This window comes from Mauremys mutica, chromosome 23 (assembly GCF_020497125.1).
Source record: "Mauremys mutica isolate MM-2020 ecotype Southern chromosome 23, ASM2049712v1, whole genome shotgun sequence".
Taxonomy (NCBI): Eukaryota; Metazoa; Chordata; order Testudines; family Geoemydidae; genus Mauremys; species Mauremys mutica.
The window spans coordinates 368,807-438,636 of NC_059094.1; the positions used below are offsets into that span (position 1 = coordinate 368,807).

Sequence of the window (69,830 nt, forward strand, 5' to 3'; positions counted from 1 at the left end):
CATCCCTTTGCTGCAGGTTTCTGGGGTGTCACCCCTGCTCTGCACTCCCCCAGTGCAGCCCAAGGCCTTTCCTCCCCCCAACCACACATCCTCTCCCCCCTCGTGCTGGATCATCTGCTTGGCCCCCTGCCCCCTCTCAGGGTGCGCTGTGCAGCATGGCTGGGGATTGTGCAATGGCCCAGCACCAGGCAACACAGGACGTAAACCACAGGCCCGGCCCAGCCCTGCCCCACCCCACCGGAGCGGCCTTCCAGGTGCATCGGAGCCCAGCACCCTGCACCTGTGCCCTCCTGCCCCACGAGGGGTGAGCTGCAGTCCCCACCATGCTGTGCAGAGGGGAGAAGGGTCAAGCCAACCAGCCCATTTAGGATGGGGGAATCAACACCCTTTTTTCTGCACAGCCACTGACCATCACGGGATTCCTCCTCCCTCCTGTGCCTCAGTGCAACTAAATCTCCACACCTAGACAGCCGGTCTGTTCGCTGCACCTCAATCCCCAATGCCTGAGCCTCCCTGCCAAAGCCCTGCACCTGGCTCCATAGAATTAAGTCTCACATCTCGCTGGGAACTCGACTTCTTGTGCCCAGAGAGTCTTGGCTCCCCTCACTAGATGACCCAAGTCTGAGGAACACAGTGTCCGTCTTCTCTAAAGAAGTACTTGGAGAAGTTTTTCTCAGGTGACCACATGGCCTAATGGATAAGGCATCTGCCTTCCAATCAGGTGATTGAAAGGTCAAGTCTTTTCGTGGTTGTGCTTGTGCAGTTTTACCTTTGGGCTGAACGTCCTGCTCCCTTCAGGGCTGGAACCTCTTCTTGGCCGCTCAGGCCAATGCTCTGGCTTCAGCTAGAGCCCCGGGAAGGAGTTGGGGGTTGGGTGTCACAAAGGCTGGGGCATGAGCCCCAGGTGCTTCCAGTCTCGCCTTTGCCCTTCCTGACTTGCCAAAGAAACTGGGCGGCTGCCCGGGCTAGTGTGTGGAGCAGTTTCCCTCTTCCAAGTGTGCGCCTGTCCCTGTGCTGGAGGGTACTTGCTACATAGCGTCTTCAGAGCCTGGGTGTTTCTCTGCTTCTCGCCAGGTGGGGAAAAGCCTCTTGGGGTAAAATCTCCTGCCCCACTGCCAAAGTGAGCACCTGGAGTGGGAACGGTAAGAGGCCCCACCAGGGGGGCTGGCCCTGCTTTCCTACCGTCTTCTGATGTTGGCCACAGAGCATCAGCAGCCGCCCCACATGCTGGTCTGTGGGTGGCCTTCAGTGGGGTTTGGCGTGGCAGGGAGCAGGCTGGCCAGGGGTCTTTGTCGCTGTATGCTGGCCACGCATAGGCATGGGCCTCCCCTCCTCTGAACAGCCAGAGTGAGTCTGTGCTTAGAAAGCAGAGACACAGGAGACTCCAGACAAGAGGGTGAGGAAGATTGGGAAAGGGCCTATGCAGACAGCAGCCCACACCTCAGGGACAGGGCCTGGTTAAGGGATGTGGAGGCACCAAATTGCCCCAAATTTCCTGGTGCCCCACGCAGCTGTGTACTGCTCCAGCGGCCAATCCGATCCCCCGTCTGGCTGAGCCGGCCAGGAAAGCTGCCCCTGCCCCTGCTCCGCCTCTTCCCCACAGCCCCCACCCCTGGTCTGCCCCACCCCCCTCTTCCCACCCCTGCTCCACCCCCACTCTGCCCCTTCCACTGAGCTACATCCCGGTCGACGGCAGGAGGGATCAGGCGCACCCGGCACGCAGTGGGAAGTGGAACGACCTGGCCCCAGCCTGCTCTGCTCCACCAGCTCCCAGCCGCGCCGCTGGTGAGTGCTGGGGGGTGTTTCTCCCCCACCCTGCAACTTCCAAGGCTGGGAGCAGAGTGCAACTTCCAAGGACGGGATCACTCCACTTCCCGTCGCCCCGTGAGTGTGGGGTCAGGCCTGCCCTGCAATTACCGGGCGGCGGGAAGTGGAGTGACCTGGCCCCACCCTGCTCCGCTCTGCCAGCTCGGGCTGGGGGACGGGGGTGCTGTGTATGGCAACAAAATGTCTCGGGACAACCCTGAATAGATCATTTTTCCACAGGGACCAATGGCTGTTAGAATAGAGATATTCAGGCTGCCTGTACAGGCCTAGACTTTAAGAACTTAGGTGTATTTTTATCACTTAGCTAGTGACAGGGGTATAAAACAAAGAACCAAAATCCCAGTCTGCCTGTGTCTGGGCCTTCTCTCCCTCGGAGAGTCTGAGCCCTTGTTCGTAGGCTAAGGCCTTTGGCTAAGCAGCAGGGGCAGCCATAAGCTGGGAAGCGAATGGTTCCATCCTCACCTCCCAAACCCGTCACACTGAACAAGGTGGGGTTGGGCTGTTAGGAAGACGATCCTGTCCCCATAGTGCCCATCACCAGCAGATAACGAAACAGATCTTAAGGGAGCATCTGGTCTGGCAAGAAATCCCTTCTCAATGGTTGTGGTTGTGAAACCCTCATTTCTGTAGGGTTTATCTTTCTGGCCCCCACTTTTCTATTCTCAATCTGTCTGGTTCTCTAGTTGTTTCTGTCTGCTGACGAGTTAATTTTGCTGAGTGTAAGTTAATTAGGGGAGTGGGATATAATTGGTTAGAGAATTCTCTTAGAATAGGTTAGAATTGGTTAGTTACCTTTCAGTACAATGATTGGTTAAGGTCTAGCTGAGAATATTACTGTATAAACTGGGGTCAGACAGGAAGTGGAAGAGGAAATTGGAATCATGCTAACGGGGGGGATGGGTATAGGGAACGGGGAACAGGGACACAGACAAGGCTCTGCGGTGTCAGAGCTGGGAAGGGGGACGTGGGGTAAACACTCTGCAGTGTCAGAGCTCATAGACTCATAGACTTTAAGGTCAGAAGGGACCATTATGATAATCTAGTCCGACCTCCTGCACAACGCAGGCCACAGACTCTCACCCACCCACTCCTGTAACAAATCCCTGCCCTATGTCTGAGCTATCGAAGTCCTCAACTCATTGTTTAAAGACTTCAAGGTGCAGAGAATCCTCCAGCAAGTGCCCCGTGCCCCACGCTGCAGAGGAAGGTGATAACCCCCAGGGTCTCTGCCAGTCTGCCCTGGAGGAAAATTCCTTCCTGACCCCAAATATGGCGATCAGCTAAACCCTGAGCATGTGGGCAGGACTCACCAGCCAGCACCCAGGAAAGAATTGTCTGTAGGGATGTGGGGTAAACGCTCTGCAGTGTCAGAGCTGGGAAGGGAACAACATGGAACAGACTCTATCAGTCTACAGAGATAAGCCCGACTGGTGTGAAGGGCTTCGGAATCTGCTTGCTTGGAAACTAACCCCAGTAAACATCCTTTTGTCTGCGCTTCCCACTTCTGGTCTTTTGCTGCTTGCTATCTGTGACAAGAGCCAGGGAAGTGGGCGGGGGAAGGGAAAGCCCTCTAACAATGGCTCCTTGCTCCTCTCCCTTCAGGCTCAGGGGTCAAGGATGGGCAGGACTCCAGGCTCTGCTTGAGGGATCCTGGCAAAGGGGCTGGGGGAGTGGAGGGGAGAGAAAGGATTATAGATGCTCATCTGCACTCTGGAGAGGAGGTAATAAGTGAAGGGGGCATTTTTGAGTCCTCTCCTTCTCAGTGTCCCCAGGGCTAGAATTCTACATTCCACAGGGGCAAATAAGGGGGTGAAGCCATTTGGCTAATGAAAACCAGGGCTCCAGGTGAGGTTTGAACTCACAACCTCAGCATAGCTCCCCTCAACACTGCCCTATAAGTACTGCGCGCTAACCAATTGCACCACTGGAGCACCTGTAAATTGTCATTCTCCAAACCCCCTAGGTTGATACAGGCGAGGCGTGACCCCAAAACATTCTCAGTGGGGCTGAGAGCAGGTAGCGACAAGTGTTGTACTCGGTGGGGTGGATTCTTCATACGGGTTCCAGGCCCCATTTGACCCTTTTGTTCTTCCCTGGGTAATAACAGAGCTGGTTAAGACTCAATGGAGAGTCTTGCTGCAGACCAACAGAGCTGAAATCACTGATAACCAGCACTAAGCATTAGTCCTGCTTTGGGACAGTGTCTCTCATGCAAGGAACTGCCTAGTCTGCACTAGCAGTGAGGCTCCCTCACTAACAGCTGAAATCAGGGAGAGCTGTGTGAAGTGCAGGGCCCCAGGGGTGCTTGAACAGGGGGGAAGAACACCCCAGGACTTTTAAAAATGGGAGGGCTCTGCCTTGCCACTTTGTAATGACCGTAAGGGCAAGTGAGGGTGGGGAGGGGACGGAGAGCAGTGAGCAAGAAGTGGGGTGGTCTGGGGGGGAAGAGGCAGCGTAGGAGCGGGTCCTTGGGGAGAAAGGGTGGGGCAGGGGCGTGGTGTTGAGTGGAAGGGGTGGGACTACTGTTTGGGCTCCAGTGGCCGCTCCTTTTAGGGAGCCTGCCCCGCTCCTGGTGGGACCACAAGACGTTCCAGAGCAGAGAGGGTGGCCAGCAGAGCGGTGACAGGGTGGAACGGCAAGTGGCCGGCAATGTGGCCAGACAGCGGAGGGAGAAAGGGGCTTTCCCCCCAGGAGGTAAGAGGTGAACTCTGGGTTTTCGCTGACCCAGGACAGCAGCTGTGGGTGAGGTGCAGTGAAGGGAGGGGCACATCCGCAGAGCTTTTGGTGTCTGGATTTAGGAGCCCGAGGCAAAAGGCCACTGCCCAGTGCACTGTGGGGCAGGTGTTTTGCTCATAGTTTTGTGTTATGATTGTGGTGTTTTCCCAAGTTAATACAAGGTGATTTTCCTCCTTTTTCTTAAAGTTTCTTTTCCACACTCAGTGGTTGTGAGTGGGGAAAGTATCGCCTCTTAGAGTCACCCAGTGGCCAGGGTTAGTTTCCCCAGGTTACTGGGTGGGGGCTTAGGCAGATTGTGTGTTGTATTGTTGAAGAGGAGCCCCAAGCACCCAAACAGGGAATTGTAACGTCAACCTTCAGAGTAAGAGCCAGAGGTGCTGCCAGCTGAGCTAGCCAGGCCGCCTAAACGTATTAACCCCTTTCACCGCAAGAGCAAACACACCGGGTACTTCTGTGCTTCTCAGCAGCTGGGAAAAAGCCTCTTGGGGGAAATATCTCCTGCCCCACCACCAAAAGGAGCCCCCTGAGTGGGAACGGTCAGAGGCCCCACCTGCTTTCCAACCACCTTGTGATGCTGGCTGGCCGCAGAACGAATGCTGGTCTGTGGGTGGCCTTCAGTGGGGGTTCGGCATGGCAGGGAGCAACCTGGCCGAGAGTCTTTGTGGCTGTCTGCTGGCCACGCATAGGCATGGTTCTCCCCTCCTCTTGCCCTGCCCCTGGATGCTCTGTGGCTTTTAAGCCTTCCCTTGGAGCTGTCAGCACCAGCCGCCTCTGCTGCAGGTGCCCAGAGGAGGAGAGGTGCTGGGCTCCAGCCTGGGACTCTGCCTCCCTCCTGCCTAGCCCTGACTATGAAGCCTGGCCCTGGAACTCCTTCCTTTAAATGCCATGTGGGCAAGAGGAAGAGTGTGGCAGCTGCAGGGACCAAAGTTGTGGGCATCAGATGAAGCAGCGAGAAACAACCATATGGTCAAACCACAGGACTCTCTAGCCAGACTGTTAAGTTCTAGGACCCCACCCTATAGCCACCAGCCCATTGAACCAGCCAGACCAAAGACCTGTCTCCAGTGGGCATCAGTCACCCAGCGGGAGAGAAAAAAACTCACTCTAGTTCACCCTGAGAGAAGGTAGCCAAACACATTGAGCTCCAGAGATTTGCAGCAAAGTCACATATCTCCAGGAGGGCCCACTGATATTTGAACTCAGATTTAAGGATTCAGAGTCCTGAGTGCTGCCCATTAGACCATGGGACCTGCTGCTATTTCATTTTCTAGACCCCTGTAACTCTCAGCTGGCTGGTTTGCACTCTGCACTTATTGCTTCCCACCAGCGGCTTCCTCTCGCAGGACTCTCTCTCCTCCTCCAGTGACTATAGTCCTGCACTACCGGATCCACAGGTCCTGCCCTGAGTCCCTGCATCCCCCTGCTTTGTCTCCATTCCCTGCAGGCTGCAAAAATGTCAGGGGAAGCCGCCCCTCCCTTCAGTTGGTGCTCCTGCTTATATCAGCCAGCTGCAGCCTTATCTCCTGGAACTCGGGCAGCTGTCGCTTGATCCGGTCGTACAGTCACACGCTGACTGGCTCCCCTGCCTGGATGCTCTTGTAGAAATCCCACAGGTGACACTGCAGGACTTGGCACCGTTGGGTTCTTTAATGTTGTGGTGTTTCCCCAGCCACCGGAACAAAGCCCCCAACTCCTCCCTGACTGACTCCCACCAATCCCCCTGGTTACCATAGAACCCTCTGATGCTTTCCTGTTCTGCCAACACCGCCAGGCCTCACCCGCTGCTCCTTTATCTTGCAAGCTCTGGATGTTCAGCTTCCAATGTCCTCTGCCCTGGGTCAGGGAATTGCCCACTTTGAGCACATGGTGAGAGCTGCGTGATCCGAACTGTCCATTGGCACCACCCTGCACTGGGCTGTCGACGTGCTCTCCTTCACGGAAATCCGGTCAGTGCGACTCCTGGCCTGTCCCCGCAGAAAGGTGGACACCACCCTCTGCGGCTGGTGTGAGCTCGGGTCAGAGGAATAGGAGGCTACCACCCGCCCTCCACTCGTTCCATTACGGAGAAACACGTCCTCTAAGCCAACCTCACTACAGCCTTGCGCCAGGTAGTGCTCATCATAGAAGAGTTTCCTCCGACGGTCAGGAAAACAGGACCAGCAGTCCTCAGGCCGGCTGCAACAATTGAAATCCCCCCTGAGACAGCTCCCATCCCTCATCGTTAAAGGTCAGACCAGCCAACTATGGGCAGAAGCCCACAGTATCTTTTCCTACTGCAGAGCCCAAGATCAAGGAGTCACATTGTGCATAGGCACCACTGTGCTCCCAGGAAACAAGCCACCCCTGCACAAAGAGAGATGAAAGGACCTGCAAAAGCCTGGGATTGAACCAGGGACCTTTAGATCTTCAGTCTAACGCTCTCCCAACTGAGCTACTTTGGCAGCTGTGTTGTAACTTTTTGGCCAGTTGCTTCTCTGCCTGGGATGTTTTTGCAGCAGTTGCACACAAAAAGGACGTCATTGTGAGCGGCCCATGAAGACAAGACTCGCTTTTGCCTGCCTTGCTCAGCTTGACTTGCTGCCTCACCCTGTTCCTGCCCTAGTGCCCGGGTTGACCTGGTGGTGGAAGGGGACTGGGGGCCAGTGGCGCGGGGAGGAGGTTGAGCTGGACCCTGAGCTAGACTAGACCCTGGCGGTGAGAGTCTGGCCACCACTTGCCGCCCCACCCTGTTGTCCTGGCTTCCCCCACTGGGCGTCATTTCGGGAGGGAAGTGGGGCTTCTGCCTCCCCTCCCCGATTTTCACACCGCAGAGGAGTGCGAACAGGAAAATGAACGGCTGGTCCACACCCCAACCGGAGGAACCCGACGTAGCCTCAGGATTAAGACCTAAGGACTCAGGCTGAGAACTGATATAACTCCACTCATCTGGGATTTAACAACTTGTTTTCCATGGAACAGGGCCAGATCCAGCGTTTTTCCTGCCCCAAGCAGCAAAAAAAAACCCAGAATCCACAATCGATGGCAGCTCTACCATTTTCGGCAGCAAGTCCTTCCCTCCGAGAGGGACTGAGTGGGCCAAATTGCCACTGAAGAGCCGGACGTGGCTACCCTCTCTGTTGGCTGCCCCAGGCACCTCCTTGCTGTGCTGGCAGCACCACATGATGTAGCAGGCGATAGCTAACCCAGGTGGGGACATGACTCCACACACCGCATTCAAAGGGCCTCTCCCTTGTGCGGATTCTCTGATGTTCAGAAAGGGATGAGTGAGTGTGGAAAATGCTTCCCTAGCACCTCAGCGCTTTCTAAACCTCAGAGAATCCACACGGGGAGTGGCCCTGTGAATGCCCTGTGTGAAAAGCTTCTCTTGGCCCTCAGCCTATGTGAGCCATCAGGGAATCTGCCAGGGAGACCAACACCATAAACACCTCTAGGGCTCGCCAGACTTTTTTTCTTTAATATTTTTTCCTGATCCCCACACAGTAACTTTTAAAGCTGTTTGAACTGTTTGCAGCACCGTTATCCCTCAGTTTGACCAGATGAGTGGCCCATTTTTGCCTTTTGCAGTTTGCCCTGTTTTGAGGTGGGCCCATTTGTCCCTCTTCTGTCCTTTGTTCTGTTTCCCAGGCAAATTGGTCACCTGGCCTCCACCTCTCTCTTTGTTCTCTGAAGGACATAAATCCACAGCGTGTAGAGGTCAAGCAGAGGAGTTTATTACACACAGCGCTGGCGGAGTGTCACCTGGCTTATTAGGCTCAGAGGCACTGTCAATCAATTGATTACAATAGAACATATAGGTGATGGGGAAGGCAGTGCCACACCCCGGGATAGGTTTTGCAGCAAGATAAGATAGCACAGTAGCCAATGGTTAACAGGTTACATAATATCTGTGCCCATGGTCTCAGGTTAGCAAGTTGACATTTAATGAATACTTTGATAAAATGTTAGTAGTATAAAATATCTATGTTGAATTCTGATTTGGGGTCCATAGGAATGGAGCAACTCCTTTGATTGTCCACCAGGTACATTCCTAGGGGTTAAAGCAAAGAAACAGTGAAAGTATATGGCAATAAAGATTGTTTTCTGTGTGTCTTACGGCAGGCATTGGTCCCTGGGAAGGGAGGGGCAAGGATGCCATATCTTATACTGACACGTGCCAACATTTCATAAACTCAAGGTTGTATCTGTGGGAAGAACGTCTCCCTACAGAAGAGACTAACACAATAGGAACAGGGATTCTTTGTTCAATCTGCAACTCTGAATAAGACACAATTATTTAGTTCTTAGCTCCAACACCTGGCAATTTGCTGACCAGGCCTATCTTAGCAAGCAAGGCTTTCTGTTCACCCAGCTTTCTCTTAGCTGGTCACGATTTGCTAGGCCTCTGGTCCCTTGACCATACTCTGGACTTTGGGTCTGGAAAAGAGCTGGCAAAAGCCATACACCAGGTTGTTATTTAAAATGCACATGGATTTTAAGCCTTCACATACAGTAATGGCAAAGTTCTTGGTTCAGACTTGTAGCAGTGATGGAATAAACTGCAGGTTGAAATGAAGTCTCTGGAGTCCATCCACAGCTGGGATGGGTCATTCAGTCCTTTGTACAGAGCTTCAGTTTGTAGCAAAGTCCATCCAGAGGTATGAAGCAGGATTGAAGACAAGATGGAGACGTGGCATCAGCCTTTTATAGTCTCTTGTCATGTGGTTTTTGCTTTCTTTGTCCCAAGGACACTCTATACAGCACCTGGCATAGAAAAACCCTAAAGTTCTGTCCATAGGCATGTCCCTGCATACCTTGCTGAGGCACAAGGCGTATCTGCCTTCTCTCAATGGGTCGATTGTACAGCTGATGGTCCTTAATGAGCCATCAAACAGGCTAGACAGAACTGACACCAACTTGTCTGGGGTGTTCCCCGGAAGCAGAGCACAAGTTTGAAATACGGGCAGCATAGAGCCAATATTCATAACGTCAACTACAAAAATGATACACATCTAGAGATAGCATCATTATAATCAGCCAATCAGAACCTCTCCATAGACCCCTTACACGACAACCTTTCTACCATATTGGCTGCAAATATAGAACAGTGGTCACAACAATGATCTATACAGTTATAGGTTATGTCAATAATATCACAGGAGGTGACACGGCATCAGTGAGACTGATACTGGAATACTGCCTCCAGTTCTGGTGTCCTCATTTGAAAAAGATGTTGTGAAATTGGAGCTGGGGCAGCAAAGAGCCACCAAATGTTCTGAGGGCTGGAGAAAAATGCTTTCTAGGGAGCTATTGAACGAGCTCAACCTGTTTAGCTTATCAAAAGAAGATTGAAAGGTGACTTCAATGAAGTGTTGAAGTGCCTTAATGGAAAGAAAAGATTGGGTATTAAAGGGCTCTTTAATCGAGCAGAGAAAGGCATAACAAGACCCAATGGCTGGAAGGTGAAAAGAGACAAATTCATATTACAATTAAGGCACAAATATTCACCAGCGAGGATGATTCACTACAGGAACAAGCTACCAAGGAAAGTGGTGGATTCTCCATCTCCTGATGTCATTTAATGAAGTCTAGATGCCTTTCTGGAATGTGTTTGCCCCAAAAGTAGCTCTTGTGTCATACAGGAGGCCTGTGATATGCAGGGGGTCAGATTAGATGCTCTAATGGTCTCTTCTGGCCATAAAGTCGACTAATTTCTGAAAAACTGAGTGTAGCATTGGGAGCAGTGTCTGATGTTTTCCTGTCTAGCCGGCTTGCTGCCTAGAACGAACGCTCCTTGAGTGGGGTGATCCACAGGGAGTAGCTCAAACCTCCAAAGTGCCTGGCCAGGGGCAGGACATTAGCACAGCAAGGGAGGGGTGTGGCAGTGACATCACAAAGGCCTTTTGCAAGACCTCAGACTATTGGCCAAAGGTGGTGGGGAGGTGGTGACCTCACAGAGAGATGCTGACATCAGCCAGGCAGGACAGGGGCGAGGGGCCAGGGAAACCTCAGAGACCCTGTCGCTTTGCTTCAGCAAGTCTCCTTCTCCAGGTCTCTCTTTGAGGACTGAGAGAGTATTCGGGTTCACGGACGTGAGTGCCAGGAGGAACCTCTTTCGAGTTTTCTCCTTCCCTTTTCCTTATTTTACTAGAAAACAGCCGTCCCTGTTTAGAAGGTAAGAGCCTCCTCGAGGTTTGAAACCTGTTCAGTCTGATCCATCAGGTGACAGCTGAATTCTAGGAATGGAAAACATGAGCTTAAGGAGGCAGAATTTTATTCTGCACCTGGGATTTTGTCCCTTAGAATCACTGGGGACATTAGGGTTGGTCCTTTTTGTTTCACCTTTTCCTCCATCCATCCATCCCTCCCTACTTTCTCTTTGTCTCTTGCTTCTTTTGTCCTTTCACCTGTTCCCCTCCCAACACCGGGAGGGGTGTGTGTGTTGCGGGGGAGCAGTGTGGTTTTTCCCCGTGTAGCCAGCACCAGACCTAGCACCACCCCCAGCTCTGCCCCCTTCCTGCCACTGCAACCCCATCTCACCTCCTGACCCTGGCTGGGCGCCCCCGGCTCCTCGTAGCAGGGGGCTGTGCAGGAGGGTCTCCTTGCAATCATGAGTGGGTCTCTGGTGGGTGCTGTCACCTCCGCCAGAGACCCCCAAGAGACTCACTAGCTTCCTCCGCATGCGGGGAGGGGCTCCTACTTTCTGACTTGAGGGGGGGGGGAGATTCTGTGATATCAGAGCCTGTGGGGGGAGGGGATCGAATCATAGTCTGGAGTGGCAGGGCAACCCCCTTCCCCAGTCAGATTCCACTAGGGGGCTGGGCTGGGATCTGTAGGGAGGGAGACACAGGAAAAAGCAGCCGCTACTATGGAACCCAGGAGTCCTGGCTCCCGGTCCCCCTGCTCTCACCTCTAGACCCCCCTCCGCTCCCAGAGCCAGGGATAGAACCCAGAGGTCCTGGTGCCCAGCCCCCTCCCTGCTCTGACTAGTCAACCCCACTCCCCCTTTAGTCCCGCTGCCTCTTCTATCCACCCAGCCCACCTGTCCATCCCTCTGCTGCAGGTTTCTGGGGTGTCACCCCTGCTCTGCACTCCCCCAGTGCAGCCCAAGGCCTTTCTTCCCCCCAATCACACATCCTCTCCCCCCTCATGCTGGATCATCTGCTTGGCCCCCCACCGCCTCTCGAGGTGCGCTGTGCGGCGTGGCTGGGGATTGTGCAATGGCCCAGCACCAGGCAACGCAGAACGTAAACCACAGGCCCTGCCCTACCCCACCCCACCGGAGCTGCCTTCCAGGTGCATCGGAGCCCAGCGCCCTGCACCTGTGCCCTCCTGTCTCACAAGGGGTGAGCTACAGCCCCACCATGCTCTGCAGAGGGGAGAAGGGTCAAACCAACCAGCCCATTTAGGATGGGGGAATCAACACCCTTTTTTCTGCACAGCCACTGACCATCAGCAGGATTCCTCCTTCTCCTCCTCCCTCCTGTGCCTCATGTGACTAAATCTCCACACCTAGACAGCCGGTCCATCCGCTGCACCCCAATCCCCCAGGCCTGAGCCTCCCTGTCAAAACCCTGCACCTGGCTCCATAGAATCAAGTCTCACATCTCACTGGGAACTTGACTTCTTGTGCCCAGACAGTCTCAGCCCCCCTCAGTAGATGACCTGAGAAACACAGTGTCCGGCTTCTCTAAAGAAGTATTTGGAGAGATTTTTCTTGTGTGACCACGTGGCCTAATGGATAAGGGGTCTGACTTTGGATCAGGTGATTGAGGGTTCGAGTCCCTTGGTGGTTGTGCTTGTGCAGTTTTACCTTTGTGTTGAACGTCCTGCTCCCTTCAGGGCTGGAACCTCTTCTTGGCGGCTCAGGCCAATGCTCTGGCTTCAGCTAGAGCCCCGGGAAAGAGTTGGGGGGTGGGTGTCACAAAGGCTGGGGCATGAGCCCCAGGTGCTTCCAGTCTCGCCTTTGCCCTTCCTGACTTGCCAAAGAAAATGGGCGGCTGCCTGGGCTAGTGTGTGGAGCAGTTTCCCTCTTCCAAGTGTGCACCTGTCCCTGTGCTGGAGGGTACTTGCTACATAGCCCCTTGGGAGCCTGGGTGTTTCTCTGCTTCTCACCAGCTGGGGAAAAGCCTCTTGGGGTAAAATCTCCTGCCCCACTGCCAAAGTGAGCACCGTGAGTGGGAACGGTAAGAGGCCCCACCAAGGGGGCTGGCCCTGCTTTCCTACTGTCTTTTGATGCTGGCCACAGAGCATCAGCAGCCGCCGCGCATGCTGGGTGGCTGTTGGCCTTCACTGGGGATTCAGCACGCCAGGGAGCAGGCTAGCCCAGTGTCTTTCTGGCTGTCTGCTGGCCACGCATAGGCATGGTTCTCCCCTCCTCTTGCTCTGCAGCTTATAAGCCTTCCCTTGGAGCTGTCAGCACCAGCTGCTTCTGCTCTAAAGGTGCCCAGAGGAGGAGAGGTGCTGGGCTCCAGCCTGGGACTCTTCCTCCCTCCTAACTATGAAGCCTGGCCCTGGCACTGCTTTCTTCAAGTGCCAGGCAGGCAAGAGGAACAGCACAGTGGCAAGTGCCAAACTTGTGAGCATCAGGTGAAGCTGTGAGAATCCCAACCCTCAGGCATCAGTAGCCAGTTCTAGAGCCCTGATCCACTGCAGCCGTCCCACCCAGAGCCTGGTTCTAGGAGGTGAGAGTCACCCAATAGGAGGGGAAAGACTGGTTCCTGCACAGCTGGAGACAGGGGAGTTGAGCACTGTGAGCTCCAGGGCTTTACCACAAGCCAACACAAGGTCCCACTGAGATTTGAACTCAGACTGCAGGATTCAGAGTCCTGAGTGCTGCCCGTTACATCATGGCACCTGCTTGTGCTGTTTTCTCTGCACATCGGTGACTCTCACGGGGCTGGCTCGTGTAAGGGGCTGTTGGCCCCTTACTAAAACTTAGTGGGTGTTTGGTTGGCTAGTTCCCAGTCCCAATAGAAGGGGGAAGGGCCAATGGGAAATCAGGACCCTGAGACTGACAGTCCCCTGGGCAATGGGGAGAGGCCAAAGCTCCAAGTTAGCCGCACTGACAGGCCAGGCAGTGTAATGAGGGAGTCACCAGGCCAGGGGGTCCCATCCTCCGTGGGAGCTGGAACTGCCTGGGCCAGAGTGGGGCAGAGCTAAGGAGAGAGCAGGAGCCTGAGAAGAGCCGGGGAGCAGAGCTGCGCAGGTGTAGTGCCGGAAACTGCTCCCTGTAGGACTTTGCTACCTGGAGCAGTTACTGAGACCTGAGGTTGTTCTTATTTGCTGACTTGTCCTAATTGGCTAAAATTTGACAGTGGTGGGGGATGGAAGCATAAAGGCTTCGTCCTCCAAGCGACCCTGCCTGGTGTCCATCTGTATCTATTACCTCTTAATACCGGATTGTAAAAAATAGAGTGAGGTCATTTAAACATCATTTATTTTGCAGCTTCATTTACTGTGCTAACAATGTAGCATCCTGACACTGATACGTCTGCCCATGTGACCTGTGGGTTGGATTTATTATAGTGGGGTGTGGGACATGTGGAGGATAATTTAAACTCTTAATTTCCTTATGGTTTCCCTGCAATATACTTTTCTGCTGGTGCAATTTCTGACCATTGCACGTCTATTGTATTTATTACAATAGCACAAGTAAGTCACACAAGTGACATAGTCTAGGGCAGGAGTCGGCAACCTTTCAGAAGTGATGTGCTGAGTCTTCATTTATTCACTCTAATCTAAGGTTTTGCGTGCCAGTCATACATTTTAACATTTTTAGAAGGTCTCTTTCTATAAGTCTCTAATATATAACTAAACTATTGTTGTATGTAAAGTAAATAAGGTTTTTAAAATGTTTAAGAAGCTTAATTTAAAATTAAAGTAAAATGCAGAGTCCCCCAGACTGGTGGCCAGGACCTGGGCAGTGTGAGTGCCACTGAAAATCAGGTCACATGCCACCTTCGGCACGTGTGCCATAGATTGTCTACCCCGGTCTAGGGGCTTGGCTACATTGGAAGTTAGCGCTCATTAAAGCAGCCCCGGGCACCCTAACTCCTGAGGTGTCCACACTGGCAAGGCACATGGAGCACCTGGGCTCTGGAGCTCTCCTGGTAATCCACCTCCATGAGAAGCATAAAGCTCGCTGAGCCTCGGCTGAAATGCCCGGGCGTCAGGGTGGATGACGTATTGTGTTACTGCACTGTGATTGGCCTCAGGAAACGTCCCATAATCCCCTGAAGTCAAGTGCCCACTCTGGTCATTGTTTTGAAATCGGCTGCAGGCATGCGGATATCCCCTTTCAAAGCTCCGTTTCTGACAGCCGGCTGCTTATCTGCTCTGGGACAAAGCAACCATTAGTGTGGAATGCTGCTGCTGTTGTGAGTGTGTATGAGGGGAGGTGGGGGTCTGCTGCTGTCCGAACACACAAGACAGCATGCTGACACACTCTCAGCCCCCCAAACACACTGTCACTCCCCCCACGTACACACAACACACTCCCTGTCACACTCCACCCCCGTCCCCCATTTGAAAAGCACGTTGCAGCCACTTGCACACTGGGATAGCTAACACACTGCACTGCTCTCTGTGGCATTGCCAGAGCTGCTAATGTGGCCACTCCAGTGCGCTTGCAGCTGTCAGTGTGAACACACAGCAGCGGTTTCCCTGCTGTGGTTTAACTCCCAGTGCTCTACATCTGCAAGTGTAGCCAAGCCCTAAATTTGCCAGACCAACCGAACTCAGTAACTGCCCTCCACCACCACATGCAGGGAGTAGGGGCACCGTGGAGCACACGCCACACTTGCTGGCTCAGCCTTGTGCATGCTGGGGTGGCCACCTCCCCATTGATGAGACCTGGTCCCACCATCTCCGCGGACCTCCAGTCTGCCCTGCTGCCATCCCTGTCTGTGTTGTCTTCTCTAGCAGTTGACTGGAAGGTGAGCACTGGCCGCATGCCATGTAGCCGTGTTGTCTCGAAGGGTGAAAGCAGGAGGAATGGTGCCTTCATAGCCCACCTAATATTCCATAACATAGTTAAGGAAAATATTTCTCAATGAATTCTCAGTAAAAGATCAGTAGCAGCCAGTGTCCACATCAGTCTACGAGCATTGGTATTTTCTTGAAATTTGTCAGACCAACCTATCTAACACCTAACACACATTTGAAGTTCTTCTTTTCACACTGTTGCTCATTCTCAGGTTCTGCTTTGTCTCCAGACAGATCCATTCTCTTTCAGGACAGCCTTGCTCTTTCTGTCTGTTTCACTCACTGAGGTGTCGGAGTAAACACTCCCCTTCCTTCTATTCTCAGACAAACACTAGTATTAAGTGTTTGCTACTGATGGGTCTAGAAAGGATTTGTCAAGTGGAAGATGCTGTTTCTGGGGGATTGCTCCGAAGATCCAGTACTTTGGGTTCAAATGTCTCCCAGCTTCCTTGGGGAACATAACACCAAGGCTTTGTTGCAATATACAAGAAGGAAGGAGTTTTTCCACCCCAGATGGGACTTAAACCCACAATCTCTGGCTTAGGAAGCCAATGCCTGATCCATTAGGCCACTAGGGCCCTGAAGAGCAGTGGAAAGAAGGATGGAAATTCCCTCTCAGGATTGCACATTCCTCACATTCACTCAGAAGCCAAATACCCATTTAATGGCCTTACAGAAATGTCTGCATCCCCTGGCAGCGAGGCAGCTGGGCAGGTGGCTGACAGAGCTGAGCACCACCTTTCTGCCAGCCACCTTTAGAGAAGAACCCCACCCTAGAGTCACCCCTCCCTCCTTCAGCACCTCCACGGCTGTGGCTCTGAGTGGCAGTAGGATGATTAGGGGTGAATCCGGGGCTGGAAGGGGGGTAAGGTCGGCCTGTAAGGAGGAACCAGGTGGGGCAGACCCAGGGGGAGGCTGTGGGCTGCTGGTTGGTTGTTGGGATCTGAGCTCTAGATCAAAGCTGCACAGTGACCTGACCCCAGGGTTATAAGGCCGACACAGTGACCCCCTTACTGGCCTCGGTGACCCCCAAACCCTTGTTACTAAGGGCATTGAGGACTCTCTGTCCCTTAATAACTTCTGGGAGCTCCCAGCAGGCTGCGGGCGTCAGCCGCCTCCTGCCTCACAGGTTAGACTCTTGGTGCTGTGCCAGCCGCCCCCTCGCTTGCAGGCCCAGTGTGAGAAGCAGGAGGCGCGGTGCTGGCAGAAGAGGGTTTTGATTAATCGAGCTCTGTGTTATGGGCACAGGACGCTTCCACTCAGTAGCACAGCTGGGGGGGAGCAGGGGGAGCAGCTAAGGGAGTCGGGTGCCTCCGGTGGGGGTGTGGAGCAGCTGTTCGTTTTCCTGTTCGCACTCCTCTGCGGTGTGAAAATCGGGGAGGGGAGGCAGAAGCCCCACTTCCCTCCCGACATGACGCCCAGTGGGGGAAGCCAGGACAACAGGGTGGGGTGGCAGGTGGTGGCCAGACTCTCTCCGCCAGGGTCTAGTCTAGCTCAGGGTCGAGGTCAACTTCCTCCCCGCACCACTGGCCCCCAGTCCCCTTCCACCACCAGGTCAACCCGGGCACTAGGGCAGGAACAGGGTGAGGCAGCAAGTCAAGCTGAGCAAGGCAGGCAAAAGCGAGTCTTGTCTTCATGGGCCACTCACAATGACGTCCTTTTTGTGTGCCACGGCTGCAAAAATATCTCAGGCAGAGAAGCAACAGCCCAAAATATTGCCACGCAGGTGCCAAAGTAGCTCAGTTGGGAGAGCGTTAGACTGAAGTTCTAAAGGTCCCTGGTTCAATCCCAGGCTTTGACAGGCCCTTGCATTTCTCTTTGCACAGTGGTGACTTGTTTTCTGGTAGCACAATGGTCCCTGCACCCAAGGTGAGTCCCTGAGCTTGGGCTCTGCAGTAGGAAAAGATATTGTGGGCTTCTGCCCCTAATTGGCTGCCCTGACATTTAACAATGAGGGACAGGAGCTGTCTCTCCTAAGTGAGTTATTGGTGGACCCAATATGGCAGGAAGAGAGTGCTAGAGGGGGTGCTGGGCAGTGACAGGCAGGTATAGAGGATGAAAACTCTTCTGTGCAGCTGAGGGAGGGCAGTACCAGGGAAGGGGCAGGTGTGAAAGTGGCCCTGTGGAAGGGAGTTGGGGGCCCAGGAGGAGGCACTTGATGTTCAGTGTCTTGGAGCAGCTGGACTTGGCCATGGTGGGTGTTCAGGAAATGCACATTAACAACTCTAGGGTAGCTTGATTGGGCAGAGGGTGATTGGAGGAAGGGCCCATCTCTCTGGTCCTCCAGGCCAGGGAAGAATGATGGGGTTGGAGTCTTGCTCTTCACATTCGCAGTGCGAGTACAGAAGGGGCTGGAGCTCCAACCAGGGAGGGTATTACTGGTGGGCTTTGTGCTCCATGGCACTGGTTACGGCTATATTAGTGTGTATGGTCCCCAGTTAAGGCATGAAAGGAAAGTTCTGTGAAGGAACTGGCTCCCTTCTTCTAGACCGCACGGTGTTTGGTGTCAGGGGAGATTTCAATTGTTGTACCGGCCTGAGGACTGCTGCTCCTGTTTTCCCAACCATCAGAGGAAACTCTTCTACGATGAGCACTACCTGGCGCAGGTCTGTAGTGAGGTTGGCTTAGAGGACGTGTTTCTCCACAGTGGAGAGAGAGAGAGCCCCCCGAGAGGAAGCTGATGGTGGGAAGCAATAAGTGCAGAGTGCAAACCAGCCAGGAGTCACAGGGGTCTAGAAAATGAAACAGCAGCAGGTCCCATGGTGTAATGGGCAGCACTCAGGACTCTGAATCCTGGAATCTGAGTTCAAATCTCAGTAGGACCTTGTGGTGGTATGTTGCTTTGCTACAAAGCACTGGAGCTCAATGTGTTTGGCTACCTTCTCTCAGGTAAAGAGTGAGTTTTTTTCCCTCCTGCTGGGTGACTGATGCCCACTGGAGACAGGTCTTTGGTCCAGCTGATTCAATGGGCTGGCGGCTATAGGGTGGGGTCCTAGAATTTAACAGTCTGGCTAGAGATTCCTGCGGGTTGACCATATGGTTGTTTCTCGCTGCTTCATCTGATGTCCATAACTTTGGTCCCTGCAGCTGCCACACTCTTCCTCTTGCCCACATGGCATTTAAAGGAAGGAGGGCCAGGGCCAGGCTTCACAGTCAGGGCTAGGCAGGAGGGAGGCAGAGTCCCAGGCTGGAGCCCAACACACCTCTCCTCCTCTGGGCACCTGGGGTGTTGTTCCCCCCTGTTCAGGCACCCCTGGGGCCCTGCACTTCACACAGCTCTCCCTGATTTCAGCTGTTAGTGAGGGAGCCTCACTGCTAGCGCAGACTGGGCAGTTTCTTGCATGAGAGACACTGTCCCAAAGCAGGACTAATGCTTAGAGCTGGTTATCAGTGATTTCAGCTCTGTTGGTCTGCAGGAAGACTCTCCATTGAGTCTTAACCAGCTCTGTTATTACCCAGGGAAGAACAAAAGGGTCAAATGGGGCCTGGAACCCTTAAGAAGAATCCACCCCACCAAGTACAACACTTGTCGCTACCTGCTCTCAGCCCCACTGAGAATGTTTTGGGGTCACTCCTCGCCTTTCTCAACCTAGGGGTCTCAGAGAAGCCTAATTAATAGGTGCTCCAGTGGCACAATTGGTTAGTGCACAGTACTTATAAGGCAGTGCTGAGAGGAGTTATGCTGAGGTTGTGAGTTCAAACCTCACGTGGAGCACTGGTTTTCATTAACCAAGTGGTGTCACCCTCCTCATTTGGCCTGTGGAATGTAAAATTCCAGCCCTGGGGACCCTACAATCCTTTCTCCCCCCCCCCCCAGCCCTTGTGCCAGGATCCCTCAAGCAGAGCCTGGAGTCCTGCCCATGGCGTCTGTACTATTGACAAAGACTAATTGACATGGACAAAACACTCAAATCCCGCCTGGTGCGGGGAGCCAGGTTTGCTCTTCTAATTCTGTCGTTGGTACATTTCCAGGTCTGGGAATGTCCCACAACAGCATTTAATGGGAAGCTGCCTGCAGAACAGTGACACTGCACAGAGCTCCTGTGGAGGAGGGGTGGGAATTAGTAACATTTTGAGGATCGTTTGGGAAATGAGCCTTTGCTGACAAGATTTGTCTCTGTTCATATTTCACCTTCAGGTGTTATGTTGAGGGATCTTTAGTATATTTTTGTGAGGTTAATAACTATCTCCTCAACTTTATTTACTCAACTTAAAAATTGGTCACTTGATTTTTGCATCTCCCTGTGAAAATACAACTGACACATGTGGCTTTCCACAGGGGGTTATGATGTTAAAGTTAAGGAATTCAGTCTCTGTACTTCTGGGGGGAGTGTTGCTTTTTTACAGCTGCCTCAGGGCCAGGCACACTGGGCTGTTAGCTGCACCCACTGTCCTTGCCAGGGGCCCCTGCTGAACCCTGGGCGGCTGCACTGCAGTGCTGGGGTGACTGCAGGTAGAGAAGCTGCTGTGGAGCAATGTAGAGCAGGTGCAGGAAGGAGACGGGGTCACTATTCTCATTCTGAACTGCACAGCTTTCCAAATTTGGGACTAGATTCATAGATTCATAGACTTAAGGTCAGAAGGGACCATTATGATCATCTAGTCTGACCTCCTGCACAATGCAGGCCACAGAATCTCACTCACCCACTCCTGTAACAAACCCCAAACTTATGTCTGAGTTATTGAAGTCCTCAAATTGTGGCTTAAAGACCTCAAGGTGCAGGGAATCCTCCAGCAAGTGACCCGAGCCCCATGCCGCAGAGGAAGTCGAATGTCCGAGAACAATTCTAGGGGAAGGTGAACGCAGAGCAATGACACTGGAGATGCCCAGACCTCCAATAGGGGCAATGTGGAAATTAATAATGGGAAGATCATTTGTGAAATTAGATGTCACTGACAAGATTTGTCTCTGTTCCTATTTCACGCTATGGTGTTAGTTAGAGGAATCAGTACAGATTTTTACTATATTAATTAAACACTTATTTAATCAAGCCAAAAACTTAGTATCACTTATTTTTTCTCTGTCCTAGCAAGAATGAATTGAATTTTGTGACTTTCTGGAAAGTGCAGCGAGATTAAATGTGGGAAATTCAGTCTCTGTGTTTGTGAGCTGATGTTTTCCTCTCACAGGTCAGTGCCTGCATTGAAATACCAAGAGGGATCTAAGGGCTGGTGTACGCTGGGCACTGAACTGGCAAAGCGATGTCTCTCAGGGTGTGACCCCCCCACAAACCCATATAGTTAAGGTGACCTAAGCCCGGGTTAGATAGTGCTAAAGAAAAGGAAGAATTGTTCTGTCCATGCAGCTATTACAGGGATGGGAAAATTCCTCCAGTCACTGTCTACTCCAAAGTGCTATAGCAGTGCCACAGCAGCGTTTTAAGTGTAAACAGAGTGAAACTAGGTTTATCTCCAGTTCGCACTATGGATGCTCAGGCACTAAGACTACAATAATAACAACAGCAGCTCAGTGCTTGCATAGTTGGCAGGATTCAAACCTGCGCAGGGAGACCCCAATGGATTGCTAGTCCATCGCCTTAACCACTTGGCCACAACTACTTGACCTGCATTTGTTTCACTGCATAATGATTTTGTTCTCACTGAATTGTCACTTCAAATTGTTTGCTCAGACCAGCTTCCCCAGCACACTCACGGCTGCGCATCAGTGTAAGTGTGTCCTTGGGTGAACAACGAGAATTCCTGCCCATTTCCCTTCCGGCTGGAGCAGGATGAGAGTGTGTTTGTGTGAACGACATTGCTGTAGATTGTTGTTCATTCCCCACTCTGACAATTCAGACAGTCCCTTTCCTAGTCAAATCTCCAGCACATCGTTCCAATAGCAGGGGGCAGGATTTCTCTGGGGCACTGAGGGCTGGTGCATGAATTCAGCCTTGCATTCCACCCTTGATGTTTCATGGACTAACAACAGCAGCAGAAAGAAAGAGCCGAGCCAATATCTCCTTGGCAGGGATGCAGGTGCCACGACCCCTCTGTCTGACCATCGCCACTGCAGGAGAGAAGGGTTCACTGGAATCGAATGCCCTGGCTCAGACCAGAGACACAGGAAGATTTTGCTGTTCATGGATCTGTGCAAAGGAAATTTTGTCTGTGTGTGAAATTGAGGCGGGAAATGAAACGTCCACATGGTGGCCCAATGCTCTAGGGAATGTGGGTGAAGGACTCGGGCTGAGAAATGATTTAACAGGGGTTTGTATTTATTGCCCTGATTAAAATCTATGGCTAAAAGGCAGCCACTGTTGTTAGTACTTGTACCTGTGTAGGGACACCCCAGTGGGTGTCAAGTCCATTGCCTTCACCAGGGGCTGTCGATTATTTTATCAAGGTACAAATTTCTTGATCAAGGCCTAGACTCCAGAGAAAACATATACACTGCTGATAGGAAGAAGTACATCAAAAGATTTTGCAGCCACCATGGGCATATCTATGATGTGTCGTGTTTCACTCTTTATACCTGGCGCCACCTCCTTTCCCTTTAGCCTTGTAGTTGAGCAAGGGCAAAGCTGAACATCTCCTCAGATACCAGGGAGTGTTTATGTCCATTCCTGCGAGCTACACAGGGGTTTGATGTTGCTGCTTTCAGTCCTCTGGCTCTGCTGGGATAAGGAACAATTCAGGCTGTCACTGAACTGAAGGAGGAAGATCAGTTTTTGACAGGCAGAGGGACGCCTCCTCTTAAAGGGGTTTGCCTGGCTGGCAGCCCTGGTCCCCAGGTCTCGCCCGTGGGGCTCCTGCAGTTTTGGGACCGGGTCACTCCCTTGGCCCCACCTGCTGCCCCCAGGCGCTCCCCCCCAGTAAGAAGAGAAGAGAAGGGAGGGGAAGTCTTTTCTATCCCTGCCTAGCTCCATTGGTCTCCTGTGGCCCTTTCGGCTCTCTGCTCCCCTGTTGGGGAGATGCAGAGACAAGCCCCCATCTGGGTGAGTCACCGAGAGGCTGTGTCCCATGGCGTGTGTGGGGGAGAGGGGGAGGGGTGGGATGGGGCTCAAGGGGAGAAGGTTCTGTGTGACAGTGTGTGGGGGAGGGGGAGGGTGTGTTCCTTAGGATAGAAATGATGGAAAACACAGGGGTAGTGACAGCGAAGCCCCGTCTCTGAGTGTTATGACCCTGTGTGGTGCTGCTGTTCACCTTCCCCTCCTATGGGCTCAGCTTTCACTGAATCCAGCATTTTTTCACCTGTCCTCACCACAGAGGTGTCCCACATGCCTCAGCTACCGAGTGTCCCTCTTAGAGACGCCGAGGACTGGAACTGATTTCAGCTGCTGGACAGCTCTGCTAGGTCTTTATTCATTTGCACAGGAAAATGCTGAGTGTTTAAATTCATTTCAAGCCCCCTGCCCCCATTCAGCGAACTCCTGAACATACTGGAGATGGGTCTGGAAATTGATTTTCATTCAAAAAAGTTTTTAAGGGAATCACTTGGATTGGAACTAGGAATCTATTACCCTGCAGGGAAACATTCACCCACTGAGCTATACTCTCAACAAAGAGCGTCATGTATAGCTCAGAGCAGGACCGATTTTTAATGTGGGGGTTAGTACACTTTATCTCTGTACAAACACCACAGCTTACAAACTCCCCACCCCCGCTCTGTGTCACCAGAGCACAACAACAACTCTCCTTGGAGCACACACAGCTCCCCAGCTCCCTGCCCGTCAGTCTCTCCAGCATTGCTCCAATCCCTTAAAGCAGGGTCTCAACCTCAATTTACCCTGGGGCCAGTGCCAGTCCTCCAGTCCTCCCAGTGGGCCAATAATGTCACTCATACTGCCCAGAACCTGCCCCCAAAACTCCGCCCCTCACCTGCCTAAGGCTCTGGGAGGGAGTTTGGGTGGGGGGAGGAGGTCTAGGGTGCAGGCCCTGGGCTGGGGCGGTGGATTGGGGTTCAGGAGGGATGCAGGCTGTGGAGGGAGTTTGGGTGCAGAAGGGGTGAGAGGCTGGTGTCTGGGAGAGAGTTTGTGTGGGTGAGAGGTTCTGGAGTGCAGGCTCTGGGATGGAGTTTGGGTGCAGGGTGCAGGCTCTGGGCTGGGGCAGGGGGTAGCAGGAACAGGAGGAGGGGTGGGGTTGGAGGCTCTGGGAGGGAGATTGGGGGCAGGTGGGAGGGGGTGTGTGGGAAGGGGGAGGAGGTGCTCAACTCCGCTGCACTGCCGAGGCCCCTGGGGGGGAGCGCCAGGTGGGGCCAAGGGAGTGACCTGGTCCCAAGACTGCTGGATCCCCACGGGTGAGACCTGGGGACCAGGACTGCCAGCCAGACAAACACCTTTAAGAGAAGGCGTCCCTCTCCCTGTCAAAATCTGATCTTCCTCCTTCAGTTCAGTGACACACTGAATTGTTCCTTATCCCGGCAGAGCCAGAGGACTGAAAGCAGCAACATCAAACCCCTGTGTAGCTCGCAGGAATGGACATAAACACTCCCTGGTATCTGAGGAGATGTTCAGCTTTGCCCTTGCTCAACTACAAGGCTAAAGGGAAAGGAGGTGGTGCCAGATATAAAGAGTGAAACACGACACATCATAGTTATGCCCATGGTGGCTGCAAAATCTTTTTAGGTACTTCTTCTTATCAGCAGTGTATTGTTTTCTCTGGAGCCTAGGCCTTGACTATACCTTGGCCAAGAAATTTGTACCCTGATAAAATAATTGACTGCCCCTGGTGAAGGCAATGGACTTGACACCCACTGGGGTGTCCGAACACAGGTACAAGTACTAACAACAATGGCTGCCATAGATTTTAATTGGGGCAATAAATTGAAACAAACCCCTGTTAAATCATTTCTCAGCCCGAGTCCTTCACCCACATTCCCTAGAGCATTGGGCCACCATGTGGACGTTTCATTTCCCTCCTCAGTTTCACACAGAGACAAAATTTCCTTTGCACAGATCCATGAACAGCAAAACCTCCCTGTGTCTCTGGTCTGAGCCAGGGCATTCGATTCCAGTGAATCCTTCTCTCCTGCAATGGCGACGGTCAGACAAAGGGGACGTGGCACCTGCATCCCTGCCAGGGAGATATTGGCTCGGCTCTTTCTTTCTGCTGCTGTTGTTAGTCCATGAAACACCAAGGGTGGAATGCAAGGCTGAGTTCACGCAGCAGCCCTCAGTGCCCCAGAGAAATCCTGCCCCCTGCTATTGGAACGATGTGCTGGAGATTTGACTAGGAAAGGGACTGTCTGAATTGTCAGAGTGGGGAATGAACAACAATCTACAGCAATGTCGTTCACACAAACACACTCTAATCATGCTCCAGCCGGAAGGGAAATGGGCAGGAATTCTCGCTGTTCAGCCAGGGACACACTTACACTAATGCAGCCATGAGTGTGCTGGGGAAGCTGGTCTGAGCAAACAATTTGAAGTGACAATTCAGTGAGAACAGAATCATCATGCAGTAAAATGGGTTTATATGTCAAGTGGTTGTGGTCGAGTGGTTAAGGCAATGGACTAGAAATCCATTGGGGTCTCCTTGTGCAGGTTCAAATTTTGCCCACTGCACTGTTGTTGTTGCTATTATAGTCTTAGTGTCTGAGCATCCACAGTGCAAACTGGAGCCAGATCTACTTTCACTCTGTCTACACTTAAAATGCTGCTGTGGCACTGCTATAGCACTTTGGAGTAAATAATGACTGGAGGTGTTTTCCCATCCCTGTAATAGCTACATGGACAGAACACTTCTTCCTTTCCTTTAGCACTATCTAACCAGGGCTTAGGTCACCTGAACTCTATGGGTTTGGGGAGGGGTCACACCCTGAGAGATGTTGCTCTGCCAGTGAAGTGCCCAGCATGGCCAGGGAGGTTGAAGTGTTCTCCTACAGGTTTTTGTATATTGCCATTCCTAATATCTGATTTGTGTCCATTTATCCTTTTCCGTAGAGACTGTCCAAAGGATAAGGATAAATGGACACATATCAGATATTCAACCTCCCTGGCCACACAATAGCAGATCTTAAGGTGGCCATCCTGCAGCAAACAAACTTCAGGACCAGACTTCAAAGAGAAACTGCTGAGCTTCAGTTCATCTGCAAATTTGACACCATCAGCTCAGGATTAAACAAAGACTGTGAATGGCTTGCCAACTACAGAACCAGTTTCTCCTCCCTTGGTTTTCACACCTCTACTGCTAGTACAGGGCATCATCCTCCCTGACTGAACTAACCTCATTATCTCTAGCTTGCTTCTTGCTTGCTTATATATACCTGCCCCTGGAAATTTCCACTACTTGCATCCGAAGAAGTGGGTATTCAGCCACGAAAGCTCATGCTGCAAATCGTCCGTTAGTCTATAAGGTGCCACAGGATTCTTTGCTGCTTTTATAGTTCCCGCAGTCTCCCCCCCCATTGGAATTCTGGGTTGAGATCCCAATGCTGATGGGGCTAAAACAGTGTTGTGGGTGATTCTGGGTAAATGTCATCACTCAATCCTCCCTCCGTGAAAGCAACGGCAGACAATCATTTCGCGCCCTTTTCCCTGGATTGCCCGGGCAGACGCCATAGCACGGCAACCATGGAGCCCATTCAACCTTTTTACACCATCACTGTATGTCTACTGGATGGTGCTGACAGATGCGGTACTGCAGCGCTACACAGCAACATTCCCTTCCCTTCTGCAAGTTAGTAAAGATGGTTACCAGCCATATTCTACTGTCTGCTGCTTTGCAAGTTGACAGTGACAGTTACACTGTACCATCTACTGCTGTCATGGGTGCTCCTGGCTGGCCTTGGTGAAGTCGGCCGGGGGCGCATGGACAAAAATGGAAATGACTCCCTAGGTTATTCCCTTCTTTAAGTTTTGTCTAAAAGGAGAGTCAGTCCTGTCTGGACTATCGGGCAAGCCTACTAAAGAACCAGAGAGGCAAACGGCCGCTCCGGGTCAGAGCCCCAGACATCCCACAGAAATGATGAGCTGCATGCTATTCTAGTGGGTGCCCCTGCAACAACCCCACCCGTTGCTTCCCTCCTCCCCCACCCCTCCTGGGCTACCATGGCCGTTATCCTCCCATTTGTGTGATGAAGTAATAAAGAATGCAGGAATTTGAAACAACACTGACTTTATTGCCTCTGCAAGTAGAGCTTAAAGTGGGGAGAGGAGGGCAGCCTCCAGCGGCTATGATATTCCAGGCAGGACTGAATCTCCATTAGACAAAGCTTAAAGAAGAGAATGACCTGGGAGTAATTCCCATTTTTGCCCAGGCGCCCCAGGGCAACCTCACCAAGGCCAGCCAGGAGCACTCATGGGACAACGATGACGGATATCAGTCCTACGGTACCGTCTGCCATCCGCAAGGGAAGGGAAGGGGATGCTGCTGTGTAGCACTTCAGCACCACGTCTGCCAGCAGCATCCAGTAGACATACTGTGACATTGAAAAAAGGCGAGAAACAATTTTTTTCCATTTGCTTTCATGGGGGGCGGGGCGGGGGGACGACATATACCCTGAACCACCCGCGACAATGTTTGTGACCCTTCAGGCTTTGGGAACTCAGCCAAGAATTCAAATGGTTTTCGGAGAGTGCAGGAACTGTGGGATAGCTACAGTGGTCAGTTGCCCCTCCCCCCGCGAGGGTCCATTTCATTCTTTGGCTTTCTGGTACGCTTGTCTCAGCTCCTTAAGTTTCACGCAGCACTGTGTTGAGTCCCCGTTGTGGCCTCTGTCTATCATGGCCTTGGAGATTTTTGCAAATGTTTTGACATTTTGTCTTTTGGAACGGAGTTCTGATAGAAATGATTCATCTGCCCACGGAGAGATCAGCTTCAGTATCTCCCGTACGGTCCATGCTGGAGCTCTTTTTGGATTCTGGGACTGCATGGTCACCCGTGCTGATCGGCGCTCCATGCTGGGAAAACAGGAAATGAAATTCAAAAGTTTGCAGGGCTTTTCCTGTCAACCTGGCCAGTGCATCCGAGTTCAGATTGCTGTCCAGAGCAGTCACAATGGTGCACTGTGGCATAGTGCCCGGAGGCCAATACCATCGAATTGCAACCACACTAACCCTAATCTGAAATAGCAATACCGATTTCAGCGCTACTCCCCTCGTCGGGGAGGAGTACAGATATCGGTATTAAGAGCCCTTTATATCGCTATAAAGGGCTTCATTGTGTGGATGGGTGCAGGGTGGAGACAGGAGATTTCTCCTCCTGTCTCTTTCTCTGCATTTCTGCTACAGAGGCTGGCTTCCTTCTGTTTCATAGCTCCAGAAATTTCTGACTGTGGAGCTGTTATCTACACCAGGGTTAGGTTGATAGAACTGCATTGCCAGCCTAAGTAATGTAATTACACCAAACTAATTTTGTAGTGTAGACCTGACCAAAGAATCACACACACACCTTGGGAGCAAAACTTCATCTGCTCCTCTGCTTTACAGAAGCCAAACACAAGCAACACTTGCCAGGGCCCAGTGGTGATTGGCAGAGAGTCAGGTGTGGACAAACACAGCATTTTAAACAATAGTAGGTACCACAGCTTAGCTGATTAAAGCCCTTCTTTTGTATACAGGAGATCCTGGGTTCAACTCCCAGTGGTGCTAAGGGGAGTGGCTTTTGGGGCACCTGGTATTGGCTACTGTCAGAAGAAAAGATTCAGAGCTAGATAGACCTATGGTTTAAATTACACTCGCAGGCACTGATAAGAGAGTTACTGAAAGTTTGGGTGTTAAGAGCTGATAGGTCAGTGGTCCACTCCCCTCAATGCGGTTTTACCATTTCCACTTGCTAAACTCCCTCCCAACCTCTATAAAATTACAGTGCAGACATATGGGCTTGAGCCCAACCTCTGAGGCCCCACGAGGGGTGAGGGTTTCTGAACCCAGGCTTCAGTGTGAACACAAATATCTGCACCACAGTTTTTAGCCCCTCAGCTTTAGCTCCAGGAGCCCAAGTCATATGACCCAGGCCAGCCCTGCTGCCATCTTTATCCCAGGAGAGATGGACTCTAAGGGTACATCTCCATTGCAGTGTAAGCCCAGGTGTGGCACGCTGTGCTCAAAGCAGCACCTGGAAGCCCCATATTCACCACTCTCATATAATGATGACATGGTTTGTACGAAGTCTGCCTGGTGAGGTATCATTTCAAAAGTCTTGATCTGTTGAACATTAATATTGTGTTGGATTGTGTGTGCTCGCATTGGTTGGGAAGTTATGAAGTTTTGCTCTGTGTGTGTTACTGAGATATGTTATGAGGTTGGGAAATGCCCCCCACCAGCCTCTCAGGTGTGACAAGGGAGGAGCCAGACTCGCTGATGGCCCATTGAAGGGATCCACACTCCCAAGGACTATCCCAGGAACCGTGTACAATGCAGACTTCTCCGAGATAGCACAGCGACAATGGACACTGCTTGACTCACATGGTAGCAAAGGAGCTTCCTAGCAAGTTGGAAGAAACTATGAAAGAGGGGAAGAGACATCATGACCTGGCCTCTCTCCCCCACAACTCAGCAGCTGGAAACACACCTGGAGGACAAAGACTGAACTGAACTGACTCAGAAATCAGAAGAGAATAATAACAATAATACTTGCAAACCAAAGTCCCCAAACAGACTAGTACTGGTTTTTCAGCAGAAAATTTTCAGTTTGGGGAATTTTGTTTTCTCAGTCAGACCTTGCCAAGGGAAGCAGGGAGAAAATGTTGGAGTTGCCTCCTTCAGAACAGCTTGGCCTAGACACTAGCTCTGGTTCACTGCTCTGGCCTTGCTCGGGTTGAGGGTATTTTAATAATTTGGGCAGGTCCCAGGGTGTTTGGGGGAGATGATGAGGATGTTCCCTTTTGAGATAAAAACTAAGAAATACAGCACTAGAGAATTTCTTTTTTTAAGAAATCTGGGATTTAGACATTTTATTTAAAGCAAGGGAGTTGTGAGTTTCTGAGAAGGTATTTGTTTGCAAGAAGCAACATTGTTTGATCTGTCATTGTACCAAAGGGGGAGATGGGTGTCTACAAAGGAGATGTGAAGTCTGAATGCATCTAACGAGGATGGGATTCAAATCCATGCGTGCAGAGAACAATGGATTAACAGTCCATCACCTTAACCACTCTGCCACCTCATCACAGCTGTTAAAAAAAAGACAGGAGGAGAAATCTAAGGCCAGCAGAGATAGGGACAATAAGGAGTTTTTAAATACTAAGTGGAAGCAGGGGCTGAATGAGCTCCCCCCTCACATCTAGTGAGGAGATGGGGGAAAGACTTCAGGAACAGACCGTGTTTGCACAGACACACCTACTCTGCCTAGGTATGCAGCATGATGGGGCCGCTTTCCCAAAATGACCAGTTTTGGCTGGTGGTGGGTTACAAATCACTTTAGGAGTGAATAGAATGAAATGTTATTATCCTTCCTCCATGCGTGAAGGGCAGCAGAACATACCTAGACTGTCCTGATGGAGGGCTGGGTGGGTGAGGAATAGCTTTTATTGGACTTTGTAGAAGTGATTGAGGACATCACCCTAAACCAGGGGTCCCCAAACATTTCACACTGTGCCCTCTTAGCCATGGCTGTGGCCCCTCGGAAGCTGCGGTCAAGAACCGAGGCTCGGAGTGGGGCTGTTGCTTGCTGGGGAGAGGGGTGCAGACAGGGGTAAGGGGGTCGAGGCCGAGCTGGGAGCCAGAGGCCCAGGCTGAGGGTGGGGTTGGGGAAGAGCTGGGGCAGAGTGGGGCTGAGTGCTGCTCCCTCCATGGGGGCTGGCTCAGGCCCTGAGGTGCCCCCATGACTGTTCCTCTGTGTCCCCCTAGGAGTCATGCCCCACATTTTGGGAACCACTGAACTCTACTCGCTAATCAGGGGCTAGTGATGCCAAAGCCCAGGGAAAGGGAGAACAAGTGCGGGGCCCCCAGCACTGGAGCCATGTGAAGGGGCTGCAGGAGAGGGGCAATGTCTGGTGGCCCAGGGAATTAAGGGCAAAGGGGGCACAGGAGGGGGCAGGAGTTAGGGTTGAAGGAGGTGCAAGGGTTGGGAGTGCAGGAGCTAGCGGTAAAGTGGGAGGGGGATCGTCCAGGGGCCATGGGGAAGTGCCAAAGTACAAGCTTTGCCCAGGGCACCATTTTCCCTAATGCTGGTCTGAGCAAACAACTGGAAATGACCCTTCAGTGAGACCAGAACCATAGTGTAGAAAAGCCCCTTTGTTAAGTGGTGGTGGCTGAGGGCTTAGAGAGATGGGTTAGAAAGCAACGGGCGTCTTTCTGGGGAGGTTTGATTCTTGCCTGCTAGGCAAGGCTGGTGTGTGGTGTCTCCATGGCTGCACTTTCAGTGTCTGATCACCCACAGGGTGCCAAGTCTAGACATATTCGGAGGCTCTATGCCAGGGTTTCTCAAACTTCCTTTCACTACAACCCCCTTCTGCCAAAAAAAAACCTTACTACATGGCCCTGGAAAGAGGGACCAAGCCCCTCCACACTGAGCAGAGGCAGGGGAGACAAAGCCTGAGCCCTGCCCCAGTTAGGGGAGGGCAAAACCAGAGCTTGAGGGATTCAGCCCTGGGTGGTGGGGTTCAGATGTTTGGCTTCAGCCCCAGGCACCAAGAAGTCTAATGCCAGCCCTGGCGATCCCATTAAAACAGGGTCACATCCCACTTTGGGGTCCTGACCCACAGTTTGAGAACCACTGCTCTATGCTGAGGGGAGAGAGTTTTCCTGTGGCTGCAGTTATGCCACTTTGGAAGTGGTGGCAGCTATGTCAGTTGGAGAAGCTATATCGGTGGGTGTGCAAGCTGTGGTGTTTGCCACATTTAAGAAGTTTAATCAAACCCCATTTTTTAAAACCACCTGTGGTCTGGGAATGGCAAAGGAGCTCGATGAAGCAGGGTCTGTCCTTCAAAGTCCTGGAGATCACGATTCCCTACTCAGGTCATTGTGGGGGTATAGCTCAGTGGTAGGTTGCTTGACTGCAGCTCAAGTGATCCTCAAGTGGTCAGATTAGGTGCTCTAATCGTCTCTTCTGGCCATAAAGTTGACTAATTTCTGAAAAACTGAGTGTAGCATTGGGAGCAGCGTCTGATGTTTTCCTGTCTAGCCGGCTTGCTTCCTAGAACGAACGCTCCTTGAGTGGGGTGATCCACAGGGAGTAGCTCAAACCTCCAAAGTGCCTGGCCAGGGGCAGGACATTGGCCCAGCAAGGGAGGGGTGTGGCAGTGACATCACAGAGGCTTTTGCAGGGGCTCAGACTATTGGTCAAAGGTGGTGGGGAGGTGGTGACCTCACAGAGAGATGCTGACATCAGCCAGGCAGGACAGGGGCGAGGGGCCAGGGAAACCTCAGAGACCCTGTGGCTTTGCTTCAGCAAGTCTCCTTCTCCAGGTCTCTCTTTGAGGACTGAGAGAGTATTTGGGTTCACGGATGCGAGCAGCAGGAGGAACCTCTTTTGAGTTTTCTCCTTCCCTTTTAGTGATTTTACTAGAAAACAGCCGTCCCTGTTTAGAAGGTAAGAGCCTCCTCGAGGTTTGAAACCTGTTCAGTCTGATCCATCAGGTGACAGTTGAATTCTAGGCATGGAAAACACGAGCTTAAGGAGGCAGAATTTTATTTCACACTTGGGATTTTGTCCCATAGAATCAGTGGGGACATTAGGGTTTGTCCTTTTTGTTTCACCTTTTCCTCCATCCATCCCTCCCTCCTTTCTCTTCATCTCTTGCTTCTTTTGTCCTTTCTCCTGTTCCCCTCCCAACACCAGGAGCGGGGTGTGTGTGTGTGTGTGTGTGTGTGTGTTGCGGGGAGTGCTCTGCAGCTCCCACTGTGGGAGGTCCACCCAAAAATATGGGGCTGAAATAGTGCTCGGGCAGTGATCCCCACCGGTGACCTGGGCCATCCTTTGGGCTTTCTGGTGAGAACCCTCAGCCTCCCATCCTCAGTCTCTACCCTGATTGGCTGAGCAGGGGGTTATTGACAGGGAGGAGACTCAGGTCCTTGCTGTTCTCTTTTAAGACAAAGGAAATAAGTCATAACCAGTTCTATGTTTGATGAATTTTGCTGCTTCACTGCATTAATGGTCTCTGAGCAGTTCATGATTCTCTCTAACATTGCAGTTCTCCTCAAATACTTGCTGAATAATTACTGCGCACTGTTGTTGGTCTGGAGCTCATCTGAGAGCACTTTTATTCAGGTCATTCAATGTGTGAAATTCAAGTTCTGATGGTTAGTTTGAAAATCAGGGCTCTTGTGTCCTACTCCCAACTCTTCCACTGAATGGCTGTGTGACCTAAGACAAGTCAATTCTCCTTTCTCAGCCTTAGCTTCTCCCTCTTTCAAGTAGGGATACTAATGAGCCGCTCCTACCAGGGCCGGCTCCAGGCCCCAACACGCCAAGCACATGCTTGGGGCGGCATGCCGCAGGGGGCGCTCCACTGGTTGGTGAGAGGGCGGCAGGCGGCTCCGGTGGACCTCCCACAGGCGTGCCTGCGGATGCTCCACCGGAGCCACGGGACCAGCAGACCCGCCGCAGGCACGTCTGCGGGAGATCCACCAGAGCCGTGGGACTGGCGACCGCCAGAGCGCCCCCCGCGGAGTGCTGCCATTCTTGGGGCGGCGAAATTCCTAGAGCCACCCCTGGCTCCTACATACCTCATGGTAGGTGGAGGCAGGGCTGGCTCTAGGTTTTTTTGCCTCCCCAAGCAAAAAAAATTTTGTCTGCCCCCCCCATCCCCTTGCTGCCTGAGCCCTGGGCTCTCCCCTCCCCACACCTGCACCCCCTGCCTCCCCAGCTCTGGGCCTCCCACCACTCGCACCCCACTGCTGCCCCAGCCCTGGGCTCTCCCCCCTGACCCTCACCTCCCTGCCAAGCCAGCCCTGGGCTCTCCCCCACACACCCTGTGCTGCCCCAGCTCTCGACTCTCCGCTTCCCCCCTACCAGTGCTCCCCCACCCACACACCCCCTGCTGCCCCAGCCCTGGGCTCCTCCCCGCACTTGCACCTTCTTCCGCCCCAGCCCTGGGTCACTGGTAACTTGCTCCCAGTTTAATAGAATAGAAAAAAGAGAGGATTGAATGTGTAACAGGGAGTTTGGTAAATCTTGGTTATTTTAGTTTTCTAAGAGGTTCCTGTCCACCTCCAGTAGAGTTTTCAGTCCCAATGGCAACTTACTTACCAAATGTAATACAGACTAGTCCATGCCTCCCAAGTGGATGTGGTTCTTGTTCTTCTGCACATTGTAGCCCATGGAGGCCAAGGACCTGCAAATGTGTCTTCATGGGCCTTTGTTTCATTGATGAAAACAAACCTGGACACTTAGAGGATTGGAACTGATTTCATCGGAGGGACATGTTTGCTAGGTTTTTATGCATTTGCACAGGAAAATGTTGAGTGTTTCCATTCACTTCAGGCATCCCTAGTCAGTGGAGCTTGTGAACATAATTGAAATGGATTTGCAATATTTTTGATGAAGGACCAGGCTTTTAAGGGGGCACTTGGATTTGAACCAAGGACCACTTGAACTGCAGTCAAACACTCTACTACTGAGCTATCCCCCCACTCCCTCTTTATGTTGGCAAGTCAGTGATCTTAAGGATCTTGAAACCTGAGAGTGGAGTTCATTTCTTCCACACCAGTATTGCTGTCTGTGCATCCCGGAGCTATGGGGTGAGTGGGTAGGGCCCACCACTAGCTTGTCAGTATCAACAAAGGAGCAGCCGACATCAGGCCCAACGAGACGTGCTGGTGGCCCATCAGGAAGAATCCACTCTCCCAGAGACTTCTCGGCGAGAGCACGGCACACAATGGGGGCTACCTACCCGCCACGTCCCATCAAGGGTCTTTCTAGTCCCACTTTAGCGTTACCCAATTTCTAATCAGTCTTTGGCCCAGATTCCCTCCCTGAGCGGCACCAGCACATGCCTGGGCCCCCTGCTAGTGTTAAATCTGCCTTGAGCTGGGACCCAGCTTGGCAAAGAGCCTGCAGCCCCCTCTGTGCTGGAGAGTGAGAGCAGCCCTGGCACTGGGCAGGGCAGCCCTGAGGGAATGAACCCAATGTGCCCGTGAGGCCCTGATCCAGAGCCTCTGCCAGGCAGCTTGTGCTGCTCGGGCGTCTCTAGTCTCCAGCGAGGATTCAAAGCTTCTCTGCTCCAGGGGAACCCCTGGGGGAGGGGGGCAGGGCTCCTGCAGGATAAATCTTCCTGCTGGCAGAGCTCCAGTCCCCTCCTCATGGGCACAGGGCGTTGCACACGGCACCCACCACATGCACACACCCCTTTGTGGGGAGAATCAGCTCTGGGATATTGGGGTCAACCCCCCCCACCTCCTCCCTGCAAACCTTCTCCTGGCTTCAGTGAGGGAATGGGGGCGTGAGGGGCTAGTGCGGTAACAGCAGCAGCGTGGCCGTGGGGCTCGGCCGGTGGCTGGGGCCAGTCGCCTGAGCATGAACCCAGCTGACCCCAGGAGATGGACCCGGGTCACCAGCCCAACCTACCACGTGGCTGCTGCCGCTGCCCCGTTAGTGCGCGAGCTCCCACAGACCACGCTGGGGAGAGCCCCCAGCTGCAGGGGAGATGCCCCTGAGTGCCTGGCAGGGCCCAGCTCCTGGCTGACCTGCACTGCTGGGGGTCAGGGGGCTGGGTGACAGGGAGGCGTTGGCTCTGGGGTGGGACTGTCACTTCCCCCCCTGCCAAGCCAACAGGATCACAGCAAACAAAACCAGCTCGGCCGGCAGGGGAAGAGTTCAGTCCAGGGCCTGGTGCATTCTGGGAGCAGGGGCGGTGCAGAGAAAGGGCAGATACGGGGCAGCTCTGAACACTCCGCGCAGAACTGCCTGTCCTGTCCCGCAGCCCCTGCTACAGGGGACTTTTAGCCATAGTTTTAATCAGGCCAATACATTGAAAAAAAACCCTGTTAAATCATTGCTCAGCCCGAGTCCTTCACCCACATTCCTTAGGGCATTGGGTGTTTCATTTTCTGCCTCAATTTCACACAGAGACACAATTTCCTTTGCACAGATCCATGAACAGCAAAACCTCCCTGTGTCTCTGGTCTGAGCCAGGGCATTCGATTCCAGTGAACCCTTCTCTCCTGCAATGTGATGGTCAGACAGAGGGGACGTGGCACCTGCATCCCTTCCAGGGAGATATTGGCTCGGCTCTTTCTTTCTGCTGCTGTTGTTAGTCCATGAAACATCAAGGATGGAATGCAAGGCTGAGTTCATGCACCAGCCCCCTGAAAAAATTTCAGTGCCCCAGAGAAATCCTGCCCCCTGCTATTGGAACGATGTGCTGGAGATTTGACTAGGAAAGGGACTGTCTGAATTGCCAGAGTGGGGAATGAACAACAATCTACAGCAATGTCATTAACACAAACAGACTCTCATCCTGCTCCAGCGGGAAGGGGAATGGGCAGGAATTCTCACTGTTCACCCAAGGACACACTTACACTGATGCGCAGCCGTGAGTGTGCTGGGGGAGCTGGTCTGGGCAAACAATTTGAAGTGACAATTCAGTGAGAACAGAATCATCATGTAATGACATAAGTGTACATCAAGTAGTTGTGGCCAAGTGGTTAAGGTGATAGACTAGAAATCCTTTGGGGTCACCCCGCGCAGGTTCAAATCCTGCCAACTACACAAGCACTGCTTTGTTGTTATGATTACTGTAGTCCAGAGTGCAAACTGGAGCCAGCTCTACTTTCACTCTGTCTACACTTAAAATGCTGCTGTGGCACTGCTATAGCACTTTGGAGTAGACAGTGACTGGAGGGATCTTCCCATCCCTGTAATAGCTGCATTGACAGAACAATTCTTCCTTTTCTTTAGCACTATCTAACCCGGGCTTAGGTCACCTTAACTATATGGGTTTGGGGGGTGTCACACCCTGGGAGACATCGCTCTGCCAGTTCAGTGCCCAGCGTACACCAGCCCTTAGATCCCTCTGGGTATTTCAATGCAGGCACTGACCTGTGAGAGGAAAACATCAGCTCACAAACACAGGGACTGAATTCCCCACATTTAATCTCGCTGCACTTTCCAGAAAGTCATGAAATTCAATTCATTCTTGCTAGGACAGAGAAAATATAAGTGACACTAAGTTTTTGACTTGGGTAAATAAAATTAAGTGTTTAATTAATATAGTAAAAATCAGTACTGATTCCTCTAAATAACACCATAGCGTGAAATAAATCTTGTCAGTGACGACTAAGTTCGCAACTGATCTACCCATTGTTAATTTCCACGCTGCCCCCATTGGAGGTCTGGGCATCTCCAGTGTCATTGCTCTGCAGTGGACGGGTGAGATTCTGTGGCCTGCATTTTGCAGGAGGTCAGACTAGATGATCATAATGGTCCCTTCTGACCTTAAGTCTATGAATCTATTAATCTATTCCCAAATTTGGAAAATTGTGCAGTTCAGAATGTGAATAGTGACCTCGTCTCCTTCCTGCACCTGCTCTACATTGCTCCACAGCAGCTTCACCACCTGCAGAGTCACCCCAGCACTGCAGTGCAGCCACTCAGGGTTCAGCACGGGCCCCTGGCAAGGACAGTGGGTGCAGCTAACAGCCCAGTGTGCCTGGCCGTGAGGCAGCTGTAAAAAAGCAACACTCCCCACAGAAGTACAGAGACTGAATTCCCCAACTTTAACATCATGGCCCCCTGTAGAAAGCCGCACGTGTCAGTTGTTTTTTCACAGGGAGATGCAAAAATCAAGTGACATCAATTTTTAAGTTGAGTAAATAAAGTTGAGGAGATAGTTATTAACCTCCCAAAAATATACTAAAGATCCCTCAACATAACACCTGAAGGTGAAATATGAACAGAGACAAACCTTGTCAGCAAAGGCTCATTTCCCAAACGATCCTCAAAATGTTACTAATTCCCACCCCTCCTCCAGAGGAGCTCTGTGCAGTGTCACTGGTCTGCAGGCAGCTTCCCATTAAATGCTGTTGTGGGACATTCCCAGACCTGGAAATGTACCAACGACAGAATTTGAAGAGCAAACCTGGCTCCCCGCACCAGGCGGGATTTGAGTGTTTTGTCCCTGTCAGTCTTTGTCAATAGCACAGACGCCCTGGGCAGGACTCCAGGCTCTGCTTGAGGGACCCTGGCACAGGGGCTGGTGGGGGAGAGAGGATTGTAGATTCTCACCTGGAGAGGAGGTAATAAGTGAATGGGGCATTTTTTACTTCTCCTCAGTGTCCTAGGGCTGGAATTCTACATGACCAAATGAGGGGGTGACACCACTTGGTTAATGAAAACCAGCGCTCCAGGTGAGGCTTGAACTCACAACCTCAGCATAGCTCCTCTCAGCACTGCCCTATAAGTACTGTGTGCAAACCAATTGCACCACTGGAGCACCAGTTAACTGTAATTCTGTGAGACCCCTAGGTTGATACAGGCAAGGCGTGACCCCCAAAACATTCTCAGTGGGGCTGAGAGCAGGTAGCGACAAGTGTTGGTACTTGGTGGGGTGGATTCTTCTTAAGGGTTCCAGGCCCCATTTGACCCTTTTGTTCTTCCCTGTGTAATAACAGAGCTGGTTAAGACTCAATGGAGAATCTTGCTGCAGACCAACAGATCTGAAATCACTGATAACCAGCTCTAAGCATTAGTCCTGCTTTGGGACAGTGTCTCTCATGCAAGGAACTGCCCAGTCTGCGCTAGCAGTGAGGCTCCCTCACTAACAGCTGAAATCAGGGAGAGCTGTGTGAAGTGCAGGGCCCCAGGGGTGCCTTAACAGGGGGGAACAACACCCCAGGACTTTTAAAAATGGGAGGGCTCTGCCTTGCCACTTTGTAATGACCATAAGGGCGAGTGAGGGGGGGAGGGGGTGGAGAGCAGTGAGCGGGAAGTGGGGTCTTGGGGGATGAGGCAGCGCAGGAGCGGGGCCTTGGGGAGAAGGGTTGGGGCAGGGGCGTGGCGTTGAGTGGCAGGGATGGGGCTACAGTTCGGGGTCTGGTGGCCGCTACTTTTAGGGAGCCTGTTCCGCTCCTGGTGGGACCACAAGACATCCCAGAGCAGACAGGGTGGCCAGCAGAGCGGTAACAGTGGGGAACGGCAAGTGGCCGGCAATGTGGCCAGACAGCGGAGGGAGAAAGGGGCTTTCCCCCCGGGAGGTGAGAGATGAACTCTGGGTTTTCACTGACCCAGGCCAGCAGCTGTGGGTGAGGTGCAGTGAAGGGAGGGGCATATCCACAGAGCTTCTGGTGTCTGGATTTAAGAGCCCGAGGCAAAAGGCCACTGCCCAGCGTGCTGTGGGGCAGGTGTTTTGCTCATAGTGTTGTTTTATGAATCCTCATTGTGGTGTTTTCCCAAGTTAATACAAGGTGGTTTTCCTCCTTTAGTTTCTTTTCTACACTCAGTGCGTGTGAGTGGGGAAAGTATCGCCTCTTAGAGGCACCCAGTGGCCAGGGTTAGTTTCCCCAGGTTACTGGGTGGGGGCTTAGCCACATTGTGTGTTGTATTGTTGAAGAGGAGCCCCAAGCACCCAGACAGGGAATTGTAACTTCAGCCTTCAGAGTAAGAGCCAGAGGTGCTGCCAGCTGAGCTAGCCAGGCCACCTAAACGTATTAACCCCTTTCACCGCAAGAGCAAACACCGGGTACTTCTGTGCTTCTCAGCAGCTGGGAAAAAGCCTCTTGGTGGAAATATCTCCTGCCCCAGAGCCAAAAGGAGCCCCCTGAGTGGGAACGGTCAGAGGCTCCACTCGGGGGCTGGTCCTGCTTTCCTACTGCCTTGTGATGCTGGCCGCAGAACGAATGCTGGTCTGTGAGTGGCCTTCAGTGGGGGTTCGGCATGGCAGGGAGCAGGCTGGCCTCTCATAGGCATGGTCCTGCCCTCCTCTGGCTCTGCCCTTGGTTGCTCTGTAGCTTTTAAGCCTTCCCTTGGAGCTGTCAGCACCAGCCGCCTCTGCTCTAGGTGCCCAGAGGAGGAGAGGTGCTGGGCTCCAGCCTGGGACTCTGCCTCCCTCCTGCCTAGCCCTGACTATGAAGCCTGGCCCTGGCCCTCCTTCCTTCAAGTGCCATGTGGACAAGAGGTAATACGTGGCTGCAAGCAAAATGGCCAAATTTGTGGGCCTCATGTGATGCAGCAAGAATCCCAACCACCTCGTCAAACCCCAGGCATCAGGGTCACAAGTTCTAGAACCCCAACCAATTTTGGCCATCACGACCCAAGACCTGGCTCCAGTGGGCAAGTCACCCAGCACGAGGGGAAAGATTTGCTTTTGCACAGCTGGAGACAGGGAAGTTGAGCACTGTGAGCTCCAGGGCTTTACCACAAGCCAACACAGAACAGGCCGTGCAGGGGGAGGAGTGGCACTATATGTTAAAGAAAGTGTAGATTCAAATGAAGTAAAAATCTTAAGTGAATCCACAGGTTCCATAGAGTCTCTATGGATAGAAATTTCATGCTCTAGTAAAAATATAACAGTAGGGATCTATTATCGACCACCTGACCAGGACAGTAATAGTGATGATGAAATGCTAAGGGAAATTAGAGAGGCTATCAAAATTAAGAACCCAATAATAGTGGGGGATTTCAATTATCCCCATATTGACTGGGAACATTTCACTTCAGGACGAAATGCAGAGATAAAATTTCTCGATACTTTAAATGACTGCTTCATGGAGCAGCTGGTACGGAAACCCACAAGGGGAGAGGCGACTCTAGATTTAATCTTGAGTGGAGCGCAGGAGCTGGTCCAAGAGGTAACTATAGCAGGACCGCTTGGAAATAGTGACCATAATACAATAGCATTCAACATCCCTGTGGTGGGAAGAACATCTCAACTGCCCAACACTGTGGCCTTTAATTTCAAAAGGGGGAACTATACAAAAATGAGGGGGTTAGTTAGACAAAAGTTACAAGGTACAGTGACTAAAGTGAAATCCCTGCAAGTTGCGTGGGCCCTTTTTAAAGACACCATAATAGAGGCCCAACTTCAATGTATACCCCAAATTAAGAAAAACAGTAAAAGAACTAAAAAAGAGCCACCATGGCTTAACAACCATGTAAAAGAAGCAGTGAGAGATAAAAAGACTTCCCTTAAAAAGTGGAAGTCAAATCCTAGTGAGGCAAATAGAAAGGAGCACAAACACTGCCAACTTAAGTGCAAGAGTGCAATAAGAAAAGCCAAAGAGGAGTTTGAAGAACGGCTAGCCAAAAACTCCAAAGGTAATAACAAAATGTTTTTTAAGTACATCAGAAGCAGGAAGCCTGCTAAACAACCAGTGGGGCCCCTTGACGATGAAAATACAAAAGGAGCGCTTAAAGATGATAAAGTCATTGCGGAGAAACTAAATGGATTCTTTACTTCAGTCTTCACGGCTGAGGATGTTAGGGAGATTCCCAAACCTGAGCTGGCTTTTGTAGGTGACAAATCTGAGGAACTGTCACAGATTGAAGTGTCACTAGAGGAGGTTTTGGAATTAATTGATAAACTCAACATTAACAAGTCACCAGGACCAGATGGCATTCACCCAAGAGTTCTGAAAGAACTCAAATGTGAAGTTGTGGAACTATTAACCAAGGTTTGTAACCTGTCCTTTAAATTGGCTTCGGTACCCAATGACTGGAAGTTAGCTAATGTAACGCCAATATTTAAAAAGGGCTCTAGGGGTGATCCTGGCAATTACAGACCGGTAAGTCTAACGTCGGTACCGGGCAAATTAGTTGAAACAAATAGTAAAGAATAAAATTGTCAGACTCATAGAAAAACATAAACTCTTGAGCAATAGTCAACATGGTTTCTGTAAAGGGAAATCGTGTCTTACTAATCTATTAGAGTTCTTTGAAGGGGTCAACAAACATGTGGACAAGGGGGATCCGGTGGACATAGTGTACTTAGATTTCCAGAAAGCCTTTGACAAGGTCCCTCACCAAAGGCTCTTACGTAAATTAAGCTGTCATGGGATAAAAGGAAAGGTCCTTTCATGGATTGAGAACTGGTTAAAGGACAGGGAACAAAGGGTAGGAATTAATGGTAAATTCTCAGAATGGAAAGGGGTAACTAGTGGTGTTCCCCAAGGGTCAGTCCTAGGACCAATCCTATTCAATTTATTCATAAATGATCTGGAGAAAGGGGTAAACAGTGAGGTGGCAAAGTTTGCAGCTGACACTAAACTACTCAAGATAGTTAAGACCAAAGCAGATTGTGAAGAACTTCAAAAAGATCTCACAAAACTAAGTGATTGGGCAACAAAATGGCAAATGAAATTTAATGTGGATAAATGTAAAGTAATGCACATTGGAAAAAATAACCCCAACTATACATACAACATGATGGGGGCTAATTTAGCTACAACGAGTCAGGAAAAAGATCTTGGAGTTATCGTGGATAGTTCTCTGAAGATGTCCACGCAGTGTGCAGAGGCGGTCAAAAAAGCAAACAGGATGTTAGGAATCATTAAAAAGGGGATAGAGAATAAGACTGAGAATATATTATTGCCCTTATATAAATCCATGGTATGCCCACATCTCGAATACTGTGTACAGATGTGGTCTCCTCACCTCAAAAAAGATATTCTAGCACTAGAAAAGGTTCAGAAAAGAGCAACTAAAATGATTAGGGGTTTAGAGAGGGTCCCATATGAGGAAAGATTAAAGAGGCTAGGACTCTTCAGTTTGGAAAAGAGGAGACTAAGGGGGGACATGATAGAGGTATATAAAATCATGAGTGATGTTGAGAAAGTGGATAAGGAAAAGTTATTTACTTATTCCCATAATACAAGAACTAGGGGTCACCAAATGAAATTAATAGGCAGCAGGTTTAAACAAATAAAAGGAAGTTCTTCTTCACACAGCGCACAGTCAACTTGTGGAACTCCTTACCTGAGGAGGTTGTGAAGGCTAGGACTATAACAATGTTTAAAAGGGGACTGGATAAATTCATGGTGGCTAAGTCCATAAATGGCTATTAGCCAGGATGGGTAAGAATGGTGTCCCTTGCCTCTATTTGTCAGAGGATGGAGATGGATGGCAGGAGAGAGATCACTTGATCATTGCCTGTTAGGTTCACTCCCTCAGGGGCACCTGGCATTGGCCACTGTCGGTAGACAGATACTGGGCTAGATGGACCTTTGGTCTGACCTGGTACAGCCTTTCTTATGTTCACACAAGGTCCCACTGAGATTTGAACTCAAATTGCAGGATTTAGAGTCCTGAGTGCTGCTCATTACACCATGGGACCTGCTTGTGCTGCTTTCTCTGCACATCAGTGATCCTCACAGGGCTGGCTCATGTAAGGGACTGTTGGCCCCTTACTAAAACTTAGTAGGGGTTTTGGATGGCTAGTTCCCAGTCCCAATAGAAAGGGGAAGGGCCAATGGGAAATCAGGCCCCTTAGACTGACAGTCCCCAGGGGCAATGGGGAGAGGCCAAAGCTCCAAGTTAGCCGCACTGACAGGCCAGGCAGTGTAATGAGGGAGTCACCAGGCCAGGGGGTCCCATCCTCCGTGGGAGCTGGAACTGCCTGGGCCAGAGTGGGGCAGAGCTAAGGAGAGAGCAGGAGCCCGAGAAGAGCCGGGGAGCAGAGCTGCACCAGCCGGGGAGAACCAGAGCAGATCCGTGCTGGGAGCCGAGCCGCAGCAGCACAAGCCGTAGAAGCTGCCCAGGGAGCAGATCTGTGCTGGGAGAAGAGCTGCAGCAAGCGGAGCCAGAGGAGCAGCCCAGGGAGCTGGAGGCAGAGCCGCAGCAGCACTGGGGCTGGAGGTGGGTGCAGGGAGCAGCGTGGGAGAGCGAGGGGGACCCTGGACAGAAGGCCAAGTGCAAGGAGATGCCACCCGTCAAGAGACCTTGCAGGCCAGACTTTTCGGGGTGGGGGGATCATATCCCCTACATGGGGGCTGACACTGGGAACAAGGGGCCTGTGACCTAGAGCATGTGGCCACTGCCAGAGCAAGTGTCCAGCCCGTGGTGTCCCTGCAGCACAGCCAGGGCCTGGGGAGGAGGCCTGGGACATGTGAGGGAGAGACTGTGACCTGCCCTGACCCTCCAGAGACGCTGGTTGTGATCTCCCTGCGCCACAGAACAGGGTGACGTGTTTTCCTTTCCCATCTTTCCTTATGTTTTACATTGATTGCTGGGTAGTAAATGGTGTTTGCTTGAAGCACATGCAATGAGGAGTGGGTCAGGGAAGTGCCCAGAGTGGGGACACTGTAGCCCTGTTCAAGTGATCATGACAAGATTGGGGCCCATCAAACCCCCCAGGATTCCTGGGCCCAGCTTGTTGGGGTTACGAGGTCTCTGCCACACAGGAGAGTAGAAAGAGCCTCCTTGGGGTCAGGCAGCCTCTGGGTAAGGGGGTGGGGACTCAGATCCTTCCGCTGGCCAATTCCACCAGGGTCGTGTATAAACCATGGAAGCTCCCCACAATAGCCAGACCTGAACCCCCTGTACACTTGTGCTCTGTCCTCATTGCTTCTCTGTCTCCCTTCCCCCCATCTCTGCTGCTCCCCCTCTGGGCTTTCTCAGCACCTGGCCCCACAGCGCTTCCTGCCAGCCAGAGACTGCATGTTTTATGCCTGCTTCTGTGGATATGGCCTCTCTCCTGATTCCTGAGGGAAGGAACCTTTCCAGGAAATGGCCACAGCTTCTGGGAATCCACATGTGGCTGGTGGGCAGCACCAGGAATCATTTGGCTCCTGGCACACAAGGTAACTTAAAAGCTGAGCACCTAGACAGGGGCTTGAACCTTGGACCCTTAGAGTAAGAACCTGATATTCTACCAACTGAGCTACCTGGGCTTGGTGAGACCATTTTCACCGTTCACCACAAGAGCGAGCAGGCAGGCAAAAGAGAGGCAAAAAAAGTCCCAGGAACCCCTCCTCTTTCTGCACAGCCACTGCCTGTCAGCAGGATTCCTCCTCCCTCCTGTGCCTCAGTGTGACTAAATCTCCACACCTAGACAGCCGGTCCATCCGCTGCACCCCAATCCCCCATGCCTGAGCCTCCCTGTCAAAACCCTGCACCTAGACCCATAGAATTAAGTCTCACGTGTCGCTGGGAACTCGACTTCTTGTGCCCAGAGAGTCTCGGCCCCCTCAGTAGATGACCTGAGAAACACAGTGTCCATCTTCTCTAAAGAAGTACTTGGAGAGGTTTTTCTAGTGTCACCATGTGGCCTAATGGATAAGGCATCTGAGTGTGGATCAGAAGATTGAGGGTTTAAATCCTTTGGTGGTTGTGTTTCTGCAGTTTTACCGTTGTGCTGAACGTCCTGCTCCCTTCAGGGCTGGAACCTCTTCTTGGCCTCTCAGGCCAATGCTCTGGCTTCAGCTAGAGCCCCGGGAAGGAGTTGGGGGTTGGGTGTCACAAAGGCTGGGGCATGAGCCCCAGGTGCTTCCAGTCTCGCCTTTGCCCTTCCTGACTTGCCAAAGAAAGTGGGCGTTTGGCATGGCAGGGAGCAGCCTGGCTGGGAGTTTTTGTGCCTGTCTGAAGGCCACACATAGGCATGGTCCTGCCCTCCTCTAGCCGTGACCTCAGTTGCTCTGTGGCTTTTAAGCCTTCCCTTCCCAGACGCCTCTGCTCCAGGTGCCCAGAGGAGGAGAGGTGTTGCTGGGTCACTTTTACAGATGCCCCTTCCCTGGTACTGCCCTTGCTCAGCTGCGCAGAGGAGCTTCCATCCCCAATCCCTGCCTGTCACTGCCCAGCAGCCCTCTGGCACCATTCCTGAGGGCTGCCCTTCCTCACTCTCTTCCTGCCGTGTTGGGAAAGGCAGCTCCCATCTCTCCTTGTTAAAGGTCAGGTGGGCCAACTAGGGGCAGAAGCCCATTCTATGTTTTCCTACTGCAGAGCCCAAGCTCAGGGACTCACCTTGGGTGCAGGCACTGCTGTGCTCCCAGGAAACAAGCCACCCCTGCACAAAGAGGGATGAAAGGGCCTGTAAAAGCCTGGGATTGAGCCAAGGACTTCTAGATCTTCAGTCTAATGCTCGCCCAACTGAAATACTTTGGCAGATACATGGTAATATTTTGGCCTGTTGCTTCTCTGTCTGGGATGTTTTTGTCAGCAGTTGCACAGGAAAAGGACAGGAAAACGAACGGCTGCTCCACACCCCCACCGGAGGAACCCGACGCCCTTAGCTGTGGGGAGTAAGAAGTGGCTGTTGGCTGACAGGGCCTGTCCCCCAGGAGCTGGAACAGCAGCTGCCGCCTCCCCCTCGGCTCCAGGCTGTGGGAAATGCTCATTGCCTGGCTGCATGGGCGGCTGCTGCTCCGTGCTCTGGAGAGCGTCTGTATTGCTCTGCCAACCCCCCGTCTTCACTGCGCCAGTCTGGTAAGGTCCCAAGTGCCCCCTCCGGCCTGGCAGCTGAGAGTCTGTGCAGACATCAGCCCCCCTGCCAGCCCCACAGGCAGCAGCAGCGCCAGCCCCCCCAGCACCACATGGGCACTCAATGCACTTCCTGTGGGGAAATGGCTCCTTGGCGTCCAGCTGCTAGAGTGAGAGCCAGGAGAGAGCAGTGTCTGGCTCACCTTGGGGGAGAGAAGAGACCTGGTGAGTGCGGATCTCCCTCAGCCTCCCCTGCAAGGCTGGTCAGTTGTATTGTCACTGTGATAGTTAGTGCTTCCCTTCAGGGCCACCCGCAACAACTCCTCCCCTTCCTTCCAAGGCCCTGCCCCCACTCCACCCCTTCCCCCAAACCCCCACCCCTGTCCCCTCCTGCCCCATTCCTCTCCCTCTCCCACCTCTTCCTGTCTCTTGCTCCTCCCTCTCCCCGCCCAGCACCTCCTGCACCCCACTGAACAGCTGATCACTGGCAGGTGGGAGGTGCTGAAGGGGAAGAGGAGGAGCTTGTCGGCAAGGCCTGTAGTGGGGCGGGGGGAGCTGGCTGCCAGTGGGCGCTGAGCACCTATTTTTTCTCTGTTGGTTCTGCAGCCCCGTAGCTCCCATGGAGTCGCTGACTCAGCTCCTTTCACACCCTAGAGAGAGGAGCAGAACCAGGGCTATGGCTGATCTATGGGGCACCAGGTGAGTGGCAGAGGCTTCAGGGGCTGAGAGTTTGCCTGACACCTCAGGGACACAGTCTGAGGTGGTGTCCCAGGGATCTATGAAAGGAGCAGAACAGGATTTACTTGGGGAGAGAATTGAGAGCGTCTCAGGGGGTTGTACAGACGTGTTGCTCAGGTTAGAGACTGGCTAAAAACCAGACATTGCTGTGAGCAGGATTCAAACCTGCACAGAGGAACCTAATTGGATTTTAATCCCAACATCTTAACCACTCGGCCATCACAGCTAAGAACACAAAACTCCCCCAATGCCAGTGAAACTGGTAAAGAATCCCAATGCCCAGGCTTGAAGTCATCTGAACTACAGAATTCCCACCACAAACCTGGCTCCCAAAGCACAGGGGGGATTTGGGGTTTGTTCTGTTTGCTTAGCCAGGTGCCACAGGAGTCTTTGCTGCTTTTACAAATCCAGACTAACACGGCCCCTCTGATACTCTTAGTGACACTCTCCGATGGATCCCCATCCTCCACTCACCATGAGGTAGGTAGGAGCGGATCATTATTATCCCTACTTGAAAGAGGAAGAAGTTAAGGCTGAGAAAGGAGAATTGACTTGTCTTAGGTCACACAGCCAGCCAGTGGCAGAGTTGGGAATAGGACCTAAGAGCCCTGATTTTCAAACTAACCATCAGAACTTGAATTTCACACATTGAATGACCTGAATAAAAGTGCTCTCAGATGAGCTCCAGACCAACAACAGTGCGCAGTAATTATTCAGCAAGTATTTGAGGAGAACTGCAATGTTAGAGAGAATCATGAACTGCTCAGAGACCATTAATGCAGCGAAGCAGCAAAATTTGTCAAACATATAACAGGTTATGACTTATTTCCTTGGGCTTAAAAGAGAACAGCAAGGACCTGAGTCTCCTCCCTGTCAATAACCCCCTGCTCAGCCAATCAGTGTAGAGACTGAGGACGGGAGGCTGAGGGTTCTCACCAGAGAGCCCAAAGGATGGCCCAGGTCACTGATGGGGATCACTGCCCGAGCACTATTTCAGCCCCACATTTTGGGTGGACTTCCCACAGTGGGAGCTGCAGAGCACTCCCCCACAACACACACACACACACACGCACACACACACAGCTCCTGGTGTTGGGAGGAGAACAGGTGAAAGGACAAAAGAAGCAAGAGACGAAGAGAAAGGAGGGAGGGATGGATGGAGGAAAAGGTGAAACAAAAAGGACAAACCCTAATGACCCCAGTGGTTCTAAGGGACAAAATCCCAGGTGCGCAATAAAATTCTGCCTCTTAAGCTAGTGTTTTCCGTGCCTAAAATTCAACTGTCACCAGATGGACCAGACTGAACAGGTTTCAAACCTCCAGGAGGCTCTTACCTTCTAAACAGGGATGGCTGTTTTCTAGTAAAATCACTAAAAGGAAGGAGAAAACTCAAAAGAGGTTCCTCCTGGCGCTCACGTCCGTGAACCCGAATACTCTCTCAGTTCTCAAAGAGAGACCTGGAGAAGGAGACTTGCTGAAGCAAAGCCACAGGGGTCTCTGAGGTTTCCCTGGCCCCTCGCCCCTGTCCTGCCTGGCTGATGTCAGCATCTCTCTGTGAGGTCACCACCTCCCCACCACCTTTGACCAATAGTCTGAGGTCCTGCAAAAGGCTTTTGTGATGTCACTGCCACACCCCTCCCTTGCTGTGCTAATGTCCTGCTGCTGGCCAGGCACTTTGGATGTTTGAGCTACTCCCTGTGGATCACCCCATTCAAGGAGCGTTCGTTCTAGGCAGCAAGCCGGCTAGACAGGAAAACATCAGACGCTGCTCCCAATGCTACACTCAGTTTTTCAGAAATTAGTTGACTTTATGGCTAGAAGAGACCATTAGAGCATCTAATCTGCCCCCCTGCATATCACAGGCCTCCTGTATGACACAATAGCTATTTTTGGGGCAAACACATTCCAGAAAGGCATCTAGTCTTCATTAAATGACATCAGGAGATGATGAATCCACCACTTTCCTTGGTAGCTTGTTCCTGTGGTGAATCATCCTCGCTGTTGAATATTTGCGTCTTATTTGTAATATGAATTTGTCTTTTTTCACCTTCCAGCCACTGGGTCTTGTTATGCCTTTCTCTGCTAGATTCAAGAGTCCTTTCATACCCAATCTTTTCTCTCCATTAAGGCCCTTCAACACTTCAATGAAATCACCTTTCAATCTTCTTTTGATAAGCTAAAAAGGTTGAGCTCGTTCAATAGCTCACTGGAAGGCATTTTTCTCCAGCCCTCAGAACATTTATTGGCTCTTTGGTTATCAGACTCCTGAACTGCAGCTGGATGTGGTTCTTGTTCTTCTGCGCAGCACAGCTCCTGGAGAAGAGGGATCTGCAAATGTACATTCATATGATACCTTTGTTTAATTGATGAAAACATAAATTGACACTTAGGGTATGTCTACACTACAAGACTATTTCAAATCAACTTAATTCGAATTTGTGGAATTGACCTTATGAAGTCGAAGTTGTGTATACACACTAAATACACTAGTTCGACTGTGTGAGTCCACAGTAACGGGGCCAGTGTCAACTTTGGAAGCGGTGCACTGTGGGAAGCTATCCCACAGTTCCCGCACTCCCCGCTGCCCATTTGAATTCTGGGATTTCCCCCCAATGCATGCTGGGGGGAAAAATGTGTCGAGGGTGGTTTTGGGTAACTGTCATCATTGAACTGTCAATCATGCCCTCCCCCCCCCCCCCTTGAAAGCGCCTGCGGGCACTCTGTTCGTGCACTTTTCTGCTCAGTGACAGCGTGGGCGCCACAGCACTTTGAGCACGGATCCCACTGCAGTTATGGCCGTTGTCAACTCCTCGCACCTTATCGTCCACCTCTTCCACAGTCAGCTGCTGAGAAATCGGGCTACTTTTCAATGGTGCTGCGAGCACTGGTGGACCATGGGGGACGTTTTACCAACATCAACGTCGGGTGGCCAGGCAAAGTTCATGACGTGCATGTTTTCAGGAACTCTGGTCTGTTTAGACGCCCGCAGGAAGGTAGTTTCTTCCCGGACCACAAAATAAGTCTTGGGGATGTGCAGATGCCTATAGTGATCGTCGGGGACCCAGCCTACCCGCTAATGCCCTGGCTCGTGAAGCTCTGTGCAGGCGCCTTGCACAGCGACAAGGAACTTTTCAAGTACCAGCAAGCAGTGAGCAGCGTGACCTGTGACTGTTCAGTTTCTTTACAGAGAAGCTGAACCTGCCCCTGTTTCTTTACCAAGTGACTGTTGACTAGCATCTGCAGTTACATACCCCGCCCACCCCGCTTCCCCCACTTCCAACACACGTTTAAAAATAAAATACATGTTCCACTGTAACTTTACAAAGGTTTCTTTATTGATGACTTTGCGTTACAGGGTTGAAACTGGGACACGGACTGTGCTGGGTAGGGTGTGCAGTGATGTAAAGACCGCCTGTAAACTCGAGGAATGACAGGCTCCTGCTCCCAGAGCGGTCTGCAGTGCCGGACTGGATGTTTCAACGGAGCCTGCCATCCCTCCTTTTTGGGACTCTGTGTGCGGGGGCTATGTGGCCTTTTGGCGGGGGAGGACGGATACAGATTCCTCTGCTGCGTGGCTCTGTGGTCCAGGACAGGGACCGTTGCATGAGATCTGTAACCCACCTCCCCCGCTACAAAGTCACGTACCCCCCCACCCACACAGAACCTGCAAACCACCTTCCATACCGACCAGGGTGCGTACTGACTACAGTGTGTGTGTGACCTGCTGCTGATCCTGCCCCCATGTCTGTACCCTGGTAAAGGTGATTGTCCTGTCAAATTACCAACCCCCTTCCCCCCCTTCAAACACAGTCTCCTCTAAAAGAACATGACGGAAACAGTAATTAACAGAAAAGTATTTTTTATTATCAACTAGACAGTTAGGGGATGAAACTGGGATGGGGGCTTGGGTGAGGCGGGAAGGAAAGGACTTCTCAAAATTTAGGCTATGAGAGCTTTTCGGTACTTGAGCACTCTGCTGGGGTGCAGTGACAGTTTACATGGCCTCTGGCGCCCCTCCTTCTGGTTATTTTGGGTGAGGGGGGTATGGGACTTTGTGGCGGGGGAGGGCGGTTGCAGATACACTGCAGGGGGGCTCTGTCCTCCTGCCTGAGGTCCTGCAGAACATGCACAAGGTGCAGGAGCACGTCCATTTGCTCCCTCATTAGTCCAAGCAGCGTTTGAGTCGACTGCTTGTCTTCCTCACGCCACCTCTCCTCCCGTTCGCTGTGTGAGCGCTGGTACAGAGAGAGGGTCTCCCTCCACTGGCTCTGCTGGTCTGCCTCGTCTCGGGAGCACCCCATAAGTTCAGCGAACATCTCGTCCCCTGTCTTTTTCTTTCGCCGCCTAATCTTTGCCAGCCTCTGTGAGGGGGATGCTGTGGCAGGTCTGGAGACAGTCGAAGCTGTGTGATGGGAAAAAGGGAGTGAATTCCTTGCAAAGATAAATGTTTGCGAACAATGAACACAGTCTAGTCTGTCTCTGTGAATTCTGGGTTGAGATCCCAGTGCCTGATGGGGCAAAAACCATTTTCACGGGTGGTTCTGGGTAAATGTCGTCAGTCATCCCTTCCTCCGGGAAAGCTACAGCAGACAATCATTTCAAGCCCGTTTTCCCTGGATTGCCCTGGCAGACACCACAGCGTGGAAACCATGGAGCCTATTTTGCCTTTTGTGCCTGGCACCGTATGTGTACTAGATGCCGCTGACAGAGGTGGTCCAGCAGCGCTACACAGCAGCATGCTTTTACTTTTGCATCATAGCAGAGATGATTACTAGCCATACTGTACCATCTATCATACCATACCATAAATTGGTAATAAGATGGGTGTGGTTACCAGTCTTTTTGCACTGCACCATTTGCTGCTGTCATAAGTGCCCCTGGCTGCTCTTAGCCAGGGGCACAAAAGCCAAAATGGGGAATGATTCCCTGAGTCAATTTCTCCTTTTTGGTATGTAAAAATAGAATCAGGCCTGCCTAGAATATGGGCAAGTGTACTAGAGAACCACTGTATCATAGAACCAGAGAGCACAGCTGCTCTGTGTCAGATCCTGCATAGATTATGAGCTGAATGCTATTCACAGGGGGTGCTCCTGCAACAACCCCACCTGTTCATTTCATTCTTCCCCCAGCCTTCCTGGGCTACCATAGCATTGTCCCCCCACTTGTGTGATGAAGTACTAAAGAATGCAGGAATAAGACACAGTGCCTTGTTAGTGAGAAATGAGTGGAAGGCAGCCTCCAGTTGCTACGATAGTCCAGATAGGACATTAAGGGGTGTGGAGGAGAGGAGCCCAGCATCCTGCTACTAGTCCAGGGGCAATTGAATCTTTTCTTTACACATGAAGGGTGGGGGCTGATGAAGCTCAGCCCCCTGTTGCTATGATGAGGACAGTTACCAGCCATACTGCACTATCTACCAGGAAAAATTAGGGCCAGGCGCCCTTGATTGACCTCACTGATGCTAGTACGCATGGTTACCAATTCTTTTGCACTGCCCCATGTGCCAATAGGCTGATGATGATGATGATGATGATGATGGATATCAGTCATATTGTACCATCAGCCACCCATGGTGGGGGGGGGGGGAGTGAGGATGTCAGTGTTTAGTGCTGCAGCATCCCGTCTATCTTCAGCATTCAGTAAAGATACGGTGACATGTAAAAGCATCAACAGAGGATTGTTTTCCCTTTCACTTCTGGGGGGGGGGGTGCGTAAATTGCCGAGCTATGCCCTGAGCCACCGCGGACACTGTGTTTGACCCTAGAAGCATTTGGATCTCAGCCAAGAATGCAAATGCTTTTCGGAGACAGCAGGAACTGTGGGATACCTTGCGTCCTCAGTCCCCCCTCCCTCCATGAGCATCCATTTGATTCTTTGGCTTTCCGTTACGCTCGTCACGCAGCAGCGTGCTGAGTCTGTGCTATGCCGTCTGTCCGGAGTTTTTTGAAAAATACTTTGGACCAGGCGTAACATTACAGTAATTCCCCTAATTAGATGCAGGACTCTCCGAGCGAGATCACCCTGAGGACGGTCACTGAAGGAGATAGAGAGCGCATGCTGCGTGAAAGCCAGCACAAACCAGGGCCCTATGCAGCCGTGCTCGGGGAGGCAATGCTCCCTGAGTACCTCATGAAAGCCTCGCACGGAAAAGTGTGCTGCCACAGAGCACCCAATAAGGCAGCTCTCCCCAGGAACCTCCTGCGGAGGCTTTTCGATTACCTCCAGGAGAGCTTCGTGGAGATCTCCCAGGAGGATTTCTGTTCTATCCCCATATATAGAGAGACCTCCTTTTCACATACTTCAGATTCCTGTTATATTAAGAATAAAAGTTTACATGGTTAAAGCACTTACCGAGTGATCCTTCCCCTGATTCAGGATCCGGGTTAATGGCCAGGGAGGGTTGGTAGGGGATCTCCGTGACAGTGATGAAGAGATCCTGGCTGTCGGGGAAACCAGCGTTGTAAGCGCTGTCGCCTGCCTCGTCCTCCACAAACCCTTCCTCATCTTCCCCATCCGCAAACATTGTCGAGGAACTGGCCGTCGACAGTGTCCCATCGTCAGAGTCCATGGTCACTGGTGGGGCAGTGGTGGCAGGCTCCATAGCGTCCGTTTGCCGCTTTGATTTTTTGGTAGCCTTGTCTGTGGTCATTGATTTTCACGCAGCGCTGCGTTGCATCCCGGCTGTATCCTCTGTCTGTATCATGGCTTTGGAGACCTTCTCGTAGGTCTTTGCATTCCGTTTGTTGGAGCGCAGCTCCGAAAGCACAGACTCCTCGCCCCACACACCGATCAGATCCAAGAGTTCCCGGTCAGTCTATGCTGGGTCCCTCTTTCTATTCAGAGATTACATGAACTCCTCTGCTGGAGAGCTCTGCATTGCTGCCAGTGCTGCTGAGCTCGCCCCGATGTCCAATCACAAAATGAGATTCTAACTGTCCAGACAGGAAAAGGAATTCAAATTTTCCTGGGACTTTTCCTGTGTGGCTGGTCAGAGCATCCAAGCTCGGACTGCCGTCCAGAGCATCAACAGAGTGGTGCAGTGTGGGATAGCTCCCGGAGCTACTAAGTTCGATTTGCAGCCACACCTAGCCTAATCCGAGCTAGCCATGTCGAATTTAGCACTACTCCCCTCGTCGGGGTGGAGTACCGAATTCAAACTAAAGAGCCCTCTAGGTCAAGTTAAATGGCTTCCTGGTGTGAACGGGGTGCACAGTTAATTCAAATTAACACTGCTAAATTCAATTTAAAGTCCTAGTGTAGACCAGGCCTTAGTCATCATCATCTTCTAGGTGCTTGGTAGAAGATGAGAATGACCTGGCTGAGTCACTCCTTTGTCTGCCCAGGCACCCCAACTGATTTCACTGAGATTGGCTAAAAGAGCACCTAGAAAGAGAAGAAGAAGGAATGATGATGGCTACTAATCATAACACACATCTGCTGCTAAAAGGCAACAAGTTGTTGCTGTGTAGCAATGCAGTCCCATGTCTGCCAGAATCCAGGAGACTGACGGTGATGGTGAGCTGAGCGGGCTCCATGCTTGCCGTGGTATGGCGCCTGCTCAGGTAACCCAGGAAAAAAGGTGTGAAATGATTGTCTGCTGTTGCTTTCATGGAGGGAGGGAGGGAGGGAGAGAGAGGGGGATCTGATGACATGTACCCAGAATCACCCACAACACTGTTTTTGCCTTATCAGGCATTGGGATATCAACCCAGAATCCCAATGGACAGCGGAGACTGCAGGAACTGTGGGGTAGCTACCCACAGCTACCCAATTTGCAATGCTCCGGAAGTCAATGCTCGCCTCGGTACTGTGGATGCAGTCCACTGACTTAATGCACTTAGAGCACTTTGTGTTGGGACACACACAATCAACTGTATAAAAACAATTTCTAAAAAACTAACTTCTATAAATGTGACCTAATTTCATAGTGTAGATAGACCCCAAGACACTTGATCACAGCCTTGGGTAGATTAAGAGACTACTTACACTTTGGACTGGTCTACACTGGGGCAAGGGGGTGTCAATGTAAGATACACAACTTCAGCTACAGGAATAGTGTAGCTGAAGTTGATATATCTTATTTTGGATTATCTCCTGTTCTCACAGCACAGGATTGACAGCTGTGGCTCCCTCATCCACTCCATTTCCACCTCTTACCCTAGTAAAGTTTCAGAGTCAACAAAAGCACATTTGGGGATTGATTTATTACATCCAGACAAAACACAACAAACCAAAGCCCAAGCAATCAATTGTCACCCGCCAACCCAGTGGAGAGTGTGAATATACCCTTTGATCAAGGGTAAACTGAAATATATTCAGGTACTGATTTATTACATCTAAACAAGACACAATAAATCAAAGCCCAATAGACCAATTATTATCACCCCCCCAAGTCAGTGGGAATATACCCTTTGATCTAAGCTCTAAAGAGCCAAGCATCACTGCTGACACCTTTGGATGTTACACAGCCCCTCTGCCCCCACCGCTTTTTACCTCGCCATGACGAGCTCCCAGACACGCACCAAACACCATTCACATGACTTTGAGAACTAGGTAACTCTAAGTGAGGATCACTTCACAGAAATGACGCCAATGGAGAACTTCAAAGCAAGAACTATTAAGGCACAATTCTGTTCAAAGCCAGAGAAGTCTTTTAGCCTCCTTCCTCTTGCTGGTTTCTCTCCTTCCTTCAGTTCAAAGACAGTTCCCTGTACACTCCTAGTTTGCACAAACCCACCCACTGACCTGTGACTAACAATCTCTCACTGCTAACTCTTATAGGAAAACAGGCCAAAGAAGGTGTATGCAAGCACTATTCCGCAGCCCCAATGCTCTTTTCGGTTCCTTCCCACAGAACTTTCACTCCATACCAGTCCAGTTCCTTGCTGTTGCTTGTCTAACCACTGCCTGCGTGTGCTATACCGTACCCTGAGCTGATTCCTGGCTTTTGTGCTCAATACAGCCTTACCTGTCTGTGTCTCTGTGGCGCAATGGGTCAGTGTGTTTGGCTGTTAATTAAAAGGCTGGTGGTTTGAGCCCACCCAGGGACTGTGATAAGCCCATCCTGTTTCCTTGCTTCCCTGAGGCTTATGGGTAGCCTCAAAGGTCCTGTTTTGCTGCCTCTTGGCCTCAGTGCTTTCAGCTGGTGGCCCGAAGAGCGGGCTGGATGCCATTCAGAAACCCATCTCCCAGCAGCCATGCCGGAGGCTCAGGCTTAATCCTCAAGGCCGAGCACAAAAACTTTCAGCCGGGAACATTTCGCTCCCTTCCCGCCTCCGCCCAAGCGGCAAGGGAGAAGCGGAGGAGACACGCCGGCTCAAAGACACCTCCCTCCCACTTCCCTGTACGCTGTACAAAGCTCTTGGCCTGCCTCATGCCTCATCAGGAAAGCGCGGCCATGCAGCCCAAGCCTGAGTCACGTCCGCGGCCTGGCCCGCCCCGCCCTGGCTGACAGCGCGCAGAGCCACGCGAGTCAATGGCAGGTCGAGTCGGGAGCCTCGGCTCTTTCCCCTGACAGCCACACACACAGCGCTGCCCAGCGCCCCGAGAGCCTCCCTCGTGTTCTCCCGCAGCAGCCGCCTGCCGGTGTGGGTGGGAAAAGGGGACCAGGAAGCACTGCAGCCTCATTCCGGGACAGGAGGCCCTTGCCACGCCCAGGCCTGCCTCTTGCCTTCAGCCCAGGCAGCCAGAGGTGCCAGGGAGCTCCCTGGCAGGCCGCCGCTTCGCCTCAGCCACCTCTTGCCTCATGGCCTAGGCTCTTGGGGCTCTGCTGGTCACCGGCTCGCTGGAAGGCCCAGAGGGAAAAGAAACAAGCACACGCCTAGCAGAGGATGGTTCCGATCCATCGACCTCTGGGTTAGGGGCCCAGCACACACCCACTGTACCACTCTGCTGGCTTTTAACTTGCTTGCCACCCAGCCGCCACTATCCAGATTAGTGCCTTACGCGCTCTCGCACTGGCAGGCAGCTGTGCAGGCTGCTAGGCAGCTGCCCTGTAACAGGAGTTTACAACTTATACAGGGTAAAAGGGATCTATTTGGGGTTTGGACCCCATTGGGAGCTGGGCAGCCGGTTTAAGATCGGGTGGCGTAAGGAATACACAATCTGCAATAGCCCCGACTGGGGGTAAAGGGCTTCGGTGTGTGGAAGGGTGCAGGGTTAATTCGGTTTAACGCTGCTAAATTTGGTATAAACGCGTAGTGTAGAGCAGGCCTAAGGGGGATCTCTGGGGAACAGACGTCATTGCTTTAAGAGCGGATTGCTTACTGCGTACTTCTCTTCTGAAGCACGTCAGCACCTTCAGCTCTTGCAATGCTGCTGCTTGTACGTAACTGTTCTGATGCGTCATTCCTACGTAGCCAGTTCCAGTTTGTTAGTCCCGCCTCTATGAGTACCAGCTATGGAAGAAATATCTGATTGGCTGAAGGGGTGTTCCTCTGGTAGTTAGAAGAAGTGATTGGTGAAATTCGGGAAGACGTTTGTAACAGAAGCTAAAGAGGCATTTAAAAAAGTTTCTTCATATGTTAGGTGCCACAATGAGACATGCATACAGTGTGCTGTTTGTCAGTCTGGCTGTCTCTGTGATCATAGGGAGATTTGATTAATTAAATTACACACTGTAACCACTAAATATAGGCACTTTAGACGTTAGACTATAGCCGTGGAGGGTTGTTTTAACACAAAGTGATTGGTCTCCCAAAGTAGGAGGATGAGTTAAAGTGCTTTTTCTTGAGTTTAAAGCGAGTAAGCAGTATTGCTTTGATGCAGTTGTTGTCTGTTATTGATGATTTTTCTTTCTTCCCTCTGGGGAAGTAGAAGGGAAAGAACACAGACTGAGTGATTAGTCTGTATAAACTACATTAAAACACATTTTTTTGAAGTTGGTGTTTAATTTTTGTTTCTGATGTGTATATATAGAGAAGGGATGTAGTGATTGTAACTAATATTATTACTTCTGTATTGTGAGAGGATGTGGGTGTTTTTCAGCGAGTTTTCCAATAGCATGAAGAAGAAAATGCAGTGTAAAATACAACAGTTTTTATTTAAACAGTTGCTTAATTGAACTTCTAATTGCTTGAACTTCTAAGTCCACCTTTTTATGCAGTGTCCCTCTCTTTTGTCCTCCCTCGTTCTAGTTTAAAGTTATAGGCTCATGGATATTAATTCTGCAAGTTCTCTCCACTTTCCACTTTTTCTTCTTTTCTCCACCCTCTCCCCCATTTCGAGTAGCCCCTATTTCTACCCCTAATGCTCTGCCAGTTCGTTGGTATGCAACTTTCTGGGAGCCTCTCTGAGCCCTTAGTACAGGCTGTAGGGTGGAAGTGGGGGAGGAGAAAATGGGACCCACAGAACCCCTGGCTGGTAAAGGGACTGGGAGAGCTTGACTTGGGAAGGAGGGAGGAATGGGGGAGAAGAGGCAAATAGGGGTGCACACAATCCCTACATGGGGAGTACACAAAGACCCCAGCATGGGGGAATAGAGGGAACACAGAATCCCTGCCATGGGGAAGTGGGAATGGGGGTGTGAACTGAGCCTTTGGTGTGGGAAGAAGTGTGGGGAACTTGGTATGGGGAGAATAAGGGTGCAGAGATTCTCTGGTAAGGGATGAGATTGGGGGAATTTCAGGGAGTCCCTAAAAAGAGTGGGATGGGAGAGGGCACATAGGGAGCTTGTAGGAGTGAATTGAGGGGTGCTAGGAGCCTCTGGGGCGGGCAATAAACTCGACCTGTACAAACTACAAAGTGTGCTCCCCCCACTGCTGTGAAGAACGTGGCCATCTGCTGACAAAAAAAGCTGTTTGCAAAAGGTACGATCCATTTTCTTTCGTGACCACTTGTTTTAAAAAACGAGTCATTACGACGTTAATCAGGGTAGCCGGGGATTGGCAGCAGGGAGGGTGTCTTTGCAGGAGAAATGGCTGGCGCTTAGCTAGAGACGTGCTTCCGAAAGGGATTGTTGGAGGATGATTTTTACCATGTTTTCTTCCAATCAGGCACCGAATAGGCGGGATTGCTAGAATGCAGCTGCTGTCTGGCGCTGATGCCCGCTGCTTCTTCCCGCTAGAGAAGCAGGCGGGAGACAGCATAGACTTGGGGGTGGGGGGGTTGTATTAAACCAATGAATGCAAAAGCTTTAAAATATGACTTTTTAAATTATGCTTTGGGAAGTTTATAATAGCTGGTTTTGTTTCTAAATCTATAGAATACTTAGTTTTTCTATGTGTTGTGAGGGGTTTGCTCACTCAGCCTTTCTTTTTATTTGTTTGTGGTGAGGGATTTTGAAAACCAGTTTAGAAATCAGTGGGAATTGAGTGTCCAGATCACTTGTATGGCTTTGAAAATTCTCCTACAGGCAGTTTTAAGCCTTTGCCTTTTCCCACTTTTCAGGAGAAAGAGACTGTAGTTAAATACCTGTTACACCTCTACAGATGGTTACCGAACACTCTCCAGGAAGGCGAACGTGTCCAGCACCTGACTCCGATGCCAGCTCTCTCTAATTTTCATTCAGGACTATTTGGCTGGGCTCACTGACAGTTATTGATATTTAGATCGCTATGAATTCTGGGTGCTGCTGTTTCAAGGGGGGAAATCGTGGCGATATACTTGCAGAACTAGAGACTTGCTGTCTCCTGAATACACCGTGCCCGGCGTTGAGGACTTGTGCTGAGAGCAGCAATTGAACCAAATCCCGCTGCTCGGCCTCCGCTTTGCAGCATGTAAATGGTTGCGGTTGCACTAGTACGATGTAGGGGCACCAGGGGCGGCTCTATAAATTAGGCCGCCCCAAGCAGCGCGGTGCGCTGCGCCGCCCTTCCCCGGTCCCGCGGCGGGTGCCGTGGTCCCGCGGCTCCAGTTGAGCTGCCGCAGGCATGCCTACGGGAGCTCAACCGGAGCCGCGGGAAGAGGGGACCCGCCGCAGGCATGCCTACGGGAGCTCAACCGGAGCCGCGGGAAGAGGGGACCCGCCGCGGGCATGCCTACGGGAGCTCAACCGGAGCCGCGGGAAGAGGGGACCCGCCGCGGGCATGCCTACGGGAGCTCAACCGGAGCCGCGGGAAGAGGGGACCCGCCGCGGGCATGCCTACGGGAGCTCAACCGGAGCCGCGGGAAGAGGGGACCCGCCGCGGGCATGCCTACGGGAGCTCAACCGGAGCCGCGGGAAGAGGGGACCCGCCGCGGGCATGCCTACGGAAGCTCAACCGGAGCCGCGGGAAGAGGGGACCCGCCGCGGGCATGCCTACGGGAGCTCAACCGGAGCCGCGGGAAGAGGGGACCCGCCGCGGGCATGCCTACGGAAGCTCAACCGGAGCCGCGGGAAGAGGGGACCCGCCGCGGGCATGCCTACGGGAGCTCAACCGGAGCCGCGGGAAGAGGGGACCCGCCGCAGTCATGCCTACGGGAGCTCAACCGGAGCCGCGGGAAGAGGGGACCCGCCGCGGGCATGCCTACGGAAGCTCAACCGGAGCCGCGGGAAGAGGGGACCCGCCGCGGGCATGCCTACGGGAGCTCAACCGGAGCCGCGGGAAGAGGGGACCCGCCGCGGGCATGCCTACGGGAGCTCAACCGGAGCCGCGGGAAGAGGGGACCCGCCGCAGTCATGCCTACGGGAGCTCAACCGGAGCCGCGGGAAGAGGGGACCCGCCGCGGGCATGCCTACGGAAGCTCAACCGGAGCCGCGGGAAGAGGGGACCCGCCGCGGGCATGCCTAGGGGAGCTCAACCGGAGCCGCGGGAAGAGGGGACCCGCCGCGGGCATGCCTACGGGAGCTCAACCGGAGCCGCGGGAAGAGGGGACCCGCCGCGGGCATGCCTACGGGAGCTCAACCGGAGCCGCGGGAAGAGGGGACCCGCCGCGGGCATGCCTGCGGAAGGTCCGCCGGAGCCAAATGCCGCCCCCCCGGGAAAGGGCCGCCCCACGCGCCTGCTTGGCGCGCTGGGGTCTGGAGCCGGCCCTGAGGGGCACCGAGTTTCCACTATGCTGGGGGGCTGCCCCCCTCCCCCGGCTCCTCCCAGGCCCCGCCCCCCCTTTCCCCAACGCCCCACTCCCACATTCAGCTCCTCTCCCTCCCTGTCAGCGGGCGGGAGGCGCTGGGGGAGCGCGAGGAGTGGAGGGGGCGGGGCTGCTGCTGGGCACTAATGACCCATCTGGTTCCCCCCCCGGGATGCTCCAGTCTCGGAGCAGCCAGAGACGGCGCCTGCCCCCGGTCACGTGACACGCGAAGTCTCTAGTGCCGGGAACCGCAGAGAACCAGCTGCAGCCCCGGGCGGGCAGAGCTGCACCGGGCCGGGCTCCGCCTGCGGGGACACGGGCGCGGCGCCGGCACGTGGCAGAGCAGAGCCAGTGAGAGGCGGGGCAGGTTCGGGCAGTAACAGCGAGAGGGTTTGATTGGTCGGTAGGAGCTCCGCATGCTAATGAGGAGGCGTGTTTCTGTAAATAGCGACATAAACCTCTTCTAATGGCCAGTGCGCTAAAGCTGCCGCGAGTGTGCTTCATGGCGTGGGGACCTGGCTTTAGATTTGTGTCCTTTAGTTCGCTGGGGGGTGAAACCCGCTGTATGAAAACACTCACGTGGGGTAAAAGCGTGTGCGCATTAGCCTGGGTGTGTAGCCCGGTGGTTGTTAGCACTGTATTTTTCAGTGATTAATCTATAGCTTCTGACTGTAGAAATATGTTTGAAAGTTTCTGATTTTGATAAACACCAGAAGAACTTACAGTGTCTTTTATAAGCATGAAGTTTGTGGACCATGTTGTTTTTATGCACTTGCTGTCTTTTGTTGATGACCGTTCTTGTTTCCATTTTTGGGAAGTTAGAAAGAAGAAAACACTGAGTGAGTGGTTAGACCCTATGAAGCTAATTTAAAAACATGCTTTGGGATTTTTCTGTTATTAATTTAGGTTTTGCTGATTGTCTGATTAATGGCAAATCTTAATTTGTTTTGATAGAATTTGGAAAAGAAGCAAGTCTTAAAAATTGGTGTTTTGAAGGTTTCTAATTCACGTCTTACCGAAATTTTTTACAATTCCTTTATGCTGCTGTATCTTTTTCTCTTGTAATCTATGTCAGAATTTAGGTGGGTTCCTGTGTCTGCACGTGCTCTTCCTTTCCCACTTTCTTCTCTGCTTTTCTTTTCTTCCCTTCCCATTTTTCTGGAAGCTCCTATTTTTACTCCTACTGCTCTGGCAGGGGGTAGGCAGTTTTCTCTTGGCCCCAAGCCCATCAGACAATCCACACAGGATCTGAGAGTTGCTGTCTCCTGGCCGTATAGTGAGTAGAGGGTGGAGTGGGGAGAAAAGCGGCTCACACAGAGCCCCTGCCATTGGGGAGAATGGGGGACCTTGCTATGGGTGGAATCAAACACACACAACCCCTGCCATGGAGAAAGACGGGGGAACCCTGGAATGGGTGGAGGAGACAATGAAGGGCATGGGGGGGAGGGGTTTACATGAGGGATTTGCATCTGTCAACATCTCCCGTGCCCCACTGGGTGTTTTCCTTCCCATCTTATTTCTTCTCTTTTCTGTTACTCTCTTTTTTTCTGTCTGAGGTAAATGAAAAATCCACACCCCTGAGAGACGTAGCTGAGCTGACCTAAACCCTCCTACAGTAACTCCTCACTTAAAGTCGGCCTGGTTAACGTTTCATTATGTTGCTGATCAGTTAGGGAAAATGCTTATTTAAAGTTGTGTAATGGTCCCTTCTAATGTTGTTTGGCAGCTGCCTGCTTTGTCTCCTGCTTGCAGGAAGAGCAGCCCATTGCAGCTAGCTGGTGGGGGCTTGGGACCAGGATGGACCGGCAGCCCCCTATCAGCTCCCCACTCCCCTTTGCAGCAGCTGCCTGCAGTTCAGCTGTGTCCCTCCCCCCACTGCCATGTGCTGCTCCTGCCCTCTGCCTTGGAGTTGCTCCCTGAGACTCCTGCTTGCTGTGCCAGGGGGAGGGAAGGAAGAGGGGGGGCTAATAGGGTGTCCCCCTGCTCCTGCACCCTGCTTACCCCCAGGGGCGGCTCTACCTTTTTGGCTGCCCCAAGCAGTCATGCGCGGGAGGCGCCCCGGAGCCGCGGGAGCAGCGGACCTCCCGCGGGCATGACTGCGGAGGGTCCGCTGGTCCGGCGTCTCCGCTTGAGCTGCCGCAGTCATGCCTGCGGGAGGTCTACTGCAGCCGCGGGACGAGCGCCCCCTCTGCAGTCATGCCTGCGGCAGGTCTGGTCATCCCGGGGCTCTGGTGGACCTCCCGCAGGCATGACTGCGGCAGGTCCGCCGGCCCAGCCTGCCGCCCCCCCGGGAAAGGGCCGCCCCACGCGTGTGCTTGCCGCGCTGGGGTCTGGAGCCGGCCCTGCTTACCCCATCTTCCATAGAGCAGGGCTCAGGAGGGAGAGAGCTTGCAGCAGCTGAGGTCTCAGCAAGCTGATCTAATTAACAAGGCAGTGTACTTAAGGGAAATGTGCATATCTCCCTCCATTCCTGCTGCCTTGCAGAGTGAGAGAGTTAACCCTTGAGGGCTCAGCCAATTGCTAGTTCATCATTTAGCAGTAAGGGAAATATCCCACCCTCTGACTCCTCTACCTCAACCAAGCTTCACAATCATCATCACTGTGTATCAGTATTAAATTGTTTGTTTAAACCTTATACTCTTTTGTCTGGTGAAATTTTTTTCCCCTGGAACCTAACCCCCTCATTTACATTAATTCTTATGGGGAAATTGGATTCACTTAACATTGTTTCACTTAAAGTCGCATTTTTCAGGAACATAACTACAACGTTAAGTGAGGAGTTACTGTATAGACTGCTAGTTGGAAAAGGGAGAGGGGAGAGCACAGACTGAGTGGTTAGGCTTTGTATACTGAATAAAAGAAAGAGTTTTTTAGTGTACCAGAAATCTAGTTATGAGGAAGGTTAGATATAATAGCTTTATTTAGAAACTTGCATAACGCTTAGGTGCAGATAGTCTGGTTTTCTTTTTGCTGGGGTGGGTTTTGAGTAAATCATTAGTCTGCTTGGTTTCTTTCATAATCTGAAGTGGATTGAGCATCTAAATCCTTCTACTCCTCTCCCCTCCCCCTCAAATGTGAAGGGGAACAGCCTCAACCTTTTGTCTTATTCTGCTTTGTAGGAGAAAGATGCTCTATGTAAATAGTCATGATCCATTTAGGTTAATTCTTATGCTGAATGGCAGGTAGGAGCGGGTATAAATCATTGGAGACTCTTGCCCCACTCCCTGCGTGGCCTGTGTTTTTCTTTGTTTTAAAATGAGACTGTCTAGTTTTTATGTAAATATATTTGGGGGGTTTCACTCATATTTATATTGCTATGAATTTCATGTGCTCTTGTCTCACAGCAGACAAGGGGGAAAAGCCTGTGGCAATGGACTTTGCAAAATTATAGACTAGTGATTCTCAACCTGTGGCTCAGTCAACAGCTGCGGCCGATGTGGCATCCTCAGGGCCATACAGGTAGTATATAGTGTGTGGATTCTGCTCACGTAACACAGAGAAAGTTGCCTATGCAGCTCACAATAGTAAATAGGGTCAGATCAGAAGATCTCTTCTTTCCAAGTAGGAATTATGCAGAGACGAACAACAGACCTAGTGCAGCTGTGTTGCCACTGTCTACTAGCCCTGAAATGGTTCAGAATGCCTTGGGTCAAGTGGCACCAGTTCTAAAAGTAAGGGTGATTTAGTGCTGTGGTTCTCAAACAGAGGTATCCAATGGTCTTCCAGGGGGTACATCAACTCATCTAGATATTTGCCTAGTTTTACAATAGGCTACATAGAAAGCACTAGCAAATTCGTAACAAATTAAAATTCATACATTGATTTGTTTATACTGTTCTCTATACTACTATACACTGAAATGTAAGTACAATACTTATATATTCAAGTGATTTATTTTTATAAATATTGCATCTGATTATGTAGTTTTTAAGTGAAGTAAAACTTGGGGGAATGCAAGAGAAATCAGACTCCTGAAAGGGGTACAGGTGTCTCTAAAGGTTGAGAGCCACTGATTTAGTGCAGGTACCACCGGTAACATAGAACCCTGCAAAAACTTCTAGTGCAGATGAATTTGAGAGCAAACCAGAGAGAAACAGCTGCGGAGCATGCTAGAAAGGGCTGACCTGTCCGCATTGTCTGTGCCTGACAGGCTGTCATGTGGTACGGAGGAGCCTGTGAGAGGTATCCCAAAGCAAGAGGGTTTGATTAGTTGCTAGGAGCTCCACATGCTAATCAGGAGGTGTGTGTCTGTAAATAGCGACATAAACATCTTCTAATGGACAGTGTTCTAAAGCTGTCTCAATTGTGCTTAATGAAATGGGAACCTGGTTTTAGATTTTTGGTCTTTAATTCTCTGGGGGTGAAACCTGTTGTATGAAAACATTCACCGTGGGAAGAAAGTTTGCTCACATTAGCCTGGGTGTGTAGCTGAGCACAGCTTTGTTAAGACTATACTTTCAGGGATCATTTGTATAGTTTGTAACTAGAGAGGTGTGGTTGAAAGTGTCTGACCTTGCTAACCATGATGAGGAGTTAAAGTGTTTTCTTCTGAGCATGATGTGAGTGGATAGTGGTGCTTTAATGTATCTGCTATTGATGAGTGTTCTTGCTTTCCTTTTAGGAAGCTGAGGGGAAGAGAACACAGACTGAGTGGTTAGTCCTTATAAAACAAGTTTAAAAATAAATGTTTTGGGGTTTTTTTTGTTATCTGAATTTATTTAAAGCTTTTGTGCAGTTCTGGTTAGTGGCAAGTCTTAATTTGATTTGGTAGGATTTGGAAGAAAAGTAAAGGTAGTGTGAAAATGGTATTTTAAAGTTTTTTAATTCAGTACTTACTGAAAGTTTTTTTAAAATTTCTTTATGCTGCTCTCTCTTCTTTTCTTGTAATTTATTTAAGGACTTAGGTAGGGTCCTGTGTCTGCATGTTCTCTTCCTTTTCCACTTGCTTCTCCGCTTCTCTCTTCTTCCCTTCCATTTTTCAGGAAGCCCCTATTTTTACTTCTCCTGCTCTGGCAGGGGGTAGGCAGTTCGCTCTTGGCCCCAAGCCCATCAGACAATCCACACAGGATCTGAGAGTTGCTGTCTCCTGGCTGTATAGTGGGTAGAGGGTTCTAAAGCTGTCTCAGGGTATGTCTACACTATGGGATTATTCCGATTTTACAGAAACCGGTTTTTGGAAACAGATTATATAAAGTCACGTGAACGTGGCCACACTAAACACATTAATTTGACAGTGTGCGTCCATGTACCGAGGCTAGTATCAATTTCCGGAGCATTGCACTGTGGGTAGCTATCCCATAATTCCTGCAGTCTCACCTGCCCTTTCTGGAATTCTGGGTTGAGACACCAGTGCATGACGGGGCAAAAACAGTGTCATGGGTGATTCTGAGTAAATGTCGTCAGTCAATCCTCCCTCCGTGAAATCAACGGCAGACAATCATTTTGCGCCCTTTTCCCTGGATTGCCCGGGCAGACGCCATAGCACGGCAATCATGGAGCCCGTTCAGCCTTTTTTCACCGTCACTGTATGTCTACTGGATGGTGCTGACAGACATGGTACTGCAGTGCTACACAGTAGCATCCCCTTGCCTTTTGCAAATTAGCAAAGATAGTTGCCAGCCACACTGTACTGTCTGCTGCTTTGCAAATTGACAATGACAGTTACAAGTTATACTGTACTATCAGCTGCTGTCATGGGTGCTCTTGGCCAGCCTCAGTGAGATCAGCTGGGGGTGCATGGACAAAAATGGGAATGACTCCCCAGGTCATTCCCTTCTTTAAGTTTTGTCTAATGGAAAGTCAGTCCTGTCTAGACTATCAGGTAAGCCAATTAAAGACCCAGACAGGCAAATGGTGGCTCCAGGTCAGAGCCCCAGACATCCAGCAGAAATGATGAGCTGCATGCCATTCTAGGGGGTGCCCCTGCAACAACCCCACCCATTGCTTCCCTTCTCCCCACCTCTCCTGGTCTACCGTTATCCCCCATTTGTGTGATGAAGTAATAAAGAATGCATGAATTTGAAACAACATTGACTTTATTGCCTCTGCAAGTAGAGCTCAAAGGGGGGAAGGGAGGGCAGTCTCCAGCTACTATGATATTCCAGGCAGGACTGAATCTCCAGGAGACAAAGCTTAAAGAAGAGAATGACCTGGGAGTCATTCCCGTTTTTGCCCTGGCATCCCTGTCCGACCTCACTGAGGCCAGCCAGGAGCACTCGCGGGACGATGATGACAGATACCAGTCCTACTGTACCGTCTGCCGTCCGGAAGGGAAGGGGATGCTGCTGCACCGCGTCTGCCAGCAGAATCCAGTAGACATACGTTGACATTGAAAAAAGGCGAGAAACAATTTTTTTCCATTTGCTTTCGGGGGGGCGGGGGGGCGACATATACCCTGAACCACCCGCGACAATATTTTTGACCCTTCAGGCTTTGGGAACTCAGCCAAGAATTCAAATGGTTTTCAGAGAGTGCGGGAACTGTGGGATAGCTACAGACCTCAGTTGCCCCTCCCTCCATGAGCATCCATTTCATTCTTTGGCCTTCTGGTACGCTTGTCTCAGCTCCTTAAGTTTCAGCACTGTGTTGAGTCCCTGCTGTGGCTTCTGTCTATCATGGCCTTGGAAATTTTTTCAAATGCTTTGGCATTTTGTCTTTTGGAACGGAGTTCTGATAGAACAGATTCATCTCCCCATACAGAGATCAGCTTCAGTATCTCCCGTACGGTCCATGCTGGAGCTCTTTTTTGATTCTGGGACTGCATGGTCACCTGTGCTGATCCAGCGCTCCATGCTGGGCAAACAGGAAATTAAATTCAAACGTTCACAGGGCTTTTCCAGTAAACCTGGCCAATGCATCTGAGTTCAGATTGCTGTCCAGAGCGGTCACAATGGTGCACTGTGGGATGGCGCCTGGAGGCCAATACCATTGAATTGTGGCCACACTAACCCTAATCCGACATGGCAATACCGATTTCAGCGCTACTCCCCTCGTCGGGGAGGAGTACAGATACCGGTATTAAGAGCCCTTTATATCGATATAAAGGGCTTCGTTGTGTGGATGGGTGCAGGGTTAATGCGATTTAACGCTGCTAAATTCGATATAAACTCGTAGTGTTGACCAGGCCAGAGAGAGCAGCAGGTTTCCCATATTGTTTCCTGCTGTTGTTTTCTTGACTAGTTTCTCCTCTGCACCAAGTTGCTCTTTTGCTTTGTGAGCCTGGCTAGCTCAGTGGGCAGAGCATCAAACTTTTAATCTGAGAGTCCAGGGTTCAAGTCCAGGGTTCAAGTCCCTGGTCAGGTGATAAACTACTCCCCAAGATCTTACAGTGTCTTGCTGGAGTCCTCTTTGATGTTACTTTTTCTCTTCAGGATTTTCCCTTTCCTCAGAAGGACCTTTTTGTGTGTGGGTTTGAAGGGGCAACTTCCTGACAGCCCCTCTGTCCTTGCAGCCTGGAGGAATAAAGACCTCTGGGCATAGAGCATGTTCCTTCCCTGCACACACACACACAGAATATCCCTAAGGAATTAGAATCACCTGCTGCCTTCCCCTGTCCTGCTGGGTCCCCAAATGAAGATTCTCTTCAGCCTAAACCCATGTCCCCTCTTTTCCCAGTGCCCCTCAGACCCAACCCTCAGTCCCTCCTATGCTCACTGCTCCTCACTCCCAACCAGAGCCTGCTCCTCTTCACCCTTCTCCTCAATCCCAATTTAAACAGCCACACTGGGCTGGACCAAAGGCCCACCTAGCTCTGTGTTTTGTCCTCTGTCAGTAGCCAATACCAGGTGCCCTAAAAGTTAAGCAACAAGGCACCACTGGGAGTTGAACCTAGGACTTTCTGTTTATAAGGCAGGTGTTTTAGCCAGCTAAGCCATGGTGCCTGCCTGTGGGTAAAACACAGTGTCTGCCCACACCTGCCTCCCTGCCATCCCCACCGGGGCCTGACAAGCTTTGCTCGTGTTTGGATTCTGCAAAGCAGAGGAGCAGATGAGGTTTTCCTTGCAAGCTGTCTGTGTGTGTGAATCTTTGGCCAGGTCTGCACTGCAAAGTTATTTCAGCATCATTATATTGCTCAGGTGTGTGAAAAACACACAACGCTCCCTCGGTCGGCAGCTTGTGGCTGGTGCACACACTGCAATGCCACGTCTGGCGACAAAATTGCCCTGTTTTGGTGACAAAATAAAACCACCTCGACGAGAGGCCTAGAGCTTTGTGCAGCAAACTTAAAGAGACAAATTTTCAGTGTAAATGCTGCTGGTCATTATATCACTATAACTGGCTTCTACCAGTATCCCATAATGCCTGCTGTGAACTCGCCTGCCCTGCAGTCCTGCTACAGAGGCTGGGCCCCTCCCCTTTCAGAGCCTTCCCATTTTTAAAAGCCCTGGGGTGTTGTTCCCCCCTGTTCAGGCACCCCTGGGGCCCTGCACGTCACACAGCTCTCCCTGATTTCAGTTGTTAGTGAGGGAGCCTCACTGCTAGCGCAGACTGGGCAGTTTCTTGCATGAGAGACACTGTCCCAAAGCAGGACTAAAGTTTGGGAATGGATTCATAGACTTAAGGTCAGAAGAGACCATTATGATCATCTAGTCTGACCTCCTGCACAATGCAGGCCACAGAATCTCACCCACCCACTCCTGTAACAAACCCCTAACCTATGTCTGAGTTATTGAAGGCCTCAAATCGCGGCTTAAAGACCTCAAGGTGCAGAGAATCCTCCAGCAAGTGACCCGAGCCCCATGCTGCAGAGGAAGGCAAATGTCCGAGAACAATTCTAAGGGGAAGGTGAACGCAGAGCAATGACACTGGCGATGCCCAGATGTCCAGTTGGGGCAGCATGGAAATTAATAATGGGAAGATCATTTACGAAATTAGTCGTCACTGACAAGATTTGTCTCTGTTCCTATTTCATGCTGTGGTGTTAGTTAGAGGAATCAGTACAGATTTTTACTATATTAATTAAACACTTAATTTTATTTACCCAAGTCAAAAACTTAGTGTCACTTATTTTTTCTCTGTCCTAGCAAGAATGAATTGAATTTCGTGACTTTCTGGAAAGTGCAGCGAGATTAAATGTGGGGAATTCAGTCTGTGTATTTGTGAGCTGAGGTTTTCCTCTCACAGGTCAGTGCCTGCATTGAAATACCAAGAGGGATCTAAGGGCTGGTGTACGCTGGGCACTGAACTGGCAGAGCGACATCTCTCAGGGTGTGAATCCCCCCTCCCCCCAAACCCATAGAGTTAAGGTGACCTAAGCCCTGGTTAGATAGTGCTAAAGAAAAGGAAGAATTGTTCTGTCCATGTAGCTATTACAGGGATGGAAAAACCCCTCCAATCACTGTCTACTCCAAAGTGCTATAGCAGTGCCACAGCAGCATTTTAAGTGTTGACAGAGTGAAAGTAGATCTGGCTCC

General features: G+C 51.4%; 11 non-coding genes and 1 pseudogene across 11 annotated transcripts; 6 read left to right on the top strand and 6 right to left on the bottom strand.

Moving 5' to 3' along the window:
• Positions 1 to 3,664: 3,664 nt before the first annotated feature.
• On the bottom strand, positions 3,665 to 3,758 carry TRNAI-UAU. Its single transcript has 2 exons — positions 3,721 to 3,758; positions 3,665 to 3,700 (listed from the first exon to the last, which is right to left on the bottom strand). It is a non-coding gene; the product is annotated as a tRNA-Ile (tRNA).
• A 3,173-nt stretch (positions 3,759 to 6,931) lies between these two features.
• On the bottom strand, positions 6,932 to 7,004 carry TRNAF-GAA. The gene has a single exon. It is a non-coding gene; the product is annotated as a tRNA-Phe (tRNA).
• A 10,249-nt stretch (positions 7,005 to 17,253) lies between these two features.
• TRNAF-GAA lies at positions 17,254 to 17,326 on the top strand. Its single transcript has one exon. It is a non-coding gene; the product is annotated as a tRNA-Phe (tRNA).
• A 952-nt stretch (positions 17,327 to 18,278) lies between these two features.
• TRNAQ-CUG lies at positions 18,279 to 18,350 on the top strand. The gene has a single exon. It is a non-coding gene; the product is annotated as a tRNA-Gln (tRNA).
• A 796-nt stretch (positions 18,351 to 19,146) lies between these two features.
• Positions 19,147 to 19,240, top strand: TRNAI-UAU. Its single transcript has 2 exons — positions 19,147 to 19,184; positions 19,205 to 19,240. It is a non-coding gene; the product is annotated as a tRNA-Ile (tRNA).
• Positions 19,241 to 21,002: 1,762 nt separating this feature from the next.
• Positions 21,003 to 21,084, bottom strand: TRNAA-AGC. The gene has a single exon. It is a non-coding gene; the product is annotated as a tRNA-Ala (tRNA).
• An 8,405-nt stretch (positions 21,085 to 29,489) lies between these two features.
• TRNAN-GUU lies at positions 29,490 to 29,571 on the bottom strand. Its single transcript has one exon. It is a non-coding gene; the product is annotated as a tRNA-Asn (tRNA).
• Positions 29,572 to 33,904: 4,333 nt separating this feature from the next.
• On the bottom strand, positions 33,905 to 33,976 carry TRNAC-GCA. The gene has a single exon. It is a non-coding gene; the product is annotated as a tRNA-Cys (tRNA).
• A 1,996-nt stretch (positions 33,977 to 35,972) lies between these two features.
• On the top strand, positions 35,973 to 36,054 carry TRNAS-AGA. The gene has a single exon. It is a non-coding gene; the product is annotated as a tRNA-Ser (tRNA).
• A 1,629-nt stretch (positions 36,055 to 37,683) lies between these two features.
• Positions 37,684 to 37,777, bottom strand: TRNAI-UAU. The gene is made up of 2 exons: positions 37,740 to 37,777; positions 37,684 to 37,719 (listed from the first exon to the last, which is right to left on the bottom strand). It is a non-coding gene; the product is annotated as a tRNA-Ile (tRNA).
• A 19,299-nt stretch (positions 37,778 to 57,076) lies between these two features.
• Positions 57,077 to 57,269, top strand: LOC123355607 (annotated as a pseudogene).
• Positions 57,270 to 64,862: 7,593 nt separating this feature from the next.
• Positions 64,863 to 65,072, top strand: LOC123355596. The gene has a single exon (XR_006575144.1). It is a non-coding gene; the product is annotated as a small nucleolar RNA U3 (small nucleolar RNA).
• The last annotated feature ends 4,758 nt before the right edge of the window (positions 65,073 to 69,830 follow it).